The sequence below is a fragment of the Hippopotamus amphibius genome, unplaced genomic scaffold (genome assembly GCF_030028045.1).
Source record: "Hippopotamus amphibius kiboko isolate mHipAmp2 unplaced genomic scaffold, mHipAmp2.hap2 H_1, whole genome shotgun sequence".
Classification (NCBI taxonomy): domain Eukaryota; kingdom Metazoa; phylum Chordata; class Mammalia; order Artiodactyla; family Hippopotamidae; genus Hippopotamus; species Hippopotamus amphibius.
Genome location: NW_026648280.1, coordinates 89,186 through 161,274, shown reverse-complemented (window position 1 = coordinate 161,274; position 72,089 = coordinate 89,186). Strand labels below are relative to the sequence as shown.

At 43.7% G+C, this 72,089-nt stretch overlaps 1 protein-coding gene across 1 annotated transcript; it reads right to left on the bottom strand.

Moving 5' to 3' along the window:
- Window positions 1-14,787: 14,787 nt before the first annotated feature.
- Window positions 14,788-47,171, bottom strand: NLRP13 (NLR family pyrin domain containing 13). Its single transcript, XM_057719693.1, has 12 exons — window positions 47,167-47,171; window positions 46,929-47,014; window positions 45,522-45,552; window positions 39,398-39,723; window positions 35,510-35,578; window positions 31,160-32,744; window positions 29,123-29,290; window positions 27,096-27,263; window positions 25,315-25,485; window positions 22,051-22,221; window positions 18,083-18,253; window positions 14,788-14,962 (listed from the first exon to the last, which is right to left on the bottom strand). Exons 1-12 carry the CDS (start codon window positions 47,169-47,171, stop codon window positions 14,788-14,790), a joined length of 3,126 nt encoding a protein of 1,041 aa, XP_057575676.1.
- Window positions 47,172-72,089: the final 24,918 nt, after the last annotated feature.

The following is a 72,089-nucleotide window of genomic DNA, read 5'->3' as shown; positions in this document are numbered from 1 at the left end:
CGTAGCAACAACTTTCCAGCTTGTGCTGGGGGGCTGCAAAGACACAACACCTGTCCCCCAGAAACGTCGCCAGGTAAGTTATCAAAACGGAATGCAAGCCAGGGCAGACGTTCAAGCAGCCTACCTCAAGAAGGAAGTTTTACTCACATGGTTTCCCCAAAAAAGCACGTGAAAAGCTTTCAACATGGCTTTTTTTTTTTTTTAAGGACTGTAACAGAATTGGTAAGTTTTGATTTTACCCCACAGGGATTTTTTTTTTTTAAGGGATAAAAGAAATCCCTCCCGTCATCTACAAGGCTATCGGAGGTCTCTTGGGGACCCTGCACAAACAGGTTCTAGCCCATGTGACACCGCTGCTTCAGCATCTCCCCAAGCCACCAAGCTGAGACAGTGGAATTTACTTGAAGTTCCTTCCTTTAGTTCAGCCTTTCATCTTCTAAACAGCTCCAGTCTGCTCACTTTTCCTCTTCCACTCTCAAAACCACCTGCTGGGCTGCCCTGAATGTGACTGCCAGCCTCCATCCCTCACTTCCTTTCCTGATCCTGAGTCCCTAACCCTTAACTGGATTTCCCTTGTGTATTGAGGTGTCCCTATAGTGGGTACATATATATTTATAATTGTTATATTGTCTTCTTGGATTGATCCCTTGATTATGTAGTGTCCTTCCTTGTCTCTTGCAACTTTATTTTATAGTGTGTTTTATCTGATATGAGTATTGCTACTCCAGAATTTAGTTTTTATTTATTGGCTTCATTGGGTCTTCATTGCTGTGCATGGGCTTTCTCTAGCTGCGGCGCATGGGGGCTACTCTTTGTTGCGATGTGTGAGCTTCTTGTTGCGGTGGCTCCTCTTGTTGAAGAGCTCAGGCTCTAGGCATGCAGCCTTCAGTAGCTGTGGTGTGTGGGCTCAGCAGTTGTGGCTCACAAGCTCTAGAGTACAGGCTCAGTAGTTGTGGCTCATGGGCTTTTCAATCATGGGTAATTCTTAGAGAAATGCAAATCAAAGCCACAACGAGGTTTCGCCATCCCTGAAGATAGCTACAAACAAGAAATGCTGGAGAAGGTGTGGAGCAAAGGGAACCCTCCTACACTGGTGGTGGGAATGGAAATTGGTACATTCACCGGGGAGGACAGGATGCAGTTTCTTTAGAACACGAGAAACAGAAGTACACTGAGACCCAGCAATCCCATGCCTGGGCGTAGATTGTGGAAAGCGGGGATTCAAAAAGAGACATGCACCCCAGGGTCACTGCAGCACTGGTCACAATACTCAAGACACGGAAGCAACCTCAATCTAGATGGACAGATGAATGCATAGAGAAGATGTGGTCCAGATACACAAAGGAATATTAGCCCCCCCAAAGAGGATGAAATAGTTCCATTGCCAGCAGCACGGAAGGAAGCACAGTTGATCCTGCTATGTGAAAGTGAGACAGAGAAAGACAAGTGTCATATGACATCACTCATAGCTGGAATCTACAAATACATACAAGTGAACGTCTTTTCAGCACAGAAACAGCCTCCCGGACTTAGGAAAAGAGCTTGTAATGACCAAGGCGAAAGGTGGGGGGCAGGGAGAAATTAGAAGCCTGAGATAAATATATACACACTAACATTTAGCAAATGGATCATCAGCGAGAACCCACTGTTTAGCACAAGGGCCTTACTCAACCCTCTGGAATAAACTATGTGGGAAGAGAACCCGCAAAGGAACATCTAGAAGTCTCCGTATAACTCAGTCAAGTTCCTTTGCACGTTAAGGAAAAAAAAAAGCGCCCTGTTATAAATCCCGTCTCCTCCCATGCACAATAAAAATTCAAACCAACAAACAAATGCCGACTCTGTTCCTTCAGTCACATCCCTGGGGCCTGAGCAGACCTTCTCAAAGTTCTTTTTGCCCAGGTCAAGCCCCCAAACCAATTTACCAGAATATCTCCATGTGATTTCAAAGTACAGCAAACACAGAGAACCACTGTCTTCAAGGAAAGCCACCTGCCCCGCAACAGTCAGTAACTGTGCATTGTATCACTACGTGAGAAAAAATAAATTAGCTGTGCTAATTCACTTAAATTTGGGAGTTTGTGACACTGCATGGTAGCACACGAGGGTGTCGCAGCCTCAGCACTGTGGCCATTATGGGCTGGATAGTTCTTCGGGGTGGGGGGCTGTCCTGTGCGTTATAGGATGTCTCATAGCGTCCCTGACCTCTACCCGCTAGACGCCAGTAGCTCACCCACCTAGTGTGACCACAAAAACGTCTCCAGACATTGGGTGATTTTGCCCCCAGCGGGGGCGGGTTGGAAGATGGAGAACCACTGAGCTGCATGATTGGGTTGTGAACTTAAAGTATCAGTTAATTACACGTCACAGGACACATCAAAGACAGAGGCTCAGGTGTTTGTTGGATGAAACCTGTCTCAGATTTTCTTTCTTTTTGCAGCCTGGACAACGTTTCCTTGCCTTGTGGGAGCTGGCTTTTCTTTGAGGTGTTCACGCACAGCGCACACTTGAAACGCCTGAACCTCAGTGGTACGACACTCTCCCAGGGTGATGTGAAGTTGCTCTGTGAAGCTTTGAACAATCCAAGGCGCAACACAGAAGAGCTGCTGTAAGTGTCCAGGTCCCCCAGGTGCTGTGATTTGGTTTCAGAGACGACTGTCCATTCTTTCATCTGTTCACCGTCATCCTCTTTTCTGTCATCCGCAGGCAGACTTAACCTCCTGTGAACCCGAGAATAGAACATGGGAGTTCAAGTTTCCAAATTGGTACAACGACTTAGGAAAACGATTTGCCTATATATTCAGTTTTTAGAGGGTCCGGCATTCTGTATAACCTAGAAATTCCACTTTTAGGTGTATATTCAACAGTGTGCCGCTGGATACGGCATTTCCTTGTGGTTCTGATTTGCAGTTTCCGAGTGCTTGATGATGTTGAGCATCTTTTCATTTTTATATCTTTGGAAAAATGTCTATTCAGGTCTTCTGCCCATTTTTTTGATTGGGTTGTTTTGATATTGGGTTGTATGAGCTGTTTATATATTTTGGAAATTAATCCCTTGTGAGTCACATCATTTGCAAATATTTCCTCCCGTTCTATAGGTTGTCTTTTCATTTTGTTGATGATTTCCTTTGCAGGGCGAATCCTTTCAAGCTTAATTAGGTCCCATTTGTTTGTTTTTGATTTTATGTCTTTTGCCTTAGAAGAATCCCCCCCCCAAAAAAATCTTGCTGTGATCTTTGTCAAAAAGATTCTGCCTATGTTCTCTCCTAGTTTTATGGATTCAGACTTTTACATTTAGGTCTTTAATCTGTTTTGAGTTTATTTTGTAGGTGGTATTAGACAATGTTCTAATTTCATTCTTTTACATGTAGCTGTCCAGTTTTCCCAGCGCTGCTTGTTGAAGAGACTCCTTTCTCCATTGTCATAGGTTGATTGACCATGAGAGCGTGGGTGTATTTCTGGGCTTTCTGTTCTGTTCCACTGATCTATGTGTCTGTTTCTGTGCCAGTACGAGAGCCCTTACATTGTTTTCGTTTTTCTTTCTGCTGTCCTGATTGGGTGATTTCCATTCTTCTATCTTCCAGGTGTTTTTGGTCATTGAATTTATTTCTGATTGGGTCTTTTTCATATTTACTAGTTTCTTGCTAAAATGGTCAGGGTCTAGATCAATTCTTTTCCCTAATTCAGTTAACACTTTAATAACCATGTTTTTAGTTTTCATCTGGTAAATTGTTTCTTTCATTATTTTTTCAGGGGTTTTCTCTCGCTCTTTCAATTTAGAGTTGTTCCTTCGCCTCTTCTTTTTGCTTAACTTTCTCTGCCTCTATGAGTTTAGGTGAAATGGTTACCTAGCGTGGTCTTGCAGGGTGTCCTTACGTGGGAGAGTTGCTGTGCAGACGACATGTGTTCAGTGCCTCGGAAAGAGCTGGATTTGATGTAGACGCCAGTCAGGGCTTTCCTCAGGGCGTGCTGGCAGCTGTCACCTTGGTGGGGGCATGGCTGTGGAATCAGGGGCTAGAGCTTCCTTTGGGTGTGAGGTGCGACCTCCTCACCGCCCTGTCAGGGGCAGGGTCTGATCCCAAGTTGCTGCAGCAGAAGCCCTGAGGGTTGGACCTGAGCTGGCTCTGTTCCCTTTACATGTGTGTTCCCTCCCCCCGCCACCAGGACCTTGGCTCCGGCCAGAGGAGGGAAAGTGATGCTGAAGCCAGAGGGGCTTGTATGCAGACAGAGGTCCCACATGCTGCCTGCGTGGGTGACAGCAGCTCTGCGCAAACACAGCCTTGGTGCAACGCTCCTTTGTCCCTCACAGCTGATCAACCCCACCACCACCCCCCAGCGATTCTCCAGGGCTCCCGCCCTGTTGTGGAACTGCTCCACAGGGCAGGTGAGGCCTGTGAGGTCTCTGTGTGTGTACCAGAGGGTGAGCTGTGATGCAGCAGCTGCTGTCTGGACGGAGCCACTTGAGTAAGACGGTCACCGCTGCCCCACACTGGCTCAGCCCCCGAGACCGGGCTGACTCTGCATCCCGAGGTCGGGTGCTTCCCCTGGTCCTGGCTGCCCCAGACCCAGTGCCGCACTGTGACGTGGAGTGAGTGGGGCCGGAGTGTTTGCTGGGCTTGGGCCCATGCAGCAGTTGTGGGAAACCCAGCAGCCGCTAGAGCAGACTTCTGCACCCCGCCTTGAGGACTAGCCAGCACGCGGCACTCCTTCCGCATGGAGTCCAGGCTTCCCCCAGCCTTTCTATGTGTCACAGCCCGGGGGGCTTGTCTCAGCCATCTAGGACCCCAGGACTGGGACGCCCGGTCTGTGGCTCGATCCAGTCACTCCCTGGGGTGAGGGTCCACTGGTGTAACCTCCCTTCTCCTCTGAGTCCCCTCCTCGGGGCTCAGGTCCTGGCCCTATTGTTTTCCTTCCCTTCCTACCCGATTACTTATCTTTCTTACAGCCTTGGTTGTACAGGAGCCCTTCTGCCAGTTTCCACTTCATTTTCCGTGAGAAGTGTTCCACGTCTGGATATTTCTTTGTGTTCATCAGGGGAGACAAGCTCCATGTCTTCTTACTCTGCCACCTAGATCTCCCTCTTTCTTGTAAAATCTGGAAAGAGGATGTGGTTCTAGTGAACGTCTGGAGCAAGTATGTAGCTGGAAGAAACGGGTCGTTTCTCCACATTAACTTGGAGAGACGCTGACCATGTAGAGAGCACTGGAAATGCAGGTCTACCTTGATGACTCTTGTTAGTTCTATTAGTGTTCCAACTCAAGCTTTCTCTTCTCATGCCCCATGGTGGTATTTTAAAAGTACTTTTTTAAAAATCGGAAAAGTAAAACTTACCTAATGTCTCTACCTAAGAGTACAGATAAAGCTGAAGGTCCTTTTGACCATGAGCCCTACCAAATTCTTCTCTCTCCCTAAATCCCACAAACAACCCTACCATGAGATTAATGTATAGTCAATTCAATACCATTCCTGTACTTCAAATACTTGAATGCATCCATCAACAACATAGCATGGGTTTTTTTTTAAAATTACAGAAGATACCACACTAAATGCATTATTCTACAAGTTTTTTCATTCTGTTAGTATATCTATGTTGAGATACTTAAATATATATATAATAGAGATTAAAAAAATATATAATCAACATGGAAAATACTTGCAAAACAATGCATTTGGTGTGATATATACCGGTATATGTATACAGACGTATATGTGTGTGTATATATATATATATCTACATGGATAGACTAAAAAAGAAAGTACGTATATACAATGAAGTGCATATATACAATTCTGTGTCAAGTTAAAAAACAAAGATATGCTTATATATACATACATGAAAAAGGTGTGATACAATATATAATATAAACCATATATAAATGTATCTATATCAATATCTATATATATATTATACAGATATAAATCTTGTTTTTTAATCTCAGAGTGGCTATACTATATATATACACACACACACACACACACACACACACACGTATACATACACACACACTTCATTTGATCTATTCCTTTTTTTTTTTTTTTTTGGCCACACCATGTGGCTTGTGGGATTTTAGTTCCCCAACCAGGGATTGAACCTGGGCCCTTGGCAGTGACAGCACAGAGTCCTAACCACTGGACCTCCAGGGAATTCCCTGAATGATCTCCTCATCTATCGATAGGCATTTAGGTGGTTTGTAATATTAAACATCACTGCGATGTATATCCTTGCAAATCTTTTTGTACATTCGTCTGAGTATTCACAGTAGCTACCTAGAGATGTAAATAGAGCCTATGTGGTTACAAAGGCAACCAATAGAAAGAGAAAAGTAACTCACGAGAGAGGTGTGTAAAGTGAGGGATGCAGATGTGCAGAAGCTAAACTGACGACATAAGACAATAGTACACAACGTGTAAAATCAGTATAACAAATATCAGCGAGTTCAGCGGCTGGTATCAATGAATATGTAGGGGTGGAAAGAGGAATAAGCCACCAGCTCGACCAAAGATGTATTTGCCTTCATCAGGCAACATTCAAATGGGCATTTCCTTATCGATGGGAAAAGACTTGGCTTTAAACGTCCAAGTCTGGCAGTACTGATGCTGAATCTATCACTGTACCCATCAACTAATTGCTTCCCTGCTCCTCGACCTTCCCTTCCTCCCAATCCATCCCTCTCAGGATACAGGGCTCCCATCTCATCGTCCGGGAGCCCTAAAGTTTAAATCGAGTTTTCAGTTAACTGTGGCATTGGACTAGATTTTGATGTTATTGGTATTGAGAGTGTTATCTAAGTGACAGGAAAACAACGACCCAAGGTATTTACCTGGGTGTGGGAAAAGATTCTGTACCCAAGAGTAAATGTGAACAGCCAGCTAAAACCATGTCTTCTGATTCCGTCTCGTGAGTCGTGTTTGTTCAGTGGCATGATTAGAAAAAAAAAAAGCATAAAATTTAAAAGAGTGGTATATAAACACCAGAAAAGACTCTACAAGTTAGCCTCTGCAGAGTTGTAAAATCTCTCCACCAACAAAAAGCTGCAATCCCGGCACTGTTCTCAAAAGAGCACCTAGTAAGTCTCTTCTGCCTCTTTCCAAGTTTTGGGTCGTTTCTCTGCAGTTGCGAATATCTCTCTGCATGACTCCTTGCATCTCCCACGCTTCCCCACAAACTCCACCTTGGTCCTCCTCTTCCCACTGGACCTTATGACTTCTGGGTCCTCTCTACTCCTCTTCCCCTTCCTCCAAATGACGATTTCCTGGGGGTGGTAGCTAGAAGGAAAGTTTAAGGAGGGGGGTATTTCGCTCCTGAACTCCCATGCCATCAGTGTAGTAGCTAAGATTGGGAGATTCAGCAATGCCAGTGTCCATCAGCAGAGGAATGGACCAACAAAACGGGGTCTATCCATACTATGAAATATTATACTATTCAGCCTTAAAAAGCAAAGAAATTCTAAAACATGCTTCAACACGGATGAACCTTGAAGACATTATGCTCAGTGAAATACTCCCATCATAAAGGACACATACTGTGTGATTCTACTTCTATGAGCTATCTGGATGAGTCATATTTAGAGAGAAAGCAGAATGGTGGTTCCCAGGGGCTGGGGAGGGAGGGGAAATGGGGAGTTATTGTTTTATGGGAAGATAAAAGTTCTGGAGACAGATGGTGGTGATGGTTGCACAATTGTGTGAATGTACTTAATCCTACAGAACTATATACTTTGTAATGGCTATATGATGAATTTTTATTATATCTATTTTACCACCAAAAAAAAAAAAAAATCCCAAGAGAAAAAGATTAGGAAAATTTCTTACTCTCTCATCTGCGATACCAAGTAGAGGGAAGACATCCTGCCAGAGTTTTAATGAGAGGTGATAGGATATAAAAGCAGCTTGAAGAAACAAAGAACTTATTCCCATAGCTATACCTTAATTATGTTAATGAGGTGTCCATTTCCATACCCAGGGAAGCACGATAGCTGTTTCCCCTAAATGGGTCTCTTTCCCTCACAAGTAGAGGTCATGTATTGAGCTACAAAACACCTAATTTACAAGTAGAGAATCTTGAGAGATGGGCAGCATCGAAGGGGATTATTAACCTAAGAGCAACATTTACCACCCGCTTACCATACACTGAGCATTTAACACGTTATTTTGTGTAACTTTTGCAACATCTCCGAGGCTGGTACAATCAGACCCATTTTTTTAATGAGAAAATTTGCTTAAAGAGTGTGAATCCCTGCTACCTAGCTAAGAAGCAGTGGTGTCATGATCAAAACCCATTATGAGGGGTTCCTTTCCATAAAAGCTGTTTATCTTGCCAGATTCAGCTCTGGGGGATCCTTCTGTCAGCCATGGCTCCACCAACACTCTCGTTTCTCACTTAAGGGGACTCCATCTCTTTCTTCAACGCTGAACTGTATACTCATCCTTTCCCCCAGCTGCACCCTAGTCCTGGTCACATCTACGCAAGCTTCTGAGATTGCAAAGCAGTGGGTGAGGGGAGGAAACAGAGTGAAACATAGGGTGAGTAAAAAAAAGGGGTGAAAGGGTAAGTGTGTGAAGTCTGAGAGATGAACAATTCTTCCCCATAATCATGGACTTGCAGTTAGAATACAGTTGGTCACAAGCTATTTGCTCCTTTTGGGTCATGGGCTTGCTAACCTGAAGTGAGCCTGGAGAAGCAAATCAGCCATAAAGGGTCATGCAAATTCCTTTGACCCCATCACCGCTTTCCCTGAATCACCACTCTCCTTCCAGGTAGGGTAGACCTACTGTTGACTCCCCAAGCCTTACAAAGTCACCTTGGCACTACTGTGATGTGGCTTTGAAAACCCTTGACTATTCTAAAAAATGTTGTTTTAAAAGACTTTGATGTAATTCAAGTAATTTCATGACAAATTCAGGAATTCCAGAGTAATAAAAATCCTAAAATATTACAAAAATAGTAATTGAGAATTTGTGGATTCAGCACTAACAAAAATATTGCTGTGGTTTTGTTTTTTAAGAAACAATGGGTGTATAAAAACAGATGATTGAACTTGGTGTACCCCCCCCCAAAAAAAAATAAAAAATAAAAAAAAAAGAATGGGGACTCCCCTGGTGGTCTAGTGGCTAAGGCTCTGCGCTCCCAATGCAGGGGGCCTCGGTTTGATCTCTGGTCAGGGAACTAAGTCCTACATGCATGCCACAACTAAGAAGTCCACATGCTGCAACTAAGGAGCCCACCTGCCACAGCTGGGATCCAGTGCAACCAAATAAATAAATATTTTTTTTAAAAACTAGGTAAAAAAAAGAAACAATGAATTGGGGGATAGTCTTAGACCTAGGATTTACAAATGGATAGTTTGTCAGATTATCAGAAATAAAATGTTTCAAATCTCCCACACTTCAGACTATAGTACAAAGTTACAGTAATCAAAATAGCAGAGCCTTGGCACAAAGAAAGAATATGGATCAACAGAATAGAGAGCCCAGAAATAAACCCACACACATACAGTTAGTCTTTGACAAAGGAGGAAAGAATGTACAATGGAAAAAAGATAGCCTCTTCATCAAGTGGTGTTGGGAAAGGTGGACAGCCACACGTAAAGTGATGGAGTTAGAACACACCCTCACACCATGCACAAAAATAAGCTCAAAATAGCTTAAAGACTTAAATATAAGATGTGACGCCATAAACTCTTAGAAGAGAATATAGGCAAAACATTCTCCGACATAAATTATACCAAAGGTTTCTTAGGTCAGTCTCCCAAGGTGACAAATTAAAGCAGAAATAAATCACTGGAACCTAACCAAACTTACAAGCTTTTGCACAGCAAAGGAAACGATAAACAAAAAGATAGGCTACAGACTGGAAGAAATTTTTGCAAATGATGCAACCAACAAGGAATTAATTTCCAAAATATACAAACAGCTCATATACCTCAGTAACAAAAAACAGCACAATCAAACAATAGGCAGAAGACCTTAATAGACATTTCTCCAAAGAAGACATAGAGATGGCCAACAGGCATGTGAAGAGAAGCTCAACATCATTAATTATCAGAGAAATGCAAATCAAAATTACAGGGAGGCACCACCTCACACTAGTCAGAATGGCCATCATTAAAAAGTCTACAAATAATAAACGCAAGAGAGGGTATGGAGAAAGGGGAAACTCCTACACTGTTGGTGGGAATGTAAATTGATATAGCCACTGTGGAGAACAACAGTAAGGCACCTTAAAAAACTAAAAATAGAAGTACCATTATGATCCAGCAACCACACTCCTGGGTATACATCCAGACAAAACTATAATTCAACAAGATACACGCACCCTTACATTCACTGCAGCACTATTTACAATAGCCAAGAATGGAAGCAACGTAAATGTCCATCAACAGATAAATGGATAAAGAAGATGATGGTACATATATACAACAGAATATTACTCAGCTGCAAAAAAGAATGAAATAATGCCATCTGCAGCAACATAGATGGACCTAGAGTTTATCATACTGAGTGAAGTAAGTCAGATGGAGAAAGACAAATATATGGTATCATTTATATGTGGAATCTAAATTATGACACAAATGAACTTATCTGTGATGCAGAAACAGACTCACAGAGAACAGACTTGTGGTTGCCAAGGTGGAGGAGGCCGGTAGGGGAGGAATGGATTGGGAGGTTGGGATTAGCAGATGCAAACTATTACATATGGGATGGAGAAAAAACAAGGTCCTGCTTAGAGCACAGGGAACTGTATTCAGTATCCTGGGATAAACCATCATGGAAAAGAAGGTGAAAAAGAATGTATACATGTATAACTGAATCGCTTTGTTCTACAGTAGAAATTAACACACTGTAAATCAACTATGCTTCAATAAAATAAACATTTAAAAAACAGATGTAACATGTTCCCATTGTAATTACTAGTAACCCAGAGTGAGTAATCGACGACATGGTGATTAAGGCAGATTTCAACCTTTGATTTCTTTTTTTTTTTTTTAACTATCTAACGTGACACTATTTTCTAACTTAGTTCATATACTTCGCCCCAGTCTCTCTCTCCCAGTTTTCATCAATAACAGGTAGACGGAGGTGCAGAAAGGAAGAGAATAAAATATTAAGGACTCTGAATTTCAGTTATGTTTAATAGTTATAGTGAAGGCACATGGATGAAGGGTCATGGGATTCAACTTACTGGAAGATCTCATTGGATCTTGTAAGACATGTTGGTTCTTAAAGTAGAAGAGTTGGATCCAAGCTCAATTATTTGACTCACTTGCCCTGTGATCTGCTACATTCTCAGTATCTTTGTGTTCAAATCCGTGAAGTAGGGATGTCCCTACCTGGAGGGTTTTGAGGATTCAGACACACCATGAAGGTGTTTTATGAACCATGAAATTCAAAATAAAATATCCAGCTATTCCCTGAGACGACTTCTGGTAGCTTTTGCTTGTTGAATAACAGGGTAAGAAACAATCTCGGTGTTAGGGCAAGAGAGGAAATGACCATCTGGTAAGTCCCTGTTCTTCATAGACATTTCAATGCATGCCAGCATCGATTTCACACCATATCCTGTGTGGGATCCATGCTCCTCAGTATTTTCAGGTCAGTGAATTACGTTTTAGATGTAACACAGCCAAGGATCATTCGAAGGTAGAAGCAAAGGCCCAAATTGGGTCTCTTTGCATATTAAGAATCAGTCTAGATGTCCATCAGGCTTATTTCATCACGATATAATAATTATGGAATTATGACATCTATCCCACCTCTCAATCCATGAGTAATAAAGTTTTGGCTTAAGACATTTTTACATCCTTTGCTTTATTGAATCCTCTTAACAGCCCCAAGAATGAAAAAATCATTACACCAAGGTGGGGAAAAGAAAAAACTTAAGGTAGAGGCAATGTAGGATCTTGGGCTAAATACAGGTTAGGACTCTGGAGATTGGGTACTTAATACGCTGCCTATGAGAAACTGCGCACGAGCACCCCAGAGGTAATGGCTCGTTTGTCCCTGTGAACAGTAACTCCCGAGCGACACGTGGGTCAGGGACTCCCAGTGGTGGCACTCCAAGGACGTTCCGTGGGAAAGCTGTGGCATCTCACCATTGGATCACCACCACCATCTGTCTTCAGGGTCATTAAAATCCCACTGAGTCTTGATTCTCAAAAAGGACCCCTTCTCCTGTAGTTTCTCCAGCTCTGCTCTCACTGCAGAGTACAAGTCTTTTTCAAGCCTACAAAAAATAGAGACAGAAGGAGAAGAGAAGAGAAGAGGAAGATATGAGAGGATGAGACAGGCATCCTGTAGAAAAGCTAACTCTGGTTTACCCTCATACTGGTTTATCTCTACCTCCAGCTTCACCCAGAGAGATTGGGAAGGGGATCTGAAAGCACAAGAACCCCTTTCCATAGAAAGGCATGACCACAAGAGGGAAAAGATGGGAAACCCCTGGGAAAGATGGTGAAATAAACATAGGACAGGGTAACTCATCGTCACCATATATAAATCTGATTCCTCTCATTTGCATTATTAACATATGTTTAACAGTTTAGACAAAGCCTTAACATACTCTTCTTTGAGCTTAGAGTCTGGGTACCCAGTCAGAAGTCCCCTGTACAACTCGAATCACACACACTCAAAATTAGTAAGGGGAGACCTGCCCATCCGTGGTGCAGCATCCCAGAACTTTTAAAAATGCAGGACTTAAAATCGGTGCAGCCACTATGGAGAACAGTGTGGAGGTTCCTTTAAAAACTAGACTTACCATCTGATTCTAGGATCCTACCCCTGGATCTATATCCAGACAGAACTCTAGTTCAAAAAGAGGACTTACCTGGTGGCACAGTGGTTAAGAATCCACCTGCCAATGCAGGGGACACTGGTTTGAGCTCCGGTCTGGAAAGATCCCACATGCTGCGGAGCAACTAAGCCCGTGCAACACAACTACTAAGGCTGTGCTCTAGAGCCCGCAAGCCACAACTACTGAGCCCATGTATTGCAACTACTGAAGCCTGTATGCCTAGAGCCCATGCTCTACAACAAGGGAAGCCACTGCACTGAGAAGCCCACACACTGCAATGAAGAGTAGCCCCGCTGGACACAACTAGAGAAAGCCTGCATGCAGCAATGAAGACAAAATGCAGCCAAATAGATAAAAATTAAATTAAATTAAAAAAAGATAATGCACCCCAATGTTTATAGCAGCACTATTTACAACAGCCAAGGCATGGAAGCAACCTAAATGCCCATCGACAGAGGAATGGATAAAGAAGATACGGCACATGTGTACACAATGGAATATTACTCAGCCATGAAAAGGAAGGAAATAATGCCACTTGCAGCAACATGGATGGACCTAGACATGATCATACTAAGTGAAATAAGCCAGACAGAGAAAGACAAAAATATGATACCACTTATATGTGGAATCTTAAAAAAATATACATGTATATACATATATGTGTGTGTATATACACACACACAAACTTATATATTTAGAAAACAGAAATAGACCTACAGACAAAAACTGTGCGGTTACCAAAGGGGAAAGGGGGGGAGGGATAAATTAGGAGCTTGGGATTAACATATACACACTACTATATATAAAATAAGCAAGGACCTATTGCATAGCATAGAGAACTATACTCAGTATTTTGTAATAACCTATAAAGGAAAAGAATCTGAAAAAGAATAGATGTAGATACAGTGTGTATAACTGAATCACTGTGCTTTATACCTGAAACTAATACAACATTGTAAATCAACTGTCCTTCAATTTTTAAAAATGTACGACTTAGATGTGAAGTTGGGAAGATAAAATCCTCAGTGTACAGATTTTTGACCAATTTCCCCAAATAGGCAAGATTCCTGGGTATCCAAGATGACTTCTGCTGACATGTGCTTCGTTTAATGTCTTTTTAGAAAATAAATAAATAAATAAAACCACTGCTTACCTTTCTGACCTCATCCCCAGAATACGGAACAAGGCGGAGAGTGTTTTAATTAAATGCTCTTCAGTGCCTCCAGGGGTAACACCAAGGTTGGTCCAACCTCAGAGCCTTTGCCTATGCTACTCCAGCCTCCTCAGAACACACTATTCCTCGCCTCCAGTCACTGTTCACGTTCCCCTCCTGATACACAGATTCCTCCCTTCCAGCCTCATTGGGACTCAAGATCAACGACGCCACCGCAGACATGCCTTCCCTTACTACCCTGCTCACCCTTGGTTTCTGCACCACATCCTGGAGTTTCCTTCAGAGCACGCACGGCAACTAACACTGCTTTTCCATGCCTCAGATTTGCCATCTCCCTAAGAGGAATCCACACCCCTGAGGACAAGGCTCATGGCCAGTGGTTTGCCACTGACGACCACGCCGGCGTTTGGCCCATAGTCATCACTGAAAAGGAAGCTGTTGAGTGAATGTGGAGTGAGACAGAGTAGGTACTAGAATGAGAAAATTGAGGGGACTCGTTGCCAAAACACCCACACATCTATGAGACTGCACCATCCAGTACGGTAGTCAGTAGCCACACGTGGCCATTTAAGTTAATTCCACCTAAAGAAAGTTAAAAATTCAGTTCCTCTGTCACACGAACCACATTTCAAGTGCCCAGTACCTGCACACGGCTAGAGCCCACTCTATTGGAAAATACAGATACAGACCACCTCCTTCGTCACTGAAAGTTCTGCTGGCCATCACTGCCCCAGGACACTGAATGCAGGGTAACCTGGATGCACGTGAGAACATCATCCCATCCGTCTCCACCTCGGCCGCTGCTTCCCCGGGTCAGCGGGGATTACCCGAGTTTCCGTAGTTTGCACGTGGATTTTTTCAGGGACGTCCACAGCGTGTTGACTCCCTCTGGCCCCAGGTCATTTCCTAGAAGGTTCAGATTAACCAGGCTTTTACTGCTCCTGAGAACAGAGGCCAGAGGCCAGCAGCAGTCAGATGTCAAATTGCATTTCTCCAACCTAGAGGTGGGTGGGACAGAAGCGTGAAAGATGGTCCACCATGACTGAGAAATTAGAGATAAAAGTGATTCGAGATTTAGGGGGAAATGCAATACTGAAACACACTGGCTAACACACACCAGGCACTTTTCCAAGTGCTGACACGTAACGCGTTGAATCTGTATACCAATCCTATGTAAGGCAGAGGATATCTTAAACCCCATTTGACAAATGAGGAAACTGAAGTTCAGCCTGTCCAAATGTGAAAGAAACAATTTTAGTATAAAGTGGATGTGTTCATTTAAAAGGCCCTGGAAAGGACTAAAATAGCATTACTATCTCTTCTTTACACTTTTTCTATCTTATTTCTAAATTTAACAATACAAACATCTGAAAACAGGGTTGGCTCACTACTAGGGATACAAAGACAAAAGAGACAATGTATTACATCAGTTTAACACAGCAGAAATTTCCATCTAAGTCTATAAAGAAATGTTGTGTGTGGTTATACATGCAAAATTTGATGCCCAAAGAGTAGAGGGAAGGGATACATTCCTGTAGGTTGGAAGAGGTCGGGTAGATTCCAGGGGATGCTTCAGGATAAAGGTACGATTTGATGGACGGGAAGAGCATGGTGAGAAGAACACAGGTTCCAGTGTCAAGCAGGTGTGTACCAACCTCTCAGGTCTGACGCACCCAGCAGGGCTTCTACCATTATATTATATACCATTGGCCTTAATAGTGTTCCTTTAATAGTATTCCTCTAGTCTTCTAGGCCAGTGTTTCTCTCTCAGGGGTGTTTTTTCCCCACGGAGATTTGGTGATGACTTAAGACAGGGGAGGTGCTAATGGCATCTGGTGGGTAGAGGTCAGGGATGGTGCACAGGACAGCCCTCCACCACCAAGGATCACCCAGCCCTAAGTATCAGCACAGCTGAGACTGAGAAACCCCGGTCTACAGGGTAAAGAAGGAACCCTGTGTACACAAATGTGGGACCTGCAGGGAGCTGCTTCAAGGCTGCAGCACTGGAGAACGAGACTAGATGAAAGTAAACTGTGTATCAGGAAAGAATTCCAGCAAGAATCTCATTCAGATTTGAGGGAGAAATCAAAAGCTTTCCAGACAAGCAAAAGTTAAGAGAATTCAGCACCACCAAACCAGCCTTACAACAAGTGCTAAAGGAAAGAATTCATCGTTGAAGACAATGCAGTAACTGTTGACAAATGTGTTACTCTTTCTGCCTCTGGGGAGAAGCACTTAGAGAGAGAGGGGGCAAGACCCTTATCATTTTTAAAGCATAACTATGACCCTGATTGACTTGTATCAATCTGGTGGCGTCTCCTTTACCTACAGGATAAAGAATATTGCACCTAAAGATGCTTCTCAAAGGTTAGGACTGTGGTGAAAAACAATTGGCTTCTGACTTATTTCAATTGGCGTAATGCCCTCAACGTACATCCGTGTTGTCACAAACGGCAGGATTTCCACAGAGAAAGACAATGACTATATGACATCACGTATATGTGGGACCTGAAAAAGCCAAACTCAAAGAAACAGAGTAGAATGGTGGTTTCCAGGGTTGAGGAAAGGGGGAAAAGGTGAGATACTGGTCCAAAGGTACAAACTTCCAGTTATAAGATGAATAATCTCTGGGGATCAAATGTACAGCATGGTGGCTACAGTTAGTAATACTGTCTTATATACTTGAAAGTTATTAAAAGCATAAATCTTAAATGTTCTCACCACCAAGAGGAGGGCAATTCCGTGATGGGATGGTGGTATTACCTAAAGCTAGGGTGGTAATCACTTTGCAATAGATGAATGTATCAAATCCAAAGGTTGTACACCTTAAAATTTTACAATGTTATATATCCACTATATCACAACAAAGCTGGAAGAAAAAGGAATTGCCTTCTGAGTCAGACTTGGATCAGGTCCCTGTCCCCATCTTTATTTTAGCTAAGTGAGCTCCTAGCCTCAGTTTCTTCATCAGTAAAATGGGTTTAAAAGGACTAACCGCCTCTTGCCTCCATGCTGGAGTGTGAATGGGTGAATGTAACCTGCTTCCCATTTCCAAGCACGTAGTAAGCACGCAAACGATACCTTGCCCTACAGAATTTTTTCCTACATAGGTCTATGCCCCTTCCCCACGCCCATCACTGGGTTCCAGCCACATGTTATTAAATTTCCCTGCAAAATCCACCTCTGAGCTCTTATATAGGCTGTCACCCTCTGCCAAGAGCTTTCCCTCCCCATTCTTTTTGGGGACTTGCTGATGGCGGCAAGAACTCAAGTTTTAAGGAACATCTCAAGACCAGAGCTCCTCAGTACAGTTTTCCCCAAGCTCCTAAGCAGTTTGTGAGAACAGCTAGGACCACTGCCTATGTGAAAAATGGCTATCATTTGAGCCACATTTCGCCAAACATCCTACTACTTGAGGCCAAGCCACCTCAGTCTGCGGAGCAAATGCATCACATTGTGGTTACAATCAGTCTTCCCCTCAGATTGGAAAGACTCGCGGGGTAGGAAACATGCAACACCCCCCTCCCCCAAGCACCTACTATCCAATATGAACCGATTAAAAGGAAGAATATTCATAGTAGACCAAGGATGGGGCTAATAAGAGTTAAACACTTTCTCCAAACTTGGAGCTTACTGCCAAGCAGAAGGTATTTTTAAAAGGAAGATGTGTCCATCATTTCCCAACTTCTTAACTCCCACCCCTCAAATAACCATTTATTATTCCCTCCCCAGCCAAAGAGTAGAGACAGGGGACTTCCTACAAAAAGAAAAGCACGGACTCTTGCTATAGATAGATAACAGGTAAATACATAGTGATAGACAGGTAGGTAGATAGATAGGGATTGATAGATATATCCATAGATAATAGATGTATACATAGATGATAGATACGTAAACCCATATATAATAGACAGAGATAGATAGATACAGGTAGATGAGAGATGAGAGGTTACAAATGAAATCTTTCAGGCAGAATGTAAACTATCGCTGAATTTAGTTAAAAGTTTAATGGTAGTTCTTTGTACCACTTTTGTACCTTTTCTGTAAATTCAATATATCATCAGAATAAAAAGTAACCAAGAAATAAGTCAATAAAAGGAAGAAAAGCATCAACTCACCCAAGTGTCTCCAGCACACAATCTGGACGTTTCAGAATCCTGCACAGCTCTCTCACCCCACCATCCTGAGCATCATTTTTCCCAACATCCAGGATTTTCACACGATGATTTTGCTTGAGGGCGTGGGCAAGCTGCCGACAGCCCTCCACCGTGAAAGAACAATCTGACAAGCTGCCAAGTAAAAAACATACAAAGGAGGGAAAAGTCATCCTTGCAGCCTGAGTCTCCTCCGTATGTTCCAGCCCACCTCCCTTTCTTCTAAGGAAGAAAGATGCCAAAACCAGACTTCTTCTCCCGAGTCCTAGAAAGAGGAGGGTGCTGGTTAGGAGGTCTGAACCCCTGGGCGCTTTATTTACCTGTGAAAGGAAGAAAGAAGAAACAGCCCTGCAGCCCTCTCCCTCCCCAGGCCATCGACACGCTTGTCGTGTGAAGGGCTTCTCTCTGTGACACTGACTCCCAGAGCACCCAGACTCTTTTGCTATCAGAAAACATGGTTTTGCAAGCTTTGAGCTCAACATGTGAGCTGAAAAAGACAGCAGGACTCTCACCTAAGGGCAGATCTAAATTCCTGAGAATGAATTATTATAACAATTAAGTTCAAGATGAGTAATCCAGGTAAATACCTGGAGAGAGAGAGAGAGAGAATTAAAGGAGGGGCAAGTTAAGAGAGAGAGAGACAGAGATGAAAGAGAACAGACACTCAGACCCACAGAAGGGGAGCAGAGAGACACTGAATAACTCAAAAGTGACACCTTAAGGAGGAGAAGGTGTGTACATAAGGCAAAAATCCTGAAGACATAAAAGGAAAGTTGGGCTTCCTGAAAAATGTCCACATGGTTAAAACTCTCAAGAGCCAAGTCTAAGGGAACTGCCAACAAGATAAACAATCTATTCAGATTACACCTCAAATGGCTCCATTTCTGTAGTGAAGAATGCCTTCAAGTCAGTAGGAAGAAAACAACCCAAAAACCCAATAGGGAAAAAAATCAGTCATCAAGTTTTATCAAAGGTTTTTCATTTGCAAGTTTGCACAAAGGGCTTTCAACATTTGAAAGCTGGTCAACTCCATTCTTATTCACAGAGATGCAAATATACCTGGTCTTTGAGTTTGCAATTATACAAGGACTTCGAGTTTACTGAGGAAGGGATGTGACACCTGGGGCTGAACCCAAAGTAAGCGTGGGGGTTTAGATGAAAGGAGACTGTTCAACTTGTTGAAGCTGGGTCATGGAGATTGTACACTACTCTCTTCTCTTGTCAAAGTTTCAGTATTTCCGTGGAAGAATAAGAATAGGTTATTTTCCTACCTCTCAGATGGACATAGATCAAGGAGCTTTGGTGACACTGTACGTGAAGGTGTGGATAACAGGTGCTCTTGGCTGGTGGTAATGTCAGTGGAGGCCGATGGGGCAATGTGTGTGAATGTTGACTGTCATACTGAGGGAAGTAAGTCAGACAGAGAAAGACAGATCTCTTAAGACATCATTGATAGGTGGAATCTAAAAAACAGGGTACAAATGAACTTATTCACAAAACAGAAATAGGATCACAGGTGTGGAAAACAAACCTACGGTTACCAGGGAGGAAGGGGGAGAGGAATATATTGGGAGATTGGGACTGACATACACACACGACCATATATACAATAGAGAATTAATAAGGACCTGCTGCACAGTACAGGGAAGTCTGCTCAATACTCTGCAATGACCTATACGGGAAAAGAATCTAAAAGAGTGAATATAACTGATTCACTTTGCTGTACATGGAAACTAACACAACATTGTCAATCAACTATACTCCAATAAAAATTTTAAGAGAATGGCCCAACAAAAAATAAATTTGATTGCTGATACCTTTTGACCCAGGCCTTCTATTCCTAGGAACCTATCCTACAAGTGTATTTACACGTGTCCAAAATGGTAACGGTACACCGATACACTGAACAACTGTTATAACCATTTTACAAAACTGGAAATAACCAGAGCGCTTATTATGTGAATAGAATGCTCATTCAATAAATTACTACACAGTCATAAAAGGGTTAAAGTCGTTATGTACGGATGTGGAATATTCTCAGATACGCTATCCGGGATGCACATTTTCATATTCATAAATGCTTAGTTTATAAACACATATATGCACAAAAGATCTATGGAAGGATTAAAAAAATGATGATGAGAGCATGGGTGGCCTCCGTGGAGGGGAACCGAGTGGCAGGGAAACACTGGTGGAAGGTGGCTTCATCTACCCTTTGGTGTCCGTGGAATCAGCAAAGCGCAACAGAACTTTCTGGGAGGTGATGGAAACGCTCTAAAGCTATACTGTCCACTACAACAGCCACCGGCCACCCATGACTCTTCAAATGTAGTTAGTTTCACAGGGGGACTGAATTTTTCATTCTATTTAATCTTAATTTAAATCTAGGCAACTGTGGCTACTGCTGTCGTACTGGGCAAGGTAACTAACTTTTTACAATCTGTTTTTAGATATTTTAACTAAAACAAATATAACCCATTACATAATCTGAGAAACTTATGGTCTACAAATACCCAAACTAAGAAATATTTATATTGGATCAGAGAAACTTACATGAAAACACTATCTTTGAAAAAAGATAAAAGCTTTAGACAAATACAAAATACTACAGCTGTAACCATTTCAATGTCTTTAAAAATATAACATTTTAGTCTGGGTTAAATCTCAAAATAATAAAATCTTCAAATGATACTTGAGAAGAGTTACCGTGAAGCACAGAAGTTTTTGACATAGATTTTTTAAATGATTGAATAATTATCTTTGTAAAATTTCTTAAAACTTTTGGCTACTGTGTATACCTAAATGTCGTCCGAATGACAGCCTAGTAACCTTTAATCCTGTGAATTTACTTACCGATAGAACCACTGCAAAAATATTCCATTTTGTTTAATTTTGGATCAGCTGCACTTTAGATCATTAAATTATTCCTGATATTATTCAAGTTAAATTTAATGGTACAGACAAAGGTCCCAGTGTTCTTAGTAGCCTATGTCGGTAGTTATTTGGCTGTCCTCCCACTGCTACCTATATTCCAATTGGGGGTCATGAGCCTTTTTGAGATTGACATGGACTATATTGTTGAAAACATGAATTTACTACATACATAATATACAAAATCATTTCCATTACGATTGGCAAACTGCGGAGACTCAAAGCTCATTTCAGACTTCTATCCTGTGTCAGACATGGGAAAGCACATTTTATAGGAAAGAGCTAGCCTAGCATCCCTGAGCCCTGTCCTGAGAAAGCCCTGCTGGCAAGGCTAGTGTGGCCCTTGGCTGCTGACTGGGAACCTGGATTTCAGGAGAGTTCCCCCGATTCCCTGCTCAGAGTGACTCACTGTGCCTAAGCTGTGCAAACCATGTGGTTTATGCTGAACACATGTTTTCCCTGTGGAAGTCTAGAACCTTGGTACATGGTAGGCAGAGGTGTCCACACAACTGGCACCCAAAGTCCCGAGTACTGAGTCTGTCTTGAGCATCCCTGGTACACAGCATTTCACGTGCATTGCCACAGCCCTTTGCTGGGAGAATTCCGTGTGTCCTGGCTGATTCCACTGGGTGAGAATCCCTGGGACCTCACCCCATGCACTTTTTCCCTCTGCTGATTTTGCTTTGTCTCCCTTCACATAAATAAACCACAGCCATGAATACGACTGTACGCTGAGTTCTTTGCGTCCTCCCAGTGAGTCATCAGACCCATAGGGTGGTCTTGGGAACCCCCAAGACCACTGTGATTTGTCCTCAACAGTCATCTCATCTTCTCCCCTCCAGCACCAATACCCACCCACAGGCTCCCACCTCCATCAAAACCAATAGCCTCTCTATGTGGACCAGCTACCACGCCCAGGACTAAAACCCCATCTGGATCTCAGGTCAAGTCACATGACTCTCCTCTCAGCCAGTACCCCAGAGAGAAGTGATGCAACTTACATCAGGTTCTGCAGGTTACAATCTGGACGACTCAGGGCCTCACACAGAAACTTCACCCCCTCATCTCCCAGGTTGTTCTTCCGCAGATTCAGGTGTGTCAGGCTCTTGTTCTGGAGGAGAGCGTCTGACAAATACCTGCAACTGGGTGCACGAAGCTGGCAGGACCAGAGCCTGTGGGGGTCAGAACCACAGAGACAAATGCTCAGGAAAGCAGCCCGACACGAGGCCCCCCCTTCCAGGTCACCCACGGGCTCTCCCTGGACCCCAGTCCAGGACACACCAAGCATCTGTGTTTACTTGTCCTTTCTTGTTCCAGATTGATGCAATGAGCACATCAAGGATGTGCTAGTCATCCATGATTGGGTTAAAAAAATAAAGGAATGACGGTCAAAGGATAAAAGGTTTCAGTTACAGGAGATAAGTAAGTTCTGAAGATCTACTCTACTGCCCAGACCATGCCTACAGCGAACAAAACTGCACTGCAAACTTAAAATTATTGTTAGATCCTATGTTAAATGTTACCACACACTAAGAAAATAATAAAGGAGGCGGGAGGAAACTTTGGGAGTGATGGATTCATTCCTGGCCTTGATGGTGGTGATGGCTTCACTACTGTGTGTTTATCCCCAAACTCACCAAATTGTATAGATTAAGTATGTGCAGCTTTGTGTTTGTCAAAAAAATAAAGTTTAATGTAAGAGTTTTAATATTTAAGTAAAAATTGTAAATGAAGGGGAAGTATTTTAAATAGCTTTGAGGCAGCTGGGGATGAGCCCCAGGTGCTGGAGCCAGACAGACGTGGGTTCAAAGGACGCTCAGCTGTTACTGTTCTAGGTGTCATCTTATTATATACTACTAACATCAATATATGTCATAGTAAACGTACTATATGAAAGTACTGTCCCTGGTGGCCCAGCGGTTAGGACTTGGCGCTTTCACTGTTGTGGCCCGGGTTTGATCCCTGGTTGGGAAACTAAGATCCCACAAGCCACAAGTCATGGCCAAAAACAATAAAATAATATAAAGCATATGGTATACATTATATATTAATATACATCATAGTAAATGTAATATATGAGGGTGACTCAAAAATTATCCGCACTCCTGTTATACTAAAACTGTAAATTCTACAGCCAGCGTGTGGATAAGTTTTGACTCACCCTCATATTAATATGTATCATAGTAAATGTAATATATTAAAGTATGCGGTATAAGTTATATTACATATTATTTTATAATACTTTGTAAACATAACAATTGCACCTGTGTAATACTAGTTCTTATTATATATGTATTAACTCCTGTTAACATTCTGGTTCTTTGAGGCTCAGGGCCAGGGGAGTACTAATCACTGGTTTCTTGCTCAGACTCTATGGTCTTCCACCGTAATCACCACTTTGGGTGCACCTCAAGAACCTTGGCCTTTTCCAGTCTTCTATACTCACCGGAGCAATATCCAACCCCAGGAAAACTCAGTTCCACCCGTGCCCCTGAGACGCAGAGTGTAGCTGCAGAAGAAGACATCTATACAATCAGCTTGGCATCCACCACTACATCTCATCCCTACCCATGGACCCTCTTGAGTCCTACAGTCCCATCTACACCTGCTCAGGTAACATCTCTGCATAGCTATTTCACGGGCGTTCCACGCTCCTATGCCCAATACAAACTCCTCACACACAAGCCAGTCTTCACCGTGTCAGGAAATGACAGCATCCCTCACCCAGCAGCCCACGCCCATCACCTGGAGGCCTTCTTGCTTCCTCTCCCTTCTAAACCACCCCTACTCCATCAGCAAGTTCCCACGGCTCCACCTTCACATATACCCTTAAGTCCGACCACCTCATCCAAGCCAGCTCTCTCTTAGCCTCTTGCCTGGGGTACAGACATCTGCTTCTTCTCATCCTTCTGTTCCCCATTATAGTCCATCCTTCTAGAGCAGCCTGAGTAATCTTTCAGAGCCTGTCACTGTCAAACCTCCAAACAAAACCACACATTCCTACAGCGCCTGGGCGTATTCAGGCATCTTCCCACCTCTGCAGCTTCGTCTTCTCCTGTTATCCCCTCACTCACGGGACTCCAGTCATGTGAGTTTTCTCGTTCCTACAACACCTCCAAGCTCATTGCAACCTCAGGACCCTTGCCCTCCTGTTCCTTCTGCCTGTGGCTTCCTCCCTGACTTTCTTCAGGTCTCTGCTTCAATCATCACCTCCTCAGGTGGATTGGTGGGAGAAGACCTTAGGAGAAACCAACCCCATCAACTGTTGTCTATTTATTCCACTTCTTTTTTTCACATCGGAACTATTGTTGGTTGTTTGTATCTCATTCCTAAAACTGCATCCTCCACACAGGCAGGAAGCTTGTCTATCTTAACCACCCCCCCAACCTTGGTACCAGCTGTATATCTGCAGATAGGAGCTCAGGTATCAGTTGACTAAAGTACCATCATTTCCTGGTGTCCTGGGACTTCCCTGGTGGTACAGCGGCTGGGATTCCACACTCCCAGTGCAGGGGGCCTGGCCTCAATCCCTGGTCAGGGAACTAAATCCCACATGCCGCAACTAAAAGATCCTGCATCCTGCAACTAAAGCTCAACTAAAAGATCCTGAATGCCACAACTAAGACCCAGCACAACCAAATAAATAAATATTAAAAAAATAACTTGCTGGCCTCCTTGTTAAAATTGAATTTCTTGGCACAATCTCCAGAGACTGATTCAAGGAATCTGGGGCGCTCAGCCATAAAAAGGAATGAAATTGGGACATTTGTAGAGACGTGGATGGACCTACAGACTATCATACAGAGTGAAGTGAGTCAGAAAAACAAATATCGTATATTAATGCATATATGTGGAATCTAGAAAAATGGTACAGGTCAACTGGTTTGCAAGGCAGAAATAGAGACACAGATGTAGAGAACAAACATATGGACACCAAGTCGGGAAGAAGAGGGGGAGGTTGGGGTGGGATGAACTGGGAGATTGGGATTGCCATATGTACATTACTAATAAGAAAAAAAAATCAAATTGTACACTAAATATATTCAGTTTATTGTATGTCAATTATATCTCAATAAAAGTTCTTAAAAATATCTGAGTGCTACTCAGTCTATGTTTAGAGCAACGCCTGCCACACTGAGTAACTGCCCCAGGAATGTCAGTTTTCAGTGATGTGAACAGATCCAGCAGGTGAAGGAGCCAGCGTCTTCCTCAACGCCCACCCCCGCGGAGGGTCATCTCCAGGCACCGAGCGCGGAAGAACTTACTCCAGTCTCTCTAAGACACACTCGGGGTGAGTCAGGGAAGCACACAGCAGCCGCACACCATCATCTCGGAGCTGATTAAGTCCCAGGCACAGTCGGGTCATTCCCCGGGTGCTGGTGAGAAGCAGGGCCAGGTCCTGACAGCTGGCCACCGACAGGCTGCACTTCTCCAGCCTGCGGGAGGGGAAGATGCAAGGTGAGCCTCCGCGATGCCTGGTTTCCTTTCTCCTTCTCAACCTCTCAGTCCCGTGGGCCACACGTCTGGGACCCCACATCATGAAAGATTAAGTTGGATAAAGGACAAAATCTTCAAGAAGGAGAATAAGGTGGATAAAGGTAATAATTCTCTATCTCAGACCTACCGACCTTTGGCCCAGAGCATTCTTGATTGGTGGCGGTTGGGGGTGGGGGGGCTCCAGCGCTCTGTAGGATACTGATCGTACCTGGTCTTTACGCACTAGATGCCAGGAGCATTCTCCCCTCCCCAAGGGTGAAAACCAAGCCTGTGTCCAGACACTGCCTAATGTCCCCGGTGGGGACAAAACCGTCCCTCCTTGAAAACCACTGCGTTTCGAGGAGGTTGGCAGAAGCCTAAGGAGGTTATGCAAAAGAAGCTGATGGTCAAGATGCCCCAAATCAAGGTGAGGGCAGCGCTGGCTGAGACAGAGCCCTAAGGAGAAAGGTGGGAAGAATGGAGATGACAAGAACTGTGTCCGTGTGACAGGTAAACACAACCGGGGGATCTCCAAGGCTCCCCAGACATCATCCCGCTGCCACCTCACGCCGCCACTCAAACTTGCAGAGGAGGTATTTCTGAAAAGGTGGTGAGACTTACGACAGCTCCTTCAGGGGGCACTTGGACGTCCCGAGGGACCCCTGCAGTCTTTTCAGCTCTCCATTAGAGAGATCATTGTCCCCCAGGCTGAGGAAGTTCAGACTTGAGTTCTTGCTGAGTTCCGTAAAGAGCTGATGGCAAAGCCCAGAGGTGAGGCCACACGACTCCAACCTATCGAAGAGGCCCCAGGGTAGGCAGTTACTCCTGGGAAGAGTGGTCTTTGTTTAGAGACCCCCTTGCTCCATGAACAAGAGCTGGTTTCTCCCTGTTCCTCATCCCTTCAAAGGCAGGATGGCCACTCTCTTCCAAGTCAGTGCTACTCAAAGTGTAGTCCGCGGTCCAGCATCACCCCAGAGCCTGTTAGAAATGCTAATTAGGGACTTTCCTGGTGCTACAGTGGTTAAGAATTTGCCTGCCAATACAGGGGACACGGGTTCCATCCCTGCTCTGGGAGGATCCCACATGCCACAGAGCAACTAAGCCCGTGAGCCACAACTATTGAGCCCACGTGCTGCAACTGCTGAAGCCCACGTGCCTAGAGCCCGTGCTCTGCAACAAGAGAAGCCACCTCAGTGAGAAGCCTGTGCACCACAATGAAGAGTAGCCCCCACCCGCTGCAACTAGAGAAAGCCCACGTGCAGCAATGAAAACCCAACACAGCCAATACATAAATAAATAAATAAATTTATTTTAAAAAATGTCAATTATCAGGCCCCACGGCAGACCTGCTGGATCCTGGGGGTGGATTCCAGGAACCTGTATTTTAACACACCCCCTTGAGTGAGTGTGATATGCGTTAAAATCTGAGAACCACTGCTCTACACCCATGCATTTTCCCCCTTTGCTAGTCTTTCTCTGTATCCTTTTTCTGCAGTGTTGACCCTTATCCTCCCAGTGAATCAAACCTACCCCAGATCTTGGGGACAGATCTGGAGAAGCAAAGACTCACCACAGATACTTGAGGTTGCAGGCGGAGTGCCTCAAACTTCTAAAAATCACCTTGGACACAGTAATTCCTAGGTTGTTAGAGCTCAGGTCCAGATGGGTCAGCTTGTGGTTACCGTGAAGCACAATGACAAGCTCCCTCAGAATCTTCACGGGAGACATGGATTTGCACCTGAGGAAGGGAGGCAGTGCGAAAGTTTTGGGAGAGAAGACTGCTTCCTCATCTTGCCTTTCTAACACACGTACACAACCTCAAGGATGATGTACAAGATATAAGAGGAGTCCAAAATTGATCTGAGTCATGGCACTAAAACGTTGAAAAGGCAATCTCAAATATACTCCCAAAGGATCACTATGCTTAGTTGGATGTATGAACTTGGGAATCCATCCTCTCCCTGCTCCTCCCCAAATCTACCATTAAGATGTCCTGGGGCTGCCTACTCTTCTAGGGAGGTGGCGCCCCCACCAAACAACACAGAGAGGACTGGTGAGAACAAATCTCTCCTGTTGTTTCTTGAACTTATTTTTCCTTATCTTGAGAACTAACTGACAGAACCAAAATGGGGGATAAAGAAAGGAAAACGATGCCAAAAGCTGTTTAAGCCTCCCTTCCGTGTATTTGATTCAGTTCACTCAATACATAGAAGTTTGAGGAGAAACATCATTGCCAAGACTTCTGCTCTTAACTCCTTGAATCACTGCCTGCATCTGATTTTTAGACCTTGAGTCATGACCTTGAGAATGGTGGAGGGAGAGTAGGGTAGTTAGTTGTCCTAGGTGCCAGAGCATCGAACCACATTCCACCTCAAATGCAACTCTAAGTATTACTCTCTATGTCCTCTATCCGTTCATTTCTTCCATGCTTCTCCTTCAAGGTCAGCCTCCATCTGCTAATTCATCCCTATCTTTAAGCCAGATTTGAGATCCTGTCATTTCTACTTGCAGCATGCTATAGGACCTCTATGTTTCAATCCCAAATTAAGCTTCGTATCCAATGTATAGATCTTTACTCAAATATGTTTTAGGTAGGTAGGTGAGGCAGAGGAGCCAACCCTATCTAAAAATGCAAAGCATCCCTCTTTCACACCCTTTCTGAGTTGCTGAACTGATTTCCTTCTGCTTTGGGAGATGTCACCATCTCATATACCATCCTGATTATTTAAGTTTGTTTCTCCTACACAATGTAAGCTCCATGAAGGCAAGAATAACCTGGTCTGTTCACTGCTAGAACCTCAGAACAGATAAGAGATGCTCAATATTGAATAAATACATGCTACACCACAGAAACCCCACCTTTCCTTAAGACATAGAACACGTCTCATGGATACCACATACCTTTGGCTCTTCTTAAGCACTTCGCCCCCTCATGCTCTAGAAATTTTCTGTTCCTCCATTTTTAGCTCAAAAAGCAGTCCTCCTCAAACATCTTAAGGAAAAAGTAGTCTGTCTACATGTATCTCTAGTGCAAGACAGATTGCCATTTTTTAGTTAAAATATGAGATGAATTTTTTTGAATCACTTTTCACAATAGTACCCTAATTAGTCCATCTTCTATGTTTTGTGGGTACTTCCTCTCAGGAAATCACACTGTACAACTTCCTATACAGGTGATGTCAAAACCCACCACCTGAGTCATTGTTGCGATACCTAAACTGTTGAAGGTTCAGGTTCAAATAAGCCCAGGAGAAATAAAGCATGCCATTTACAAGGGAATGTCGTATACTATTGAATTCTAACGCTATATTCCTGACAATAATTGAGCTGTTAATGGCTCTAAAAGAATTTGCTCTAGAATGGTCAAATCCCTTCCAACCACCTTGCCACCTACTGCCCCAGCAGATGGCCATCTTTTAAAAAAATTTCAGTCTACTTTGCCTAAGGAGCAGCTTTACAAATATAAGCCCCTTTACTTTATTCTCCTGAGCACCGAGCTTACTTTCTGGCCAATAGATACTCATGGCTGTCATCAAAAGAAAAAAGTTGGGTTATGCTCCTTTTGTGTTCTTCAAACCATGGGAGTCTCACACTTACGTCAGTTTTTGGAGTTTGCACCTTGGGTTTCTCAGCTTGTAACAGAGTTCCTTCATAGATGAAGTATTCAGCTTGCTGTTACTCAGGTCCAGCTCTCTCATGTTCCCATTGCAAAACACAGAGCAGATATCCTCCCACTGACGCTTCCTGAAATTGACAACACTTGTCCTTTGTTGGGGAGACAGAGAAGGCTGATGAAAGTATATGAAACTCAACCAACACCTAGAATACGATCTACAGGAGGCAAGAAGAGACCCTAACAAAAGACACTTACTGGAGTTCTGAATAGGAAAATGTATAATCCAAACAGCAGAGTTCTCACAACACTAGATGTTTTATTCCCACAATCCTCAACAATTCTTTTCAGAGGAAAGCAACCATCTAAGTGAGGCAGACCACAGACATGATGCTTAAAAGTTCAGACTTAAAGTTAAATAGACTGAAGACAGATTCAGAGCTCTGTCTCCTAGTATTTTATCTCTGTGCTCCAATTTTCTATCTCTAAAACATGCCTTGTTAAATTTACTCTCATAGGATTTTGTGATGATTAAAGAAGATTCATGCAAATATTTAGAACTCAGAATTATTAGAATTCTAATTATTTAGAACTTCCCTGATGCAGTAGGCTCTCAATCTTAGTGAAAGAGCAATACAGGCAGAAATTAAATTTTTTTAATCTCAGAGGAGATGAGGGAAGTAAAACAAATACATTCTGAAAGCACCTGGAGGATATAAAATTCTACTCCTTAAGTCCAGAATTACAATTGGTTAAAGTAGTTGTTTCCAATCTTAAGTGTGTGTTATATATGTATGCCTGTGCTTTCATCTGTTCAACACCCCAGTTAATACTGATATACAGAGTTTAAGACCACTGAGGGGAAAAAAAGAAAAAAGAAAACAGTAAGAAGCTGTGCTATAGAGAAGTAGGACATAACACCAGAAGACCTGTTAACGACTTTAGGGAAGGTCTGACGCTTCCTCAAGCCTTAGGGTGACCACGTATGAAGTGAGGCAATGATGTTGTCTGGGTGGGTGTTGTTTCTCATAATGGGATGATCCTTGGAAAATCACTTATAGTAGGAAACTTACATGACCCAACAGTGAATGCGACCTAAGTCAAATCCCCGATTTAAGTTTTAGGGATTCAAGACAGGACTATTGATAGACCATATGCATTTGACACTAATTACTCCAGGCTCCCAAACCAAGCCTCTTACTAATATTCCAATCTGGGTGAACACAAAGAAATCAGCCTACTCAGACTCTCAACTGGTTCAATCCAAATTGAACTGGTGCTTCTTGTAGATTTGAGGGTTAAACAGGAAAGGACTTGAGAACACACAGACGCTTCTGTCTCAAGATAAGAATTTAGAAGGCGTTCCTGGGACCTGACATAATTAGCAGAACAGTCAGGTTTCCTTATCCTCCAGCCTGGAAGCCAGAAGTGTCAGTGACAGGATAAGGTCATAGGAAAAGAACCCAAAGTACCCCAAGTATTGTTAAGATTCTTCTTCCAGGAGGATGAAGGGACAGCCTCATCAGAGCAAGCTTTAAGATTCTGTTGACACCACCGGCCCCACCCTGGCTCCAATGTACGATCAAAGGAGAGGCATACAGCCTTCTATTTAAGGTCTGGTGCTCTGAAAGGGAGCTGGGCGTTAGTCCAGGCTGGGTTACCTAATACCCACATTAACTAAAAAACTGTGCTTTTATCCACCAGTTTTCTCATCTCCGAGTGACAATAAGAGATCCCCCTCCAGTGAGTGGTGGGCGCCAGTGTGACACAAGCAGATGCTGTAACACAATACCTGGCACTTCAACCTTCACCACACAGCGCCTGAGATATAAACTCTACCTCTACGTAGAAGTGTTAGTACCCAGACAATCCTCCACGCTACCTAAAGGAAAGTGTTCTCACAGACTGGAGCTGAGCTAGAATGTATGGTCCATCATAAAACACCAGTTTTTCATGGAAGAACGTGGGCAGAGCCTGTGAAGATGAGAAATTTAGGGAAGGGATGGCTTTGCATTACTCACTCCAGCGTCTCCAAGGCAGACGTCGATTTCGTTTCGAGGATGGGACCACTGACGGAGATCCTCAGCTTACGCAACTTCTGGCAGTGCTGTAGGCAAAATGAAGACACCCGGAGGTGTTGATGTCCACGGATGTCAAGATCGGCTTCAAGGACGTGGTTTAAAACCCGTCTTGTGAAGTTTTCATCCTGAGTCTCATGTAAGCACTGGAAAAACTGTAGGAATTCAAAGTGGACTGAGACAGCATTGTACTTCTCCAAGTCTTCTGCCCAGTCTAATAATTCCTCCATTATCCTGGGAGACATTGCACAATGTAAAGCATCTTGTAGCTCTCTTGCTAGGTCTGTATTTAAAAGACCGAAGAAAAAAAGAGCCATCTGATGCCAATAGATGTTTGCGTTAGTGAAGGCATCGTTCAGGAATACCCGCATCTCTTGATGCTTTGGGGGACCACCAAGGGATCCTCTCGTTCCCCAGAGCACATAGAACATGGCCCCAAAAAATACCTGGAAACTTTGGTGACTGAAAGCGATGCAGTCCTCACAGTCACTGACCTTTCGAAGAATATTCAGCCTCAAGAGAGAATCAGTGAAAGAGGCTTCCAGATGCCTGCGTTCCATGACCTCTTTTGCAAAGGTGAAGTTTGACAACCACATCCCCTCTGCGGCCAGACAGCAGAAGGCTCTCCACTGTTCTGGTGAGCTCTGATCTGACAAACTCACCTCTGCCATGGCAAACAAGCTACAGAAAAAATAGGCGTAGAGACTGGTGGCGGTCTGGGTGCTCAGCTGGAAAGAAGGGTTTACCATCTGCCACTTCAGGCTGGAACACACAGCCCAGCACACCAGGGGGGCAGAGCAGGAATGAAAGAGAGTTTCCCTTTTCCTCATCCAATGCAAGATTTTCTTAGCTTTGTCTTGGTCACCAAAGAACCGGATGAGATACTCCTCCCGGTCCCCTTCTGTGAATCCTGAGCTGATGACAAAGCATGGATTCACTAACAAGTGTTTAAGATCTTTATTGATAGAGCCTCTGGTAATTATCAGTAAGGTAGCTGTGGGAACCAACTCCTTCTTCAACAAGTGGAGGAGGATTCTGGCCACTGGGAGCTGCTGGTACCAGTCTGTGCAGGGTGGGCTGTCGTACAAGTCGGAGGACACAGCCACTTCTTCAAGGCCATCAAGGACAAACAGGAGCCTCTCAGGGTGACCCCTGAACTCGTCGATGGGGACCTGAGAGTCAGGCCAGTCCCAGGAAAGCAGGCCAGCCAAGGTGGTGTTGGCAGTTGCTCCTACTTTGTGGCAGCTGATGTAGAAAACATAGGAGAATCGGTGCTGAAAGAGCACGCCCTGCGCCCAGTGCAGCACGGCCTTCATCGCCAGGGTGGTCTTGCCAACCCCCGCCATGCCCTCCAAGACCACGGTGAGGGGCTGGGCCCCCGTCCTGTTAGGATGCAGCAGGCTCCGCAGCTCTTCGTGTTCCTGCTCCATCACGTTGCGGAGATATATGTGGTCCTCAGGCCAAGGGGTGTTGTCCCACAGGACCAGTATTTTCGTCCTCACCCTCTCTCTGTATCTCCTTCTGTGGTCTAAAACAGAAGTGAAGCAAAGCAGATGGCCACATGGCACATGGAAAGATGCTCAATAATGCTAATTATTAGAGAAATGCAAATGAAAACTACAGTGAGGTATCACGTCACACTGGTCAGAATGCCCATCGTCAAAACAATCTACAAATAATAAACACCGGAGACGGTGTAGAGGAAAGGGAACCCTCCTACACTGTTGGTGGGAATGTAAATTGGTGCAGCCACTATGGAGAAAAGAATGGAGTCTTCTTAAGAAACTAAAAATAGAGCTGCCTTATGCCTCAGGAATCCCACTACTGGGCATATACCCAGAGAACACCATAATCAGAAAAGACACACGCACTCCAATGTTCACTGCAGCACTATTTACAATAGCCAGGACATGGAAGCAACTTAAGTGTCCATCGACTGGGAATGGATAAAGAAGACGTGGTACATGTATACAATGGAATATCACTCAGCCGTAAAAAAGAATGAAATAATGCCATTTCCAGCAACATGGATGGACCTAGACATTATCATACTAAGTGAAGTAAGTCAGACAGACAGACGGACAAATATCAGTGATATTGCTTATATGTGGAATCTTTAAAATGATACAAATGAACTTATTTGCAAAACAGAAATAGACTCACAGAGAACAAACTTACAGTTACTAAAGGGGAAATGGGAGAGGGATAAATTAAGAGTTTGGGATTAACATATACACACTACTATATATAAAATAAGATAATCAACAAGGACCTGCTGTATAGTACAGGGAACTCCCACTCAGTATTTTGTAATAACCTCTCAATAGTTTGTAATAACCTATAATGGAAAAGAATCTGGAAAAGAATACGTGTATAGCACACATGTATATATACGCACGCACATGTGAATCACTGTGCTGTACACCTGCAGCGAACACACTATTGTACATCAACTATCCTTCAATTAAAAAAAAAAAAGAAAGTGGAATTCAAGATTAAATGGAGCCCCAGGATGGCAACCAATATGGACTGGAGAAGGACGTGGGGCTTCCGGAACTGTCTAGAAATTATGGCAAGTGAGCCAATGGACTGACTCCCTGATACGTGTGAAGGTGTTATCCTTCCCAAAGAATTCTGAGATGATGCAATGATAGTTGCATGGAAAGTTAAACCAAAGCAGAGCAATTATTAGCTCAAGCAAAAACAGAAAATGCTTCTCCCAAAAAGGCATGTGTAGTGGGCTCAGTGACCCCCCAAAAGATACATCCACATCCGAAACCCTGAACCTTATGTGACAAAAGAGGTAATTAAAGACCTTGAGAGGAGAAGCTTATCCTGGATTGTCCCAAATGCAAGCAGATGTTTTCCCGTAAGAGAGAGGCAGAGAGTTCTGAGACAAAAGAGGAGGCCATGTGACCACAGAGGCGGGAACTGAAGTGATGCCCCCACAAGCCCAGGAATACCAGCAGCCACCGGAAGCTGGAAAAACGGAGGACCAATTCTCCCACCAAAGCTTCCGGGGGGAGCACAGCCCTGCTGACACCTTGGTTTTAGACTCTCTCTCTCCAGCACTGAGAGAGAATATATTTCTATCGTTTAAACTCCCAGTCTGTGTTAGTTTATTACAGCAGCCCTGGAAAATGAATACAGCATGTAATCCTGACTAATGACACAGCTCAGCATTGACTTACATCCACATGACACAGAATACCTATTCCTCCAAATCATAATTTTATTGGAGGATAAATGAAAAGAGAGATACCTGCTGTAATGAGGGGTCAGATAACTGATTGAAAACCTAAGAAACGGCAGTATATGTTAATTGTTTATAAGCACAGAAATAAAATAGGCAAAGTGGAAGCCAAGAGTGGCATGTGGTTGATTCCACAGAACAGGACTCCAGGGTCAGGCAAAGGACTGGTGCTTTTCATTACAAGTTCTGCATTTTATGCATTTCTTTTTGGATTATACCCAAGTACAGCATGTATTTCTTCGATGCAAGCAAAACTGTTCCATCACGATCGGTATTACTTTGTCCATGTGAAAAATCTCCATGGGGCCCCTGATACAAAAAAATACAGCTTGGCAGGATTGTTCCCAAAAGCCAAAATGTGGGAGCAACTTAAGCGTGCGCCAACAGATGAATGGATAAGGAAGATGTGGTATACGCAGTCACAATGGAATATTTCTTGGCCATCAAAAGAAAGAAATTTTTGCCATTTGCAGCAACGTGGATGGACTTGAAGGGCATTATGCTAAGGGAACTAACACAGACAGAGAAAGACAAATACTATACAGTATCACTTACATGTGGCATCTAAAAAAATGCAACAAACTATTGATGATAAAAAAAAGAAGCAGACTCACAGATATAGAGAACAAACCCGTGGTTGCCAGTGGGGAGAAGGACACAGGAAGGAGCATGAGAGGGGCTGGGGACGTGGGAGGTTCAAATTATTATGTGCGAGACAGGCTACAAGGGTGTACAACCTGGGGAATATAGCTGATATTTTGTAGTAACCGTAAATACAGTGTAACCTTTAAAAATGGTGTAAAAAAAGTACAGTTAACTATTAATGAAGCAAAAAGTCCAGAAACAGACACTGGTACCTAAGACCATAGATGGTATCCAGAGAGAAGGTCTACCTATTACTCAATAGGCAGCACTGGAAGAACAGACTGGCAAGTTTCTGGCAGACTATAGATTGAAGACATTTCAGAGGCAGTGGCAACTATAGAACCCACAAAATGAACGCTTCCTCAAGCACTTTGATCATTATCAAGTCTCCAAACCTGTTTCTTCTTCTGGCATCTCTGGGTCTTCTTGGTTTGGATCTTGGGGTCCCCACACCTGTGCCGTCTCTGAAATTAAAACAGAGATGATGGGACAGTGAGATTCCCCTCCTCCCTTGGCTGAAAAACAAGTTAATAATGACAGATGGTCTTTGTAGAACCAACTATTTCTCTGACAGACTTGGAATTGAAGACAATGAAAATTTTATCTTCAAGCCTCTTGGACCCAACTACTTTGCAAACAGGCTACTTTGCAAACACCACAGCACACATTAAAAGCACACCCCTGCCTGGGGGCCTTGGATCCAGCCAGCCCCCTGTCTGGAGTGCTTCTCCCCCACCTGCATATCCACGTGGCTCCCCCCCCCCCCCCAGGTCTCTGCTCAAATCTTAGCGCCTCGATAGTGCCTGATGGTCCTGGTTAATGCGGCACCTGATTCCTGCATCACACCCCTCAGGCAGCCCCACGCGCCCTCCGCTCCCCTCTCCTCTGCATTTGTCACCTTCTCGCGCACCCTGGAATGCACTTACTCGTCACACCCATCACCCGTCTCCCCACACTAGAGGGGAGACAGGGAGCCGATCTGTGTGTGTTCATGATGTATCCCAAGTGTGCAGAGCAATCCCAGCACACAGAAGCCACTCTAGTGTCTTGGGAATAAAATGCCGTGGGAGAAGTCACCAGCCCCCTCATGTGTTTCACGTAACCACTCTGAAAGTCCTATTTCTCACAAGCTAAGGAACCCCTTCCATGTCTTCCTCATGCACCGTATGATACAACAATTCTACTCCTGGGCATGTATCTGGAGAAAACCGTAATCCGAAAAGATACACGCACCCCAGTGTTCATTGCAGCACTAGTTACAATAGCCAGGACATGGAAACAACCTAAGTGTCCACCAGCAGAGGAAGGGGTAAAGAAGTTATGGTACATATTTACAATGGAGTATTACTCAGCTATAAAAAAGAATGAAATAATGCCATTTGCAGCAACATGGATGCAACTGGAGGTTATCATACTAAGTGAAGTCAGATGGAGAAAGACAAATATCATATGATATCACTCATGTGGAATCTAATTTTTAAAAAATGGTACAAATGAACTTATTCACACAACAGAAACAGACTTACATTTATCAGACACAAACTCATGGTTACTAAAAGGGAAACTCTGGGGAGGAGGGATAAATTGAGGACTTTGGGATTAACATATACATACAACTATATATAAGACAGATAACCCACAAGGACCTACTGCATAGCACAGGGAACTCTACTCAATATTCTATAATAACCTATATGGAAAAAGTATCTGAAAAAGAATGGATGTATGTAAATGTATAACTGAACCACTATGCTGTACACCTGAAACTAACAACATTGTAAATCAACTATACTCCTATAAAATTAAAATTTAAAAAAATTCAGAAAGTACCAAAAAAAAAAAAAAAAAAAAAAGAGCTGGGCTGTTACAAATGAGCAGACTGGAATTTAAATCTATTTTCTTAAAAAAAAAAAACCCAATTCTCACTTCCCTTTAGCCATCTGTGGAAGCCTGCTGAACTTAAGATTCACTCAACTCCCCGCCCCCCCACCCCCCCAAAATCGGATGAACTAGTCTTGGTGGGGTGGAGGGTGTGTACAGTGAGATGGTAAAGACCCTCCCAGTTCTGATACTGCCTGTCTGGCATCATCTTCAAAGTAGCATCTGGAAACCACCAGGGAAGGTGATGCTGTTAGAAGAAAAACTGCCTCAAAGATGAACAAACGATGGAGAATCTACCTTGCGCCCAGTGCCTTCTAAGCCTTTCACCCTACAAACTCGGAGTTCGGTAGAGCCAGCTCTGTTTTCAGGAAGAGAATGGGGCCCAGCGGTGCATGATTTGCCCAGGGTTACAGCTGGGGAGGCAGAACCAGCCTTTGAATCCAGGTCTGTTGTGAGAACCTGAGCTCTTAAACCCACCGTCCCTAAAAGACAGCATGCCTGTGCCTGCAGACAGGTGCTCTCACACACTCACAGATCCCTCTGCCACGGCACCTTCCAAGCACAGAGACTCCCGCTGAGCTGTGTTTCCTAGAAGAAGAGTTGATGGGGTGTCCGTCATCCTGGCCTGTTCCCTGGGCCCTTTTTACCATCTCCCGCGGCTAGCGGGACGGGTGTGGCCTAGGGCTTCCTCCTGCTGAGGAGGCGTCCTCTGCACGCCCACCCCTTTAGGAGGCCAGCTGGGAACCAGGTAAGGAAGGGGAAAGGGGTTCCTGTGAAGCAGCTTCAAGCAGGGCACTGACAGTGCCAGTTAGGACCAGGGGCCAGGAGGGAAGTTCTTCCTTTAATGGCGTTCTCCTCTGTGCAGGTGTCTCCCTCTGCGGTTGCCAAACGGGATTGAAGGATTCTAGACCCCGGTCCCTAGCTCTCTGCCCAACATCTGCCTGTTCCAGACAGGGGTGTGTAAGGGATTTGTGATGGGGAGGGGGGAGGGGGATGAGGGAGGGAAGATGCAGGGAAATGGAGTCCCCCTCCCCTCCTCCCACCCAGAAGACGCGCCAGGCCTGAATTGCCGTGACGCACAGCCTCCCACGCCCAAAGCTGACAGGGAAGACTGCACGTTGTCAACTCTCATCCCCTCTCCTTGAACTCGTGCCCTCATTCTGGGGCAAGAGAAGCAGCACACGGTCAAGCACAGAGGATGTGGGGACCCACTGTTGGCTTCTCATCCCAGCTCCGTGACCTTGGGCGATTTACTTGAGCTTTGTGCCTCCGTTTCCTTGTCTGTGAAACAGGAATAACGGTACCTTCTCCTTATGGGACGGTGAGAAGTCAGGACCCACGCACAGAGAGCATCTAGATCAGTGCCTGGCACGTAACAGGCCCCGGCAGAGGGGGTTTTCTACAGGTCTCAGAGGTTCTTCCATAGGGTGACACGTGCATTCCTAAGACTGCAGCAGGTGAAGGTGTATGGTAAAACAAAACCAAGAACAGATGGGTTTTTATTTTAAAGGAAAATATGTCCAGGATATATTTGAAAAAGACAGATGATTAAAACGTTAGCACAGTTTTACACTTGCTAACTAGCTATGAAACACATGACTAGTACAATAAATAAATACTGCAATGCTACAACAAACACAATACTACAATAAAAAAATACATACTACAGCAGGGTACACTTTTGTGTTTTGTTGTTTCGGGGGGGTTGCATGTACCTAGAGTTTCTCTTGGGAAAAAGTCATGTATAAGCAAACACGAAATTCCTGTGGTGCTCACATCATTCCCTAAGGCAACAACTGCATTGGAATAAATTCGCATTTTCAAAAGCAGCCTTGGAACAGAACTGAATGTGCATCTTTGAATTCCCTCCTCTTGCTTTCATCACTATCCCCTCCCAGGCTAGAGCTCCAAACTTTCATAGCCTTTTTACCTTTAAACTTTCACAGCCTTTGGGACTTCCCTGGTGGTGCAGTGGTTAAGAATTCACCTGCCAACGCAGAGGACACAGGGTTCGATCCCTGCTCTAGGAAGATCCCACATGCCGCGGAGCAACTAAGCCGGTGTGCCACAACTACTGAAGCCCGCGCACCTAGACCCTGTGCTCTGCAATAAGAGAAGCCACCACAATGAGGATGCCAGGCACCACAATGAAGAGTAACCCCTGCTCACTGCAACTAGAGAAAGCCCCTGTGCAGCACTGAAGATGCAATGCAGCCAATAAATTAATTAATTAATTAAAAAAAAACCTTCATAGCCTTTATACCTTTAAACTTTCATAGCCCATAAGGGAGACTCTTTCTTGGGGGAGACCAGCAATTTGGAAGGACCCCATAAAACTCCAGCAGCACCCTCCCCGCCCCCATGAGCACCAGGCAGCCTCTCCCCCTCACAGACCCACTCACCTGTCATCTCTGCTCTCATTTGCTCCCATAGTGACGTCAGCTTCATGTGCTCGAAGACATGGAGGGTCATGGCCCATACCTGCCTTACTGATAAATGTTCCTTCATCAGACAGAGCAGGTTAGTGGGACTGATGGCTTTCAAGTCTGCCCAGGCCATCTTCCGGACGTTCTCAGGCAGCTGCTGTGCGGACTGGAGGCAAAGTTTGAATTCCTCCAGTTGACACTGATCCAAGCCCATCAGGTGACACAGTAGCTTATCACTGGAGCCATTGTATACAAAGATGCCAGCAGAGGAGGTCATCTGGCCCAACACACAAGGTTTCCGGCTTCACTCAAGAATGGGTACAGCCAGGAAACAAATAGCACCTGTAGAAAACAGACAGCTGAGACCACGAACCGTGACGTTCACCTCCTTCAAGACTGTCTCATCTACCCACGTGTTCTGTTTTCTCCACACAGCACCTCCCGCTCCCTGTGTGTGTGCTTATTTCTCTCTCTCTCTGCTGCACAAGAACGTCAACGCGCTTTGAACACAGACCTTGCCTGTCCTTGGCTGCACCACCAACGCCTAGAACAGCTCTGGGCACACATGAGGACCTCAGCTCTAAGGAGAAGGAAAACCGATACGGCCGGGACAAACTTTCACATAGTGAGGTATGGGGAGGTCCTTCTGGCTGGTACCTGATTTGGCCTGAGCTTGATGCTGGTGAGAGCAGCCTGTCCCCGGATGTCAGACACACATTGTGCATCTGCTGTGACCACCACGTGTGGCCCATCGTCCAGTTATACGAAGGGTTAAGTCTCAACCCCCTGCAGTCGCCCACCTACACAGCACCCGGGCTCCTACACAGTGAAGAGGCACGTCTAAGGAAGAACTTCAGTGACCCTAAACTCTCGCATCTTCCCATACACAGGAAAACACTAAAATCATCCACTTGAGATACCTGTTCTTTGTGACCAGTGGTCATCTTTTACAAAGATGTCTGCTTGACTACATGTATTTCCCTGCCCCACCCCCCGAAATAAATCATGTGTTACTGGTTCCTCCCTTATCTCTTTGTAGAAATCCCCTCAGAGAGGCTGTTTCCCAGGCTATAGCTCTCAGTTTGGCGGAAATAACTCTTCTCTTCTTATTATAGATTGTTTATTATTTTCATCAACAATACGAAGCACTTCTTATATACCATGAACTGTTACCCTCAGTACATTCTCTACACAACCAGTCACACAATTATGTTTACCAATTCCATGTTCTAAAAGTGAAAATGAAATGACATCTTCACAAGGCTATAAAGGAAAAGAAAAAAACCCTGCCACTTGGATTCCATGTCCCGTGAAAATGTCCTTTAAAAACGAAGGAAAAGCATAAAAATTTCCACCCAAAATCTGAGTAGCCAGGGGCTGGGGTGCGGGGTGGGGGTGGAGAATTGGGAGATGTTGGTCAAAGGGCACGCGTTCCTGTTACAAGGTGAATAATGTCTGGGGAGTAACGCACACCGTGGTGGCTGCAGTTAAGGGTAGTCTACTGTGTACCTGGAATCTGCAAAGAGCAGGTCCTAAGTGTTCTCACCACACACAACGGCGACCGTGTGACGGGAAGGGCGGGCTCAGTCACTTGGCTGGGGTGGTCATCTCACACGTGGATCTGTTAAATCACCACGTTGAGAACATTTAAAAATCATTACGTACAACTTAAATATCTACAGTTTTTATTTGTCAACCTTATGTCGACAAAGCTGGAAAATCCTAAATTTTTTTAAAACCAGAATTCATTGTCAGCAGACATGTGTACCACTGAAAACCACCCAAAAGCCTTTCCAGATGCAAGTACAGCAGCACAGAAAGGAACAAAGAGCATAGACGTGGACGGTGTGTGAATAAATGTGAAGGAATTAACCCTTGACAACATCTCGTGGAGTCTATAACATACGCAGTAAAATATGAAAACATTAACCCAAGGGATGAAAGGAAAGGAAACAAAGCAAAACCATTTCAATGTTCGTGCATTGATCATAAAGTCAGGATGTAATCTCAGGGGAACTACTGGTCAAAGATGAATACTGACCTCTCAGGAGCAACCACTCTAAGAATAAAAGAATGTGACTAGTTAAAGAAAAAAAATGAATGTAAAGTATTTAGCTTATTCAAAAAAATGATAGGAGGGGCTTCCCTTGTGGCACAGAATCCGCCTGCCAATGCAGGGGACACGGGTTCGATCCCTGGGCCGGGAAGATCCCACAAGCTGTGGAGCAATTAAGCCCGCGCGCCTAGAGCCCGTGCTCCGCAACAAGAGAAGCCACTGCAGTAAGAAGCCTGTGCACCGCAACGAAGAGTAGCCCCCGCTCGCCACAACTAGGGAAAGCCTGTGTGCCGCAATGAAGACCCAATGCAGCCAAGAAATAAATTTATTTTAAAAAAGATAGAAAAAAAAGGAACAAAAACTAGGAAGATAATATGCTAAATTTCAAATGTGTCAGCAATTATATGAACATAAGGGTGCTAAACACTAAAGAGCACTACCTGTCAAACTAGATTAAAAATAAAAAGTATTAACAATAAAAGATACACTTCGAGTACAAGAACATAAAGCATTTAAAGTAAATTAATGGGGAAAAGTGCAGCCTGCACACCGTAACCAGCTATATCATTACCAAAATAGATTTGAAGGCAAAATTGTTACTGAACACAGAGCACACTTCATGATCGAATCAGCCCAGCAAGAAGACAGAGCAAGTCGAACATTTTATGCAGCAATGAAGCATTTTAGGGACAGCTTCACAATATAGGAAGCAAAGACAGAACTCAGAGGACGATTTATCGGAGATTTAAACACATCTCCATAACGAAGTGAACACGCAGGGGATGGGTTGAATTAGGAGTCTGGGATTCGCTGAGGAAAATTATTATTCAATATAGAATGGATAAACACCAAGGTCCTACGGTACAGCACAGGGAACTGTATTCAATACTGTCATAAACGACCATGGAAAAGAACGTGAAGGATAATGTATGTATACGTATATATGTATAACTGAATCACTCTGCTGTTAAGCAGTAATTAACACAACTTTGTAAATCAACAATACTGTAATTTTTAAAAATGGAAAAACAATTTCAACCTTTCTGTGCACTCCTAAGAATGACCGGGGAAAGCACCACGAGTACTGATTTGGGCAGTTATGAATAAACTGGCGAGCAGGTGAACTCACACACACACACACACACACACACACACACCCCCACATACGGAAGCCGTCAGTAAGGAGGACCAACTGTAATTCGTATCACGTGTGTTGGGTGTGCGACGGGCTCCCACAGGGGCCATGAGGTTATACCGCGTACAAGCAAGACCAGGAAAGGGGATTATAAGAGACTTGAAGGATGCGTCAGATTGAGGCAAGGAGGGTGGAAAGAGGCTGACAGGACAGTGGGCAGTGAACACAAGTGCAGAAACCCTGCACGGAGAAAATACAAGAAGGGAGAAATTCAGTGGCAATTTCTCAAAGACCTGGAGAATCTCTTGGGTCTAGAAAGGGGGAGGCTTCAAATGAGAGGAAAGGGGGTCCAGATTCCTGCTCATGAAGAAAACGCAGCAACAACAACTCCCCATTTTCCGCTCCCCCAAGCCCCTGGTAACCACTGTTCTAGTCTCTGCTTCCAAAAGTTGGCGTCTGTTCAGTGCCTCACAGGTACTGGGTGGCTTCCTTCTGGGACTGGCTTACTTCCCTCAGGATGCTGTTCTCCAGCTTCGTCCACGCTGTCACACATGGCAGTGTCTTCTTTTTTAAGGCTGAATAAAACCCTATTGCATGTACCTCCCACGGTATAAAGTGTCAGTTATGCAAGCAGATGAGCTCTGGGGCTCTGCCCCACAGCACAGTGCCCATGGTCCTCAATACTGTATTGTACCCTGAAAATTCTAAGAGGGAAGCTCTCACGTTAAATGTTCCTCCTCCTCCTCCTCCCACACACACACACACACACACACACACACAGACACAAATAAACTTTCAGAGGTGCTGGTTGTGTCTTTCCCTTTGATTGTGGTGTACGCCTGTGTCCAAACTCATCAAGCTGCATGTGTTAAATATGTGCAGGTTTTTTTCCGTATATTAAACACACCTCAATAGAGCTGTGTTTTTTTTGTTTTGTTTTGTTTTTTAAGAAACAGTAAAGAAAACAGCAGCAGAATCCAACAGGTGGAGAGATGCAGAGAAAGGTAAAGTTTGGAACCACAGAGAAAGCAGACATCACTTACCAGACTTCTAATCCCATACAAGCTTCTTGATGGCCGATGCAGGGAAACTCAAAGAAATAGCCATCTCCACGCCCTCCCACCCCCACCCTCAGCCCGTGATTGGCCCTCGGGTCCCTCCAGCTCCTATCAGGTCTGTCTCCGGGCTCCCCGCCCCCTCTGTTGCCGCGTGTCTCTGGATTGGGCAAGAAGCCAGCAAGCCCCAGCTGCTATAAGTAATTGCTGAGTCCTTCTCTTTCAGGTGTAAATCATCCCTAGCTGGGCGAGGAGAGGCAGAGGTTTTTTAAATTAATTAAGTAATTAATTTATTTTGGCTGCGTTGGGTCTTCTTTGCTGTGCACAGGCTTTCTCTAGTTGCTGTGAGCAGAGGCTACTCTTCCTTGTGGTGCAAGGGCTTCTCGTTGCAGTGGCTCCTCTTGTGGAGCATGGGTGCTAGTAGGTGCTCAGGCTTCTGTAGTTGTGGTGCATGGGCTCAGCAGTTGTGGCTCACGGGCTTAGTTGCTTCGTGGCGTGTGGGATCTTCCCACACCAGGGCTCGAACCATGTCTCCTGCATTGGCAGGCGAATTCTTAATCACTGCACCACCAGGGAAGTCCCTAGAGATAGGTTTTTAATTAAAAACCCTTTTGATGTAAATGGAATCTTCCACTTCAGCCAAAGGCCACTGATGTGAATACCTTTCCTACCACCTGATGGGTCTTGTAGAGCAGTGAAAGATGAGAGGACTCGAGTCCCTGAGGCCTCAGACACAGAGAACAGACTGGTGGATGCCAAGGGGGAGGTGGGGGGGGAGGGAAGGATTGGGAGTTTAGGGTTAGCAGATGCAAGCTATTATATATTGAATGGAAAAACAACAAGATCCTACTGTGTAGCTCAGGGAACTATATTCAATTTCCTGGGATAAACCGTCATGGAAAAAACTATTAAAAAGAATGTATATATACATGTATAACTGAATCACTTTGCTTTATAGCAGAAATTAACACAGCATTGTACATCAACTATACTTTAATAAAATTAAAAAAAAGAAAAGAGTCCATGAGGCCTGAAAATCACAGAGGCAACATCATCTAGGGACCATTTCTTCTCCCAATGCCCGGAAAACCACCCGTGAACTGTTCCATCAGGAACAAGACAGATGGTCCACAGGCACCACTAACTAACAGCATGTTGGAGGTATTAGCCAATTAAATTAGCAAATTTAACTGATTTAACTCACCCCTGGAGGGAATTAGGCTTCCTGGCTCCTGTCACAAACATCTCCCAAAGCAGAAAGATAATGCACTTGGTCTGCCCCACCTTCCACCTTAAAAGGCTCTGGGCCTCCAGGCAGTTGACAATTGTAGGTAATTTTATATTTAAATCAGCAATTAGGAAGCAATTAGAGAAAGGCATAAGAATTGGAAAGGAACAGGTAAAATTATATGCACAGGTGACTTGATTGCATATCAGGAAACTCAAAAGACCCCATGGAAATCTACTACCAAAGTGTGTGTGTGTGTGTGTGTGTGTGTGTGTGTGAGAGAGAGACAGACTTTCCTACATGCTCTGTCTCTGTCTGACAGGCCTATTGCTTTGGGACCCACATTGGGTCCTGGTGACACTGAACCTCTCCTTTTGCTTAGTAAAATTACATTCCAAATAGGGGGGATGGTCATGTGAACAAGATCATCCAATTCATTGCTCTGGATGTTTTCCACTGAGTGCAGCCCATTTGGGCTGAGGATGGTGTGAGCCCTCTATGAGTTTGGGAAACCCTCCAAACCTGTGATTTCCCAAAGTTGCTTGTTCTTCTGAATCTAAGAGGTAGGCGAGCAGATCCTTCACAAACTGGAAGCACCTGTGAGAATAAGGCTCCTAGCCCGATACCTCTGGTCGAGGATGCTAAATGCTCTCAAATCTGTCCCACAAAGAATGGTAACAGGCCAGCCCCAGCCAACAGGAAGGGAGGATGCACACTGCCTGGAACCCCAGAGCCTATTAAGGTGGAAGGTGGGGCAGACCAAGTGCTTTTTCTTTCTTCTCTGGGAGATGTTTGTGACAGGAAGGAGACAGGAAGCCTAATTCCCTTTAGTGGTGAGTGGTTTTATTTTTTCCTCTTTCTCTCTTTTCTACCTCCTATTTTTCCACATCACTTTCTTACAGTTTCTATGTCAGATACTTGAGCTCACCAGGTCCAATTGGGCGTAGCTTGTTCTTCTTTTTTCAGTTGCTTGAGGTGTAAAGTTAGGTTGTTTATTGAAGATCCTTTTATCTTCATGTAGACTTTTTCTGTTTGCTCAAATATCAGAATAACAGAATCAAGAGTGGAGGTGAAGGCTGAGTGGCTACTTGAGAGATGGTTGTCATCCACAGGGAGTTTGCAATTCTCCAAAACCACTGGAGTGAATTGAAGGAGATAAAAACTTTGAGTCAGTGCCCAACACACGATGACTTATGCAGCCAGGAAGTTCTCGGGTGATGGGGATGAGAGTTAAAAGATGCTAATATGTAAAAGCTAACTCAAGAAGCAAAGGATGTGAGTAGTAGGTAGACCAAGGTGAAAGCCCCTCTCCTGCTAGCGACTTTGTTCTCTCCTCCTCCACATTCCACTTTTCACACACAATAAACACGATGGAAGAAGACAAAAGGCAGATGTGGTGGTGGAGAAGATGCAAGAAGATGCATAGAAGGGAGTAACATACCTTTTGCTTTCAGGTGCTTTTTATAAACCCCCACTGAGCCTTTAAAATAATCACGGTGCAGAAGGAAGCCTCGAGTCCCTGTGAGCTGTGATGCACCAGGCACTGTCTTAAATGTACTTGTGGGTGTATCTCTTTGAGAATCCTTATGAGCCCAAGAGCCGACACGGTAAGATCCCAGCATCAGAGAGGAGAAATAGGCACAAAGAGCTTTTGCAATTTTCCCACTTATTACCTTGCTAAAAAGTGGCACAGAGGGTAAAAACTACCAAGTGGATTTGAGTCTAAACGCTGAGTCCCAGCACTGGGTGGGCCCCCAGGTTTTTCCACAGGCCAGAGGATCTGTGAGGAAGGGAGGAAAGGAGAGTACCCAGCACACAGTCCCCTCCATCAGATAATGGATGAAATACGGCCATCCCCTTCGGGGGTGTTTTCATGTTCTCACACCTTCCTGTCTCCACAGGTCGCATCTCTTCTCTCTTCCAACTGGTCCACTGGTGCTGAGGCTCTCGGCCTTGAGTAAAGATGTGTGATGTGAATTCGAACTCTGACTCTTCCTCCTGTTCTTCCCCGCCTTCTTTCTCCTCTCACTCACCTTCTTTCTTCACATCCTCTTCCTCCTCCACCTTCCCTTTCAAAAATGGAGTCATGCTGTACATGGTGTATTTAAGCAAGGAGAATCTGCAAAGGTTCAAGCAGCTTTTAGTGGAAGAGAGCCCCAGACCTGCTCCATCCAGGTCACCTGGGACCAGCTGAAGTCAGCCCGATGGGGGGAGGTGGTTCATCTCTTAATCGAGTACTTCCCTGGATGCCTAGCTTGGGAGGTGACTCACGACATCTTTGCCAAGATGAACCAGACGGAACTGTGTCTTCGGGTGCAGATGGAGCTGACCGGTAAGAACCCGGTATACACGATGGGGTTGGGGTTGGGTGCTGTAGAATTAAACACTTTACTAGCCACTCCTATTGGCTACCTGAATAAGAAAGCACGTAGTGGAGTAAGATCATGGTTCCGACTCTAAAAAACAAAGAGGATTATATCAGCATATTAAAAAAAAAACTTAATTAGATGCCACTCTAAGAGATGAACCTTAAGTAAAAACACACCCAGACAAGTAGGAAGTAAAATGGTGGGGAACCATGCTATGAAAACCCTACCCAGAAGAAAGCTGGAATAGCTGTATTGTTGTCAGAAATGTAATATTTAATACGGGAATATTAAATACGTAAAAGGGCCATTTCATGATGAAAAGGGGGTAAGTATCACAGGAGGATACTGTAAACCTAAACTTGTGTCATAACACTCCTTTGAAATAGGTAAAGCGAAACCTGGCACTAAAAAGGGGGAATAGACAAACCCCCAAATATGACGTGAGACATTAACACACCTCACCCAATAGCTGATGTTACGAATATATCAAATATTGGGAATTCCCTGGCGGTCCAGTGGTTAGGATTCCATGCTTTCTCTGCAGAGGACCCAGGTGCAATCACTCGTCAGGAAACTAAGATCCCACAAGCTGTGTGGCCAACAACAAAACACCCCCGAAAAAACAAAAATATCAAATATTGGTCAGGACAGAGAAGATGTGAACAATACAATTCATAAATGTGAAGTGCAGGTGAGCAACTCGCTTACCTCTCTTGTTCGTCAGTGACATCCTAGCACCTAGCTCAGAATCTAGGACGTCATAAGCGCTCAAATATTGAATGAATAAAGGATAATTGGTGGTAAAGAGGGACTTGCTTTGATAAGGTGCCCCAGGTAGTCCTCTTTGATGAGGGGAATTGGGCTGTAACAAATGAGGAAACAGCTACATGAGAAGAAAGCAGAGTAAATGGAAAAGAGAATCAGAGGCCCCAGAAAGCTTGGGCACAAGGGTTCAAAGGTGGAGAAAATCTTAAAGCTTTTTCTTTTTTTGCCTATAAACCTATTTTTTTTTTGTATTGAGGTATGCTTGACACAAAGTGAAATACACCAACCTTAAGTGTACAATTTGCTAAGTTTTAATAAATCTACATACCCTTGTCCCATCTTCATCAAGGCATAGCACACTTCTAACACCAGAGAGGGTTCCCCAGTTTTCCCTCCATCAATTCTATTCCCATAGACAACTGTCACTTTGATTTCTATTGCCCTATTGTCCTAGTTTTGCTTGTTTTTGAACTTCTAGCAGAATGGAATCATATAGTAGAGACTCATTTTTTTCTGGTCTTGAAGCCTTGAGTAACAGAAGGCGTGAATATTGACTAGAGCCTAATGAGAAATGGGGATGCGTGAACAGATACATATGTTTACATGCATATGTATATATTTATGTGTATAAAGAGAGTGGAGTTTCATTATTTGTGAGTCCCACGTTTGTGACTCCATCTACTCACTAAAATCTCTTTGTAACCACAGAATCCGTACTCGGGGCGCTTTCACGGTCATTCACAGACATGCACAGAGCAGTGAAAAATTTGGACATACGTGTTCCCAGCTGCCTTCCTGCCTCAGCTCTCCTCCTGTAAACGAGGGTTCTTTCCATGGTCTATTTGGGGTCTTTTTTTTTTTTCCTTTGCATCGTTGTGCTTTCTGTTGGTGACATCGATGTCTACCATGACCCCTAAGCATCGTGGTGAAGTACTGTCTAGTGTCCTGAGTACAAGAAGGCTGTGATGTGCCTTCTTGGAGAAAGTACGTGTGTTGGGAGAGCTTTGTTTCAGCCGTAAATTACAGAGCTGGTGGCTGTGAGCTCAAAGTTAATGAATCCGCAACATGTATTGAATAACATGACTTGAAGCAAAGCACACAAGAACCGAAGATACATATTGAAAAGTCAGTGAGAATGTTGTAAGCAGAGGCTACAGGAGCCTAACCCTGTGTTCACCTGGGAGCAGTACTGGCTAATTCAATGTCCACAGAGCTTTTGCAGAACATAAATACCAGGAATAACAGGGATCAGTGACTATATGTGCGTATGTGTGGCTAGTGTGTGTATATATAGTGTATACACACACACTATATTTACATTATATTTTCATATAAATATAAATATATACATACATAGATACATGCAGCTACATACACATACATGCGCACATATATGTATCTTAAAGCATTTCTTTTTTTATGAGCTATGGTTTTATATTTTTAATTTGGAAAGTGGCTTCCTTCTTTATTGAGGTATAGTTGATTTACGATGTTGTGTTAGTTTCAAGTGTACAGCACAGTTATATACATATATATTCTTTTTCAGATTCTTTTCTAGTTATAGGTTATTACAAAATATTGAGTAGAGTTCCTTGAGCTATACAGTAGGATCTTGCTATTTATTATTTTTTTAACTTTTATTGGAGTCTAGTTGATTTACAATGCTGTGATAGTTTCAGATGTACAGCAAAGTGACTCACATATATACACATATCTGCTCTTTTTTAGATATTTTTCCCATGTAGACCATTACAGAGTATTGAGTAGAGTTCCCTGTGCTATACAGTCAGTGCTTATTCTCTATTTTATACATAGTAGGGTGTGTGTGTCAGTCCCAACCTCCCAATTTATCCTTCCCCCCTTACCCCCAGGTAGCCTTAAGTTTGTTTTCTACATCTGTGACTCTACTTCTGTTTTGCAAATAAGTTCATTTGTACCATTTTTTTTAAAGATTTCACATATAAGTGATATCATATGATATTTGTCTCTGTCTGACTTACTTCACTCAGTATGACAATCTCTAGGTCCATCCACATTATTGCAAATGGCATTATTTCATTCCTTTTTGTGGCCGAGGAATATTCCTTTGTATATATGTACCACGTCTTCTTTATCTTTTCCTCTGATGATGGACACTTAAGTTGCTTCCAACAGTCTTGACTATTGTAAATAGTGCTGCAGTGAACATTGGGGTACGTGTATTATTTATTTCATATATAGTAGTGAGTATATGTTAATCCCAAACTCCTAATTTATCCCTGCCCTTCTTTTCCTTTTGGTAACCATAAGTGTGTTTTCTATGTCTGTGGGTCTATTTCTGTTTTGGAAATAAGTTCAGTTGTATAATTTTTTTAGATTTCACATGTAAGTGATATCCTATGATATTTGTCTTTCTCTGTCTGACTTACTTCACTTAGTATAATAATCTCCAGGTCCATCCATGTTGCTGCAAGTGGCATTATTTCATTCTTTCCTATGGCTGAGTAATATTCCATTGTATATATGTACCACATCTTCTGTATCCATTCATCTGTTGATGGATATTTAGGTTGTTTCCTAAATGCACATGCATGTATATTAAAGTGTTTGTGTGTTTTACACGTGTGTGTGTGTGTGTGAGAGAGAGAGAGAGTGCAGTGTTTGGCTGTGCTATACATTTCATGTTACTAAACACCCTCCTCAGCAGAATAAACTGAGACCGTAAGCTCCTCCATGGAGCACTTGCTGAAGGCATCCATGTCTGTAGGTTTTTTTCCTAGTCTTATTGAGACATAATTGACATATAACACTGCAGGTTTAAGTTTTATTTTATTTTATTTTTTAAATTATTTACTTTTGTATTTATTTTTGGCTGCATTGGGTCTTTGTTGCTGCACATGGGCTTTCTGTAGTTGCAGAGAGTGGGGGCTACTCTTTGTTGTGGTGCACAGGCTCCTCATTGTGGTGGCTTCTCTTGTTGTGGAGCACTGGCTCTAGGCACATGGGCTTCAGTAGTTGTGGCATGTGGGCTCAATAGTTGTGTCTTGCGGGCTCTAGAGCACAGGCTCAGTAGTTGTGGCACACGGGCTTAGTTGCTCCGCGGCATGTGGGATCTTCCTGGACCAGGGATCGAACCTGTGTCCCCTGCATTGGCAGGCGGATTCTTAACCACTGAGCCACCTAGGAAGCCCAGGTTTAAGTTTTACAGCATAATGACTTGATATATATATTGCAAAATCACCACAATAGGTTTAGTTAACATCCATCCCCTCATACAGTTAGCAAACTTTTCTTTCCTTGTGATTGAATATACCACACGGCAGTGTTAACCACAGTCACGCACAGCACTTACGTATCTTATAATTGGAAGCGTCTACCTCCTGACCACCTTCACTCAATTCTCCCATGCCCTGCCTCTGACAACCATAAGTCTAGTTGTTTTTACTGTCTGAATGGTCAGGTGCTAAGCAGGCACTTAGTATAGTTTACCACTGCATTCCTTTGAGGTAAGTACTGTTATCCTGATTTTTTTTTAGTGAGAGCCAGAGAGGTTAAGTGACTTGTCTGAGATCACACAGCTGATGAGCTTTGGAGAACCGTCTCCAACTCAGACAGTCTGAGGCTCGCCTCCCCCACCACCACACCACACCGCACTTCTGTGATGCATCCCCCTTTGCAGGGCCCTTCATGTCATAGGTCAAGATTCCCACCAAAGAGGGGAGAAGGTGAGCCAGATCCAACTGCAGTATGGCAGGCTCCACGAAATGAAAAATGCATGTCCACCTTGACCCCAAATCCGCTTTTTTAAATTCCCCTGAGATAAATCCATATACAGATACTCGGAGGAATGGACGAGAATATTGCTGTCACCTTATCTTCAACAGCAAAAAATGTACAGACATTTGTGTAGCACTCATCTTCTGCTAGGCTCTCTTGGGTCCAGCGTTGTGTTTCAGTGCTCTTAAAACCCACAACCATCCTAGGGAGTAGGTATTTCATGAGGAAACTAGAGCACAAGGTTACACAGCTGGTTTGTTACTGGAATACACATTTAAACTCCAGAATCAGTTCTCTTAGCTACTACCCTGTACTCTCTCTCCCTATGGTTTTTAAAACCCAGAGACTCAATACTTCATCAAAATTCCTTGAAGTATCCCAACTGGCCATCATCTCACCTATTTTCTCTCCTGTTATTGCAATGGTTATCATTAGCTTCCATTGTCTGAGTACCTTCCTTTGTACCTCAAGCCCTATGCAGAGCCTCTTGTAGGCATCACGTGTGCTAATCCTTGCGACCATCCTAAGCGGAAAATGTCATGAGCTCTCGTGGACGTGAAACGAAGCTTGGGGAGGGTAAGTGACTCCCATGAGGTCATCCAGCTAGGAGGCTGAGCTGAGACGAGAACCCAGTTTGTAGCCCTGGGCTGCACAGAAAGGGCCCTCGTACATTTATGGACCGATTGAATGTAGAAGAACTAATTAGCAAATGGGGAGATGGTGGTCAAAATGTACTGCAAACTTCCAGTGAAAGGATGAATACGTTCTGGGGACCTAATGCACAGGGTGGTGACTATAGTTAACAACACTGTATCCTATACTTGAGAGTTTCTAAGAGAGTAGATGTTCAATGTTGTCACCACAGGAAAGAAATGGTAAGTCTGTGATGGAGGCTTTTAGCTGACATTTTGTCATATGTGAGTGCATCAAATCACTTTACACTGATACATTGTTATCTGTGTCATCTCAGTAAAGCTGGAGGGAAAAAAAGAACTAATTAGCCACCTTGATTGTGGTGGTGGTTTCATGGGTGTGTGAACACATCCAAACTCATGAAATTGGGTGCATCAGATATATGATAGATGCATTTTTTTTGGTATGTCAATTATATCTCAATAAAGCTGTTCAAGAAAAAAGAAGTAATAGGCTGATGGGATCCTATGATAACCGGACACTGCTTACCTCTGCGGCTTTAGGTGTGTGAGACCCCCCATGTTGAATGAAGACTTAATTAGAGTTTTGGTGGAAAACCAGTACCTGAGATACTTGGAAATATAAGACACGGAAGTGAGATGCCAGGTCATGGAGCTTCTGTGCAACGCCTTGAAACACCCACGGTGTTTTCTACAGTGTCTGAGGTGAGACTTGGGAGGGATGGGGAGAGAACCCTGGTGCCTGGGTGGTCTGTTCAGAGGTGGGGGTTGCGTTCTCAGTCTGCCCGGAATCTTATTGTCATCAGTTATTAGTTCCACTCAGCTTTTTTCTTTTATTGGAGTAGAGTTGATTTACAATATAGTGTCAGTTTCAGGTGTACAGCAAAGTAATTCAGTTATTCACATATTTTTTTAGGTACTTTTTCATTATAGGTTATTGTGAGATATTGAATACAGTTCCCTGTGCTATACGGTAAACTCTTGTTGTTTATATATTTTATATATAATGGTGTGTATCTGTTAACCCCAAACTCCTACTTTATCCCTCTCCCCATCCCTTTTTCCCCTCTGATAACTGTAAGTTTGCTTTCTATGTCTGTGAGTTTGTTTCTCTTTTGTAAATAAATTTATTTGTATTATGTTTTAGATTCCCCATAGAAGTGGCATCGAAATATTTGTCTTTGACACACTTCACTCAGTATGATAATTTCTGGGTCCATCCATATTGCTGCAAATGGCAATATTTTATTTCATTCTTTTTTATGGCTGTGCACTCAGTTTTTCTTTTTTTTTTTAAGGTGATGATTTTGTAATCGTATATAATGTGAAACGATTGCCACAGTCAGGCTGAGGAACCTATCTACCCCCTCACAGAGCCACCATTTGAACACTTGAGATCAACTCTCTTAGCACACGTCAGTATACACTACAGTCTTGTTAACCATCTTCACCATGCGGTACGTTAGATCTGCAGAAATCATTCATCTTATAACTGGTAGTTTGTACCCTTGGACCATCATTTCCCCCACCCCAGCCCCTGGAACCACCATTCTACCCTCGGGTTCTAAGTTTCATTCAGCTTGAAAACTGTAATTTGATGTCCTAGGTTTGTCTGAGATAGAGAAACCATAGCCCCAGGGGTGAGCTTGGGTCAGCCCATCCTGGCTCGCAAGAGCTGATTGTTAGACATTCAGGAATTTTGTGAGGAATGTTAAACCGCATTATGAAGAAACTAAATCACATAAACTTAGGATAGAATCAATTGTATTAAAAAACAAGGGTAATAGTTAAAACTAATTACCTAGGAAGTAATTACTCTTCACTTCCTTCTTAATATATTGTTATAGGTGTCAGGGTTCAGCAAACCTTTCCTTTGAAGGGCCGGTAAGGAATATTTTCAACTTTGCAAGACACACAGTCTCTGTCACGGCTATTCAACTCTGCTGAAACATCTGAATTAAATAGTTGTGGCAGAGTGCTGAAACAGCCATTGCCAATAGGTACATCAATAGGTGTGGTTGTGTGCCCACAAAACTTTATTATGATGAATAATTCTGCATTCGTAGAGGTCATTAATAACGAATGATTTAAGTATCAATTGTATTACTAATAATTATAATAATTATATAATTTACGAATGACTTTATGGACAGACACTGGAATTTCAACTTCATCTAATTTTCCTATGTCACAAAATAATCTTTTTTTAACCATTAAAAATTCTTTTAGATCATTCTTAGTTCACAGGATGTACAGGGGGCCAGGGGGCAAGGCCCATTTGGCCCATGGGTCATAGTTTGACTGAATCTCATTCTCCATCCTGAAGATAGTTTGGCAAATGTAAAAGGAAGCTATATTTCAAGGGCAGCATCGAGTCCCTGGCTTGGAATTAGAGCCCAACGGTGAGCCCATGCCAAGTTGTCACGGCCCTGAGTGTGTGTCATTTGCTATTGATAATTTGCGATTCAGATACTGAACACGATGCAGGTTTACTCAGGGAAGATGGAAATCACCCCTCGAGTCCCTCTTGGGTGAAGAACAAGGGTGTGAGACAGTAGGTGAGGGTACCATCTTCCCCGGGAGCTAAGGTTCAGCATTTTTGTGTGGTGTCTGTAGGTTGGAAGATTGCCTGTTCACCCCGAGAAACTGGGCTGATCTTACCAGGAATCTCAAAAGCAACATTCACGTGAAGACTCTGATGCTGAAACGTAGCTCCCTGGAGAGGTTTGAGGCATGCCACCAGCTGCAAACGGCCCAACTGGAGAAGCTGTCGTGAGTCTTTTTGTGGGGGTCATGCTGGTTGCTCAATTGTTTGGTAGACTGAGTCTGCCTAGGACAAAAACAAAAGGGGGAATGTGTGTATAATGTGTGTACGTCTTGTAATTATTAATGATGTAGATGGGGCCGTGGAGGCTTGAGCTGATGGAGAGAGAGGCAGAGAGAGAGGGAGAGAATAAGACAGAAAGACCAAGAGACAGAGACAGAAAGACAGAGATCTACATTAAAAGTATGTATTTACACCCAATATCCTAGAATATACAATGAGCCTGATGTATCCATCATCCAGTGTATGAAACAGAACCTCATCAGTACTATTTTCCTTCCTAACTGATCGAGTCACTCCCCAACAAGCCGTCTTGAATTAGGTCGATCAGCCTGCTTTTTGCATTTACGCTGATAATGCTATACATAGATTCTTAAACAGAGCAAAGTTTTCTAGGGCTTTGAATTTCACATAAGTGGCCTCGTTGAGCATATGTCCTCTTTCCAATCAACTAACATTTTAGTCTTTATCTGTCTTGAGTTGTTTCTATAGGCTGTTCCTCTTTGGTGCTGAGTGATAACATTTGTATGAACGATTGTGCAATGATTTAGGTGTCCATCTTACCCGCTGCTGAGATTTGAGCTGTTCTCTCTCTCCCTCTCTCTCTCTCTCTCTCTCTCTCTCACACACACACACACACACACATGCGCTAATAGGATTGCCACATCATGGAGAGCATTCATCTTCAGTTCTACCAGGCTTGTTTCCAGACTGTTGGTACCAATTTGCAGTCCCACCGGTGGTGTGTATAAAAGTTCCCCCAACTCCAATTTCTCATCCAACTCTTATCCCTGTCAGTATTCTTGTTACTGCTTTTGCCAATCTATTGAGCAGAAAATGACATGATTGTTCATTTATGACTCGAGTACCACTTTATTATTTTTTAACTGACATATAATTGACTTACCATATTATACTGGTTTCAGGTGTATGACACAGCGATCTAATATTTTTCTACATTACAAAATGATCACCATGATACGTCTAGTTATCATCTGTCACCATACAAAGTTACTGCAACATTACTTTCTTGTTTACATTTGCCCTTTCCTCACCATGAATGAAAATGTTTTCAGGACCTTCCTATACCTTGTAGTTTCTTTAATGTGAATGCCTGCTCCTGTCTTCAGTGCATCTTTCTATTTTTCTTTAATTTGTGAGATGATGTCTCTTTCCAGGTCATCTACATATATATCATTCTTTACTTTTTAGTCATTGCTAGTCCCTTTCTCTTCCATCTTCATTCTTCTATGTACCTGTTTTCCTGACCCGCAATTCCTTCTCACATCAGAGTTGCTATCCTCTCCTGTAAATCTGGGAAGCCCTAAGGGGCGGTAGCAGAAGGAGGAGGAGGTGTTTGCATTTAGAAGGAAAGCCCCAACTGAAATTCTCATCTCTCAGCATGAGACAGAGAAAATCCAGTCACAGGCATGAATTAAGTAAATTGCATCTCATCTGTGTGTGTCTCTCCCACAGGCTGGAGAATTGTGACCTCACGTTGCTTTCCTGCAAAAGTCTTATCTCTTCTCTAGCGAGTAACAAGAATCTGACCCATCTGAGCTTGGCAAAAAATGCCTTGAAGGATGACGGGGCGAAACAGCTTTGCGATGCCTTACAGCACTCTCAGTATCCTCTGCAGAGGCTGGTGTAAGTCCCCAGATGTCCTCTTTTTGGAACTCCCTGGAGGAGAATAGGGCGATAGAGAGAAACCGTGATGTATGTGTCCGTTTATGCAACATAAGTATCCAGCACCTACTTCATGTTAGGCTTTGTGCTGATACTGGAAGAAAGCATAATAGAGAGGAGGGTGGTTATTATTTCCATTTCAGAAGTGAATTATCTAGTGGCAGAGTTCTTAAACAGTGTGCCGAGGTACCCAGTGGTAAACTCACAGATGCACTGCAGAATATTTTTTTTCAAATGAATTTATTTATTTATTGGCTGTGTTGGGTCTTCGTTGCTGCACGTGGGCTTTCTCTAGTTGCGGTGAGTGGGGGCTACTCTTCGTTGTGGTGCACCAGCTCTTCACTGTGGTGGCTTCTCTTGTTGCAGAGCACAGGCTCTAGGCGTGTGGGCTTCAGCGGTTGTGGCATGCGGTCTCATTAGTTGTGGCTCACGGGCTCTAGAGCACAGGCTCAATAGGTGTGGCGCACTGGCCTAGTTGCTCTGTGGCACATGGGATCTTCCTGGCCCAGGGATCGAACCCATGTCCCCTGCATTGGCAGGTGAATTCCCAACCACTGCACCACCTAGGAAGTCTCCCAGGATATTTTAAATGTAAGAGATCCTGACATCTGCTCACCAACTCAAGAACTATTAGTTTGAGGTTCTATTTTAATATCAGATTGTGTTATATTCCTTTCAATGATATCATATCTTGGCAAAGCTTGGTTTTTAGCAATTGTGATCATGAGAGCAAGTACATTACAAAAATTTTTAAAAAAATATTATTGCCGACTCAGCCATAAAAAAGAGTGAAATTGAACTATATGTCATGAGGTGGATAGACCTAGAGTCTGTCATACAGAGTGAAGTAAGCCAGAAATAGAAAAACAAATACTGTATGCTAACACATATATATGGAATCTGAAGAAATGGTACTGATGAAACCAGTGACAGGCAAGAGTGGAGATACAGAAGTAGAGAATGGACTTGAGGATACGGGGCTGGAGTGAGGGGCGAAGGGGAAGTTGGGATGAGGTGAGAGAGTAGCATAGACATATTTACACTACCAGCTGTAAAATAGATAGCTAGTGGGAAGTTGCTGTATAACAGAAGGAGATCAACTTCATGGGAGATGCCTTGGAGGGCCAGGATGGGGAGGGTGAGGGGGAGTCGTGGGAGGGAGGGGATATGGGGATATATGTGTAGATGCAGCTGATTCACTTTGGTGTACCTCAGAGACAGGTACAAGAGTGTAAAGTAAATATATTCCAATAAAGAGTTAAAAAATATTATTTTTTATTTTGGCCGTGCCCCATGGCTTGTGGGATCTTAGTTCCCCGACCAGAGATTGAACCCAGGTCCTCAGCAGTGAAAGTGCAGAGTCCTAACAACTGGACCACTAGGGAATTCTGCATCAAATAATTTAATGAAGAACGGGGTGACATGAAAAAATTGAGATGCTAAGGAGGGCATACATGGAGAAAGTTTGGGAACCTCTGATCTAATGTGCTCCTCTAACTCCTAGAGGTTGGAAGTGAGTGCTAAACCTTTGAGATCAGAATAATGTAACATTGCCTGGCTTTCTGCTTAGAAGTGGTTCATGTACCAACTTCAACGGCATGGACCAGGATACATACTAATTGATACCCTCTTTGGTGTTTATCTCACTCTATCCTGAATTCTTTAAATGACTTCCCTTAGGTGTTAGGGCGCATTGGCTGTCATTGATAGAAATTAAACTGTGACTGTCTTAAACCATAGAGAAATTTGCTAGCTCATAAAACCAGAGATGCTGAACTAACACGCAATAACCCCTTAACCCACTGATGCTTTCAGGATCCCAAAAAGAAGCAGAAAATGGTGCAGCTGCTTTGGAAAACGGTCTGGTAGTTCCTCAAAAGGTTATACAGAGACATAACACGAGTTAGCAATCCTATTCCAAGGTATATACACAAGAGACGTGAAAACATAGCCTGCACAAAAAATTGTACAGATATTCACAGCAGCATTATTTGTAGTCGCCAAAAAGTGGGGGACAAACCAAGCGTCCAGAAGCTGATGTGTGGATAAAGAATATGTGGTCCAACCATGTGGTGGATTATTACCCAACCACAAAGCCGTGAAGTATATATTCGTACATGCTGCAACATGGATGAATCTTGAAGATATCACGCTAAATGAAAGGAGCCAATCACAAAAGACCACATACCATATGATTACACTTATAGCAAATTTCCAGAATAGGCAAATTGACAGAAAGCAGATCCGAGGCTGCTAGAGATGGGTTGGGGGGGGGGGTGGGCGGGGAAGAAATTGGGAATGATTGCTGAAAGGTACAGTGTTTTCCTTTTTTGGGGGTGATGAAAATGTTCTAGAATTGTGATAAATGTTGTGCAACTCTGTAATATACCAAAGGTTTGTACACTTCCAATGGGTGAATCATAAGGCATGTTAATTTATATCTCAATAAAGCTGTTACACCAAAAACAAACAAACAAACAAAAGGCAGGAAAGAAGCCTTAAGGGTGTTTTGGTTGGTGTTTGTCTGCAGGCTGAGAAATTGTGCCCTGACCTCCGAGTGCTGTCGGGATACGGCCTCTGCTCTTGATAGAAATAAAAACCTGAGAAGTCTGGACCTTGGTTTTAACAGCCTGAAGGACGATGGCGTCATGCTGCTGTGTCAGGCCCTGATGAGCCCTGACTCTGGCCTACAGGTTCTCGAGTAAGTTGTCCCCATTTCCTTCTTTGAGACAACGTGTCTGTGAAATTCTCTCAGGGTAGAATATGGGACGATGTTCTGCTCTTCTGGGGTTTTCCCTGCATTTGGTGGGAGGGCTTGGAAGCTTCAGAGCAGCGGTCCTCAAAGTGCAGTCCTCAGATCAGGAAACTTTTCATCTGGGAAGTTGTTAGAAATGCACTTTCTTACATCTTTGTCTTTCTATGTCTGTTATCTCGATAGAGCATAATGCCCTCAAGGTCCGCCCAGGGTGTCACAGAGGGCAGGATTTCTTTCTTTTTCTGGCTGAGGAGTATTCTATTGTATGTACGAGGGTGAGTCAAAAATCATCCACACTCCAGTTACATTAAAATGTCTAGAGGGGAATGAATTGGGAAATTGGGATTGCCATATATACATTACTAATAAGAAAAAAAATATCAAATTGTACACTTTAAATAGATGTAGTTTATTGTAAAAAAAAAAAAAGTCTGTAAATGCTGCAGCCAGAGTGCGGATAATTTTTGACTTACCTGCATATAATGTATCATGTCGTCCTTGTCCATTTATCTGCTCGTGGACATTTAGGTTGCTTCCCTGTCCTGGCTATTATAAATAGTGCTGCTGCGAACCTGAGGGTGCAGGTATCTCTTCCATATCCTGGTTTCAACTCCTCTGGGCCCATTCCCAGAAGTGGGGTTGCTGGACGGTGTGGTGCCCTGAGGGTGGGGACCCCCACAGTCTGTGAATCACAGACACCTCGTGTGACTCTCGTGGATGTTAGAGTTTAAGGACCATTGTTCTAGGAAAAATTCTTCCGATCAATGAAAGAAAAAGAGGAATTGGTTAGTTTTCGACTAATACCTTAGATGGAGAGTCTTCTGAAATCAATGTTTATGCTTAGGGGTTCTTTTTTTGTATATATTTTTTCCTTCTCCTCTAAGGTCTCTATGCTAACCTGCATACTAGCCAGTGATTTGAAAGGGTTCATCCTATCATTGTTTTAGTGGTCACCCTAGACATTTAGAAAAGGTTTGTAAACATCTCTGCTCCGATGACAAAGGCTGAAACTTTCTAAAAGTTATTTATTTATTTTTTATTTTATACTGGAGTGTAGTTGCCTGACAATGTCATGTGCATTTCAAGTGTTCAGCAAAATGATTCAGTTATACACATACGACTTTTTTTTTTTGCCTCTTTGCTACCTGCATTTTCTGTTTGCTGTTGGTATGATCTGGCTTCTAAGGGCTAGATCGCTTTTTTCACTCAGGAATGTTAGCTTTTATTTGTATGTTTTTATTGAAGTATAGTTGATTTACCGTGTTACATTAGTTTCAGGTATACAGCAAAATGATTCTGTATTTTCACAGATACAGATTCAGTATTTTTACAGTTAATGGGTATACCCCATTAAACGTTATTACAAAATAATGGCTACAGTTTCCCCCGCTGTATATTACACCTGATAGTTTGTATCTCTTAATCCGGTACATCTAATTTGTCTCTCCCTCTTCCCTCTCCCCTTTTGTTTTCTGTGTCTGTGAGACTGTTTCTATTTTGCATATTTACTCCTGTGCGGTATTTTTTTTTAATATTCCACATGTAAGTGATATCACATAAGTCTAGATCATTTAAATCACATTGCATTACATCTTTAATTTCTGGGATTAGTCCTGATAATGGATTTAATTTTTGTTGATAATTAACCCCTCAAAGGGAATTCAGTATTCACTGGAGGTCCCAATCCTTTTACTCCAGAAATTTAGTCTTGGGTTTTCAGTATTGATTCATCTCTTAGAGGGAGTGAAGTATATTTTCAAGTCTGAAATAAATTTCCAGGTGAGCAGACATGAAAAAGAATGTATATGTGTATAGCTGAATCACTTTGCTGTACACCAAAAATTAATAGAACATTGTAAATCCACTGTGCCTCAATGGAAAAAAACTACTGCTGTGTTTAAAATGGATAACCAACAAGGACCTACTGTACAGCACAGGGAACTCTGCTCAGTATTCTGTAATAACCTAAATCGGAAAAGAATTTGAAAAAAAATACATATGTGCATATACACAACTGACCCTTCGCTGTACACCTGAAACTATCACAGCATGGTTAATCAATTATATACTCCAATATAAAATAACATTTTTTTTTTTTTTTTTGCTTTTTTTGGCTCACGGGCTTAGTTGCTCCGTGGCATGTGGGATCTTCCTGAGGCAGGGATCGAACCCGTGTCCTCTGCATTGGCAGGCGGATTCTCAACCACTGCGCCACCTAGGAAGCCCCCAACATTTTTTTAAAAAGAAAAAAAAACTACTTGGAATGAAATGACCCATTCTGGTTGGAGTATGACTTCCAGGCTGTGAGCAGCTAGGGTGGGTGAGCTCTCCGAGGAGGATGTGGTGACTTTTCTGCCGCCTGTTTCTCTCCCACAGGCTGGAAAAGTGCCTGTTCACCTCTGTCTGCTGCCGGGCCATGGTTTCCGTGCTCCTCACCAAAGAAACTCTGAGATACCTGGACTTGAGCAAGAATGACATCGGGGTCAGGGGCGTCCTGCTTCTGCGTGAGGCCACTGCGAAGAGGAAGGGGGGAGCCGAGGTCTCCCTGTACGTCTCCGCTGGGTTCCCCGTGCAGGGTGCACGCCCGAGGAAAGCTCCCCACCAGCAGTGAGATTCTGGCCCCAGACGCTGTTGGCAGATGTCGCTAACGACCTTTGCCCCTTTCCTGGGGATTTATAGTTTCCTTTGTGCAGCGGACAGTCCCCAACTTATGCTTGTGTGTAATGAGGAAGTGGACCTGAATTCTCCCGTCTGCTCCTTTTTTTCCCCCAATTAAAAAAATTTTATTTATTTACTTATTTATTTATTCTGCTCTTTTTAAATTTTTTAAAATTTGTTTATTGCAGTAGGTCCTTGTTGGTTATCTATTTTAGGACTGACATGTACACACTGCAATATTTAAACTCCCAATCTATCCCTCCCCGCCGCCCTTCCCCACAGGTGACCGTAAGTTCACTCTCTAAGTCTGTGAGTCTGTTTATGTTTTGTAAATTAGTTCATTTGTATCTTTTTTTCTTTTTAGATTCTACATATAACCAATATCATATGATATTTCTCTTTCTCTAACTTACTTCAGTCAGTATGACAATCTCCAGGCCCATCCATGTTGCTGCAAAATGGCAGGATTTCATTCTTTTTGATGGCTGAGTAATATTCCATTGTATATATGTACCACATCTTCTTTATCCATTCACCTGTTGATGGACATTTAGATTGCTTCCATGTCCTAGCTATTGTAAATATTGCTTCAGTGAACATTGAGGTGCGTGTATATTTTCAGATTATGGTTTTGTCTGGATATAAGCCCAGGAGTGGGATTGCTGGGTCATATGGTAGTTTTATATTTAGTGTTTTAAGGAACCTCCATACTGTTCTCCATAGTGGCTGTACCAGTTTACATTCCCACCAACAGTGCAGGAGGGTTCCCTTCTCTCCACACCCTTTCCAGCATTTATTGTTCCTAGATTTTTTGATGATGGCCAATCTGACTGGTGTGAGGTGATACCTCATTGTAGTTTTGATTTGCATTTCTCTAATAATTAGCAATGTTGAGCATCTTTTCATGTGCCTCTTGGCCATCAGTTTTAAAAAAATGTTGCCGTCTGCTCTTAAACTGTTTCCTTCCTTCATCTTCTCTCCTTGTCTTACACAACTGAGTCTGTTGTCAGCACTTACCAGCTCTGTGGCTGTGAACGGCTCGGTGAATCTTTCTGTTTCTCCGTCTGTGATAGTGGGGTGGCATCCTACTGCAGGAGATACTGTGAGGATTAGAAGCAAGTGCATGCATAAGGCACTAAGCTCAGGGCCTGAGACCACGCTGACCTCAACTATTGGTGGCTTCGGGGTGAAGGCCACAGGCAGCGCCTGGTGTACGTGCTGTCTGTTGTCCTGGAGCAGACTGTCTCAATGCGTGATAAGGCGACACATTTACGGTAACATTTCTGAAGCTCAGAAATACGGGAGCGGTTTACCTGGTGGTTCTACTCGGGCTCTTTTACAAACTGAGGTGAGGTGTTGCCTGGAGGGTGATGGAGCTGGGGGACCAGCCTCCACGCTCACCCAGGTGGCTGTCGGCAGGAGGCCTCAGCTGCTCTCTGCAGGGCTGCTCCTAATGTTGCAGCTGGCTCCCTCCCGAACAAGTGCTGGGAGCGGGAGGAAGGGGGCAGAGGGGGGGCAAAAGGGCCCCAAACAGAGCCACGGTCTTTTTTTACAGAATCTTGAAAGACCCATCCCTTCTGCTTTATTCTAATGATCACGCAGACCCAGCAGAGCCCAGGGAGAGAGGGGGCTACGCGAGGGTGCGAATAACAGGAGGAAGGAATGTTGGGGGCCGTTTGGAGGTACCTTCCACACCTTGTAAGTGGTGGGTCCAAGGCACCTGGGCTTCATCCCTGAGCTTCTGAGAGCTGCAACTTGAGCTTGTTGACTAAGAAAATACATGCACATGATGGAAATTTACTAACTGATTTCCCACAGTGAGACTTTTCTAAAGTCCTTTTGAAAATACTTGGGAATTAATCATAAATAATTGGAATTAAAACACTTATTAAATACAAAAAATATATATATATACATATATGCACAATCTAAAGTTGACAGTTAGGTTTTATTCAGGGGGTATTCTTAGGATGTCAAGCCCTGGAGACAGCATCTCAAGTAACCCTGAGAAAACTGCTCTGAGGAGGCAAGGAGAAAGCTAGGATATATAGGAGTTTTGCAACAAAGGGCAGGTAGCAGGAACAAAAGATTACTGTTAATTAGAGAAAACGAGATATCTCAAGTTAAGGAATTTAGCACTTTTCCATGTATGGGAAGATGCCAGGGTCTGGGCTCACTGAAATCATTCCTTTGATAGGCGTCTCAGCTATCTGTGGCCAGTGTCCTGTGTTTTCTCACCCCGAGTTCCCTCAGGGCTCACTGTGGGGAGTGGCTGCAGTCTGAGGGCTGCTAGATGCAGGTGTTCTTTGTTTCCTTCCTGAGTTTCCTCGGGGCTCACCAGCTCACCGTAGGCTGCGGCTGCAATCACTGATGACTGTGACATCCTTTGTTCACTGACACGGCAGGCAATATCCCATTTATCAATCTCCTGGGTAGTAAATTTCTGTCCTAGAGGTTTTACATATTTTCCAGGACTGCAAAAGAAAACCAATTATAGGAGGAAAAAAAAAAAACCTGATTCTTCTTCTCAGGGAGAAGAAGCAGAGCGATGGAGTGGATATGCTGAGAAGACTGGAGGGCCCAGTGGTGGACAGGGAAATCCTGAAGATAGTTCAGGACTGGAGAGAGGAGGGCGGTGATCAGGCCGCAGGGATGAATCGACCTGGTGACCCCCGGATGAGGTTTTCCTAGTGAAACACTGGGCAATGGTTGCCTCTTCTGTGGGCCATTCTGGGTCTGGAATGGCTCAGCTAGTTCTGGGAAATGGTGAAGGGCGCGACCTCCAAACAGCTCCCTTGGAGATACGAAGGTCACGTGTCAGACACAGGTTAGTCGTGGAATCGGGGCCGCCATGATAGGGCATGTTCCAGCTCACCTCTCCTCCTGGCGCCTGGATGCCTTTGAATATGTCATGTTAATGTCATCTCTGGGAAACGTCTGACTCACCTACTGGGGAATTGTGAGAATTGAATTAAAAATGTGCATGTGTGCAATTTGAAAACTTTCAAGTGTTGCTTATTTACAGATAGACTTTTACAACAACTGTTAGCAAGGAAAACATCTTGCCTTGAAAGAGGGTCCAGCACTGTAGGGCACAGGGAACTCCGCTCCGTGTTGTGTGGCAGCCTGGATGGGAGGAGAGCTAGGAGGAGAATGGACACACGTGTATGGTATGGCTGGGTCGCTTTGCTGTGCACCTGAAACTGTCACAACATTGTTAATCAGCTATGCTCCAACATAAAATCACAAGTTTTTAACATAAAAAGAAAAAAGAAAAAAAAAAGAGGGTCCAGAGAAAATTTCCGAGGAAGATAATATTGCAAGTGATGGAAAAGGGAAATCACCTCATGTTTAAGGAACTCTTTTACAAAAGCGAAGTGTGACTCTCAACTGGTTTTTTTTTTTTTGATGATTTCTTTCTATTTATTTATTTATTTTGTCTGCACTATGCGGCTTGTGGGATTTTAGTTTCCCCACCAGGGATCGAACCCAGGCCCCTGGCAGCAAGAGTGCGGAGCCCTAACCACGGGACGGCCAGAGAATTCCCTTCAAGTGTTTTCTGAAAGAGTTTAATCCATTAATTAACAGAGTAAAACAAATTAAAGCAAATTTTCTTGGACGTGTACTAGGCTGAACCCAGACCCAGATTGGAAGGTCTAGAGGGTGGTTTCCTGAATTCTGTCTCCCCAGTGATCATCACAGGACCTTGAGAAGCTGTAGACTGTGCAGGTGGCCTCCTGCGCAGCCTCGTGGAAGGGATTGCACGTCAAAGGGCAGGCTCTGCATATTTTTCCTCTTTTGGCTGCACTGCGAGGCTTGTGGCATCTTAGTTCCCTGATCAGGGATTGAACCCGCATGCTTGGCAGTGAAAGCGTGAAGTCCTAACCACTGGACCTCCAGGAAATTCCCCAGACTCTGCACTTTTTCAGGTCCTAGCTATCTAGCACGCGACTAAAGCAGTTAGGGCAGCATTTAGAAATCAAAGATCCAGAGAGCAGTGCTACAATTGTATATTTTCTTTTGAAAACAGTCATCTTTTTCTACACAAAGTGATGACCAGGGGTTACCTACGCTGGTTTCTCAACTCTCTAAAGGGTTCTGTTGCAAAAGTCAGAGCATCTGGGACCCTCAACCTCACCCCTCACTGAGCTCCTCCCTGTGGTTAGCAAGGGCTCTCTGCTCGTTCTATCAGACCTCGTGGATCTGGGCTCGCAGGTGCAGGACCCGCCTGCCCCCGCTCTCAGTGTGTGTCTCTCCAGGGCCTTATTCCCGGCTCCTTCAGTCCCGCTGCCCACGGCTCAGGATGGTGCCTCTGAGCGGCTCCTTCTCAGCTCTCCCTCAGCACGTTGCTGCAAACCAGCCCCGATTCCATGCTCACCTGTGATGAGTTACGCTCTCTCTTGCCGACACAACACAGATTTAATTCCTGCTGCTTCCACTCTATTGGAAGCATTTTTACTCACACTGTTTTTAAAATCACAGGAGATGTGCGTGGAGGAGAGAGAGCTCACACACAAGAGAGACACAACTTTTCAAAAATTTGGTTTTGTGAAAGCGGAACTGTATCATCAGAAATGTTACTGAACATAGGGCTTTGGGGCTCTCTCTCTCTTTTTTTTTCTCATAAAGTGTGCTTCCAGCTTGTCCTGTTACACAGAAACTGACCTGCCCACGCTGGTCCCCACACCTGCGGGTGAAGAGAGGCTCCGCAGGGCGGCAGGCACCAGGATGTACGTCCCTGTCACAGCACAAGGGCAGCTTCTGTGGGTGGTGTCTGACTCTGGCTGTGGTGCTGCCCGCGTGTGACTGGTTGGGGCTGGGGGTCCTGGGTTGTGTGGAGACGGGTGTGTCCTGCTGTTCTGGGTCATGGTTGTGGGTGTCAGGGAGGTACTCCCCTGTGGGGCTGGCCTCTGTGTGTCCCAGGAAATGTACACCCAGGAGGTGTGACCCCCATCTCTCACCCAGGAAACTCCCAGCCCCACAGGAAGGAGGCCGTGGGCCGTGTTTGTGGGAGGAGAGGTGCAAGGGGATGAGGGGACCTGCGTGCACTTAGGAGTCACTGGGAGGGGTGATGAGAAATAAGGGGGGTTTTGGGGTGGGGGTCATGTGAGCATTTACTGGGCATGAGATGCAAGTCATACTTTGTGCCAATAAACAACTTAATTTCTAATTTTAACAAATTAGAGAAAAATGGAATTGTACAGGTAATTGTTACTCAAAGGAGATTTCTGTGTAATTAAAATTTCTGATTAGCGGCTTGTATGATACAGGTTTATCAAATAAACTGCAGGGAAGGGATTGCTCTGTGGTGAGCGAATCAAAGATTGGGCGGGACTATATATAAAGATTGTATATAGAGCTGTTATTATTTTGAACACACTTAACCGTAAGATTAAGAACAAGAAAAATGCTTTTATTTTGCCTTGTTATTCCTTCTCCAATGCTCTTCCTTTCTTCAGGTAGATCCACATTTGTGATAGATATCATTTTTCTTCTCTCTAAAGAACTTCTTTTAACATTTCTTGCCAGGCAGGTCCACTGGCAGCAAAGTCTTTACTTTCTCTGAGAAACGTCTTTATTTCTCCTTCACTTTTGAAGGATAATTTCACAGGGTACGTAATTGTAGGTTGGAAATTTTTTCTCTCCACAATTTAAATATTTCATCCACTCTCTTCTTGCTTGGTTTCTAAGGAAATGTGGGAAGTCATTCTTAACTTTGTTTCTCCATAGGTCAGGCGGGGTTTTTCCCCCCCAATTTTTCTTTATATTTGAAAATCTAGTAATTTGAATGTGAGATACCGTATTACAGGGGTTTTGGGTGGATGGAAGGACATTCTCCTCCCTTGGGTTCTCTGGCCTTCCTGGATCTATGGTTTGGTGTTGGCATTAATTTGGGGGACATTCTCGTTCATTGTTGCTTCAAATATTTCTTCTGTTTCTTTCTGTCTTTCTACTCCTTCTGGTAATCCCATTATGCAAATGTTATACCTTTGGTAGTTTTCCCACAGGCCTTTACATTCTGTTTTGTGTTTTTGAAGGCCCTGCTCTGGCTTTTCAGTTTACAGGTTCCTATTGATAGATCCTCAAGCTCAGAGCTTCCTTCCACATCAGTGTCCTCCAGTCCACTAACAAGCCCATCAAATGTATTCTTCTTTTCTGTGACAGTGTTTGGTTCTCTAGCATTTCTCTCTGATTCTTTCTTAGAATGTGCCACTCCCCGCTGACATTGCCCCTCTGTTCCTGCAGGTGGTCTGCTTTATCCACGAGCATCCCTGGTGCATTGATTATACTTGTTTTATGTTCCTGGCCTGATAATTCCAACATTCCTGCCATGTCTGGATCTCATGCTTGCTCTGTGTCTTCAAACTGTTTTTTGCCTTGTAGTGTGCCTAGTAATCTTTTCTTGATATCTGGACATGATGTACCAGGTGAAAGGAACTACTGTTAGTAAACCTTTAGTGAGGAGGTGGTGAGGTGTGGGGAGAGAGGGAGCTGCTATATCCTGTGAGTGGGTCTCAGTCTCTCAGTGAGCCTGTGCCTCTGGCCTGTGAACGTCACAGCGGTTTCTCTGTTTTTTTTGCCCCTTGGGTGGGACAGGATGGCTAGAGTGGGCTGGAGTCGGGTATTTCCCTTCCCAGGTCAGTCAGGCTCCGTGAAAACCCCAGCTGGTTAGGCTGCATTTAACTACCTTCTCATGAAGGCAGACCTGGTTAAGAAGAGCCCAGTGCTCTGGTGTATTTCAAAATAGTTTCTTTTCCTCTTCCCCGAATGGAAGCACAAGGGGCTTGATTCTTCTCTGATATTTACTGAGAGAAATATCATCAAACTCGCAGAACTGTGGGGACCCTCCTATGATTGGTCTGCCTGGAGTTTCTACCTGTCAGACTTCTACACAGTAAGTCCCCATCGATCCATCGATTATCACAGAGGTTTTCCTACCCCGGGGCTTGTTTCCAAGGTGTTTCTGCTCATGAGTCTCTGATCCAAGAAACTCTGATTCCTTCTACTCACCTGCTGTCTCTTCAGTGGCAGACACAGTGATGTCCCCTGCTTTCTCACCTCTCTTACTGATCCAAGAATTTTCAGTCTATTCAATGTTTTACTTGTTGTTAGGACAGAGAGGTGACTTCCAAGCTCCTTGTATGAGGAACTAGAAAGTGGAAATCCACAACTGATTTTTAAAGTTATATTGTATACAGTAATTGTGATGAAATATGTTTTCAAATATGCACAATGGATGCTCTTGCAAATATATTAAAATTAGACCATCTCGTAAGCGCACCAATACTTTTGCGTTTTCCATTTCTTTTTCTTAAAATACATTCTTACAACAGTCAGGATGGTCATGACTCTTAGCTTATCTTCTGCTCTGTCTCCTGTCACATATTCATAAACTCAATACATATTTTGTAACATCTATCGTGTATCAACCATACAGCTGAACAAGACAGACACGGTTCTTAACTTCATGGATCTTACATGCTGGTGGAGGATAAGGATATGCCAAAATAATAGAAACAGATATCAAATAATAACAGTGAAAAGCATAACTGGGGTCATGCATGTGTTCTCCAGGCTGAGCCCCTCCCGTGGAGTATGACAGTGTCTCCCTTCTCAGAAGAGGAAAAGAGCAAGAATCCTTTTCCAATGTTGGTTCTGTAAGAAGACCACTGACGCTTTTGGCTCCTGACCACTCCGAAGTCCTCTCCATGTCTTTTCAGCAAGATGCCTTGAGAAACCAAGGGGAGGTGACTGTGAAAACCACCTTTCTTTTACAGATGGTGGTTGGAGCTCTGGGTAATGTCATCCTCTTCTTCTGTAACACCTCTCCAGTCTTGCTTGTCACAAGAAGAGACCCACAGACATGATTCTCCCACATTTGACCATGGCCAATCTCTTGGTTCTTCTCTCCTGTGGGAGTTCTCACACAATGGCAGCTTTTGTTTCGAGGACCCCCCTGTCCAGTCTTGGGTGCAAACTTGTATGTTATACACAGAGAGTGGCTCGCAGCACCACCCTGTGCTGCACCTGTATCCTCAGCACCTATCAGTCCTTCACCCTCATCCCCAGGAGAGTGGAGGGGATGATGCTCAGAGGAAGAGCCCCCAAGGTCATTGCTCCTTCCTGCTGCACCTGCTGGGTGCTCAGTTTCTTATTGAATATCTCTGTTCCTGTGACAGTTACTGGACCACAGAACCTTGGAAATGACACAGACATCCAAGGGGAGTGGTTCTGTTCATCGTGCATTACCAATGAGGGCATTGTCATCCTGTGGTCATTTCCTGATACCGTGTTTATTGGCCTCGTGATCTGGTCCAGTGGCTCCACGGTGCTTCTCCTGCACAGACACCACCAGAGAATGCAGTGTATCCACACCCCCACTGGGCACCACAAATGCCCCCCAGAGACCAGAGCCGCCCACACCATCCTGATGCTCGTGGTCACCTTTGTCATCTTCTACGTGCTGAATTCTATTTTTACTTTTTATATCACTGCCTTTTTAGATTTTCATCTATGGTTGCTGCAAACCTCTAATGTCTTGGCTTCATGTTTTCCCACTGTTTGCCCCTTCCTGCTGCTCCTGAGGGATCCTAGAACACCTAGGATCTGCTCTTGAGTTGTCAGAAATAATGGTTAATGTGATAAATATGTAGGAGACAGCTTCAGTAATAACCAGTTCCTCCCTTCTGTAAATATTTATTCAGTACCCATTTTTAATTAAAGTTTAATTAATGTGACACTATATGCTTCTGGTTTTTTAATGTTATGATTGGATATTTGTATACATTACAAATGATCACCCTAATAAGTCTAGTTAACATCTATCCATCTCCATATGTAGTTACAAAAATGTTTTCTTGTGATGAGCATGTTGAAATTTGACTCTCACATCATTTTTCATTATGCAATACAGCATTACTAACTATTGTCACTGTGCTGTACGTTACATACCCATGAGTTATTTATTTTGTAACTAGAAATTGGTACCATTTAAGTTTGTAGGCAACATCAAATTTTTACACAAAATCCAATGAACTTGGTCAATTAAATGCTGGGGCTGCCCTGGGACGTCTGAAATCAATCCATGAGATGATCAGCTTGAAAGAGATTCAGACTATTATTGAGGAAACCAGGTTGCCCCTTGACCAGTGCAGCTTTCTGAAAGAAACCTACTTTCTTCAAGAATATCAGACGTGTTTTCACAAAGTTTATCTCTATGTGGGTGTGGCTAATACCTGGCATATAGATACGTTTGCAAATAATCCAATAGTGCTGCAGATAAATGTTACTCAAGAGTGGGTGGAGATTTTATTTCATAGCTGAAGATGAGAATCCTGGGAAAGGGAGAAGGTGTAGTTATATATTAGTTTGTATCTTCTTTTACTCATATTCCCCATATGCTGTGGTGTTACACAGAACATCGATGTTATTCAATGGGTTGCTTCTCCTTTTACCTGGATTTTCTTCACCTGGTTGACCCTAGTGAATTCGATTGATTAGATGGATGAAGGAATATGACAGAGGGAGGAGAAACCGCCCTTTTTATGTCTGTCACTTAAATGTTTAGTTTTCATCACTGAAGAACGGAGACTTGGGTCTTACTTTCCTGTTTCTCCTACCTGCTTCTTTCTCTCTTTGTTTTTTCTTTTGCGCTCCTTTGGGACAATCTGGTGTTTATAACACTCCATTTAAAAGTTAAGATAGAACCATTTTTGTGGATGCTTTCA

Bases quoted from the DNA above. Each gene is read 5' to 3' on its own strand.
- NLRP13 (XM_057719693.1), bottom strand. The intron at 27,264-29,122 runs GTAAGTGTGAGA...TCCCTTCCTCAG, and splicing joins TGCAAACTCCAAAAACTGAC to GTGCAAATCCATGTCTCCCG. The intron at 22,222-25,314 runs GTAAGTTCTTCC...TGACCCCCACAG, and splicing joins TGTGTCTTAGAGAGACTGGA to GCTCTGGTCCTGCCAGCTTC.